Here is a 72,089-nt window from a genome sequence, read left to right as displayed (position 1 = left end):
CCTTGGATTCCCTCATGGCCACAGGCAAAAGTGCCCCTCATCTCTCCACAGCCCCTCTCTTACATACATTTAATTTGTTTTTAAAGTTCTGGTAAAGGCTGGCTTTACTAATAGGAATGTATATCTGTGCAAACAACCCTTTTTAGCAACATTAGGACTGGATAATGAAAGACTGGGGGGAAAAACATAACATCCCAACCTATTTATGCAGTTCACATGGAGCTCGTTGATGACAGTTCATAGCAGCCACTGATCTATCTTAGGGTTGTATCTTATCAGCTCTGGTGACAAAAAGATCTCTGTAACAGAAGCAGTGATCCACTCAGCTATCCACATAAAATACAGATCTGTGATCTGCATGCTAACCTCTCTTTGCAGCAGGTATATTAACCCTCTGCGCTACTTTATGGGAAGTGAAAACTGCTACTAAACAAAACTCTCTCTCTAGCAGCAACATTAATCACAAGAGTTATCTTTACATTTTTACTGCTGCCTGAAAACTGGATGCACAAGGAACTCTGCAGCAGGTGTTTTTAAATCATATGTTATTGCGAAACACAGCGCCCCCTTGAGGTCAATGCCCCCCTCCACAGGTCAGTGCCCAGTGCAGCCACACCAGTCCCACTGCCCTAAAGCCAGCCCGGATACAGCACCATGCTTTAGTGATATATTTGCAACAGTGTTGTCCAAAATGTACCACTGGCTACATACCACAACCTTACCACTCTCCTTCTGAATGGGGGTGGCTTACTTACTTTACTTGTTCTTTGCATAAAGCTTGCATTTTTTGCAACCCCTATGACTTCAGTGATGAAACATTGATTGCAGCACCCCCACTCTGAAAATTTTTCCTGCACCATTGCTTGCGCGTGGAGGTTTCTTCCACTGGATGGTAAATGTATTGCCATGATATTTCATCGGAGTTGTCAATGATGAGATGAAGTTTGCAATAGTTGATGATGTTCTGAAACACTCACCCACCGTCAAAAGGAGGGCAGTTCATCCCTGACCATGTGGGGAGGCTACGTGTTATTGCATTACACCTGTTATATTGTTCTCTATGTCCCCTGGGTGCTTCTAAACCTGTACTGTTTAAAGCACCCATGTAGATTATGAATAAAGCTTACGGTTTTCTGTTTTTACAGATTTTTACAGATAAATAGAGACAGAAAATCATGTGTTTTCTGTTTGTATTTATTTCTTAAAAGAGGAACAATGCTGAAAACGGTGCTTCTTGTGAGAGACGCTCCATGCTGTCTGTCATGTACTCCAGACAACAGCTGTGCAGATGGACAGCATAGAGAGTTGAAAAAGAGGATGAGAGTTCCTTAAATACCCGCATATGTTGACATATATTGGTAGTATAACGCGAAAATGTACCTGTGAGTGTAGTGTTTTGTTATATGTGGCTGCTTAATTTGCTAAAATGAGACAGGCATCCATGTATGACTGCACGTCCAAGAGTTTAATAAACATGGAAATATACCATTTTACTGCTCCATTTGTTCTAAAAAAAAAAAAAAAAAAAAACTGGATAAATACCAATAAGATGGCTAAAAAAAAAAAATGAAAATTACAGATGCAAATGTTAAAAAAAAATACCATAAAATCAGGAGCTGTAATTAGGAACCATATACCACCAAAGTCCTGTGTACCCTTCTCGAGTGTTTTGGGACAAGTCTCTACTATAACTGGCGCCCTGTTGCCATCCTATCAGCGGCCTCAGGTCAAGAATATCTACGTTGATGCACCAGGAGAGGTTGAGGAGGAAGAAACACTGAGGAAAGACTCTAAAAGCACCAGGTGCAGAACTTTCAACAACACCGGTCAATCATATAAGGAGCAATCAAACCTTCAAAGATTCTCAAAGAAATAAGCATTAGCAAAGCCAATAGGTCTTCCGTATGCGAGAGCTATTGGCTTTGCAAATGTCTTCTAGCCTTGCTGTACCTAAGTGTGACTGCTGTGCAGCATGGTTGATGGTTAGGAAAAAGTACTATGACGTGGTCAGCACAGACCACAAGGGAGAATGACCCATTTTCTTAGTATGGCATTTCTTCTGCTTTCACAACAAAAACAAAGGATTTCAGGAACAAATGACGATAACAGCTGGTCAGCCATTGTAAATCAACAAGAAATTAAATTGCACATTTATACATCAATATTTTTTCAATGGAGGCAGGAAATGTGGCTGGGGGTGCTGAGCAAAGCATAAACTAAGCAGTAATAGCAAAAATAAATGATAACCGCAATCCATTTAAGGGTGCGAGACATGCAATCTGCTTAAAGTGGCCTGAAATTGTCAAAGAAATAAAGATCATGACATGGATGTCATGTCTGAAACTCCAAAATATCTAAAAGGCATTTAAGGAAAAAATTTAATTGTTGTAGTATCTTACCTCCAAGCTGAAGTTAGTCGTTTTGGTCCTGCATGATGACAGCACATAAAATGCTATGCAGAGCAGGGTGCACTGATCCATCGGTATCTTTGTGGCATCTTGAACCCTGTTTGCGCAGGTTTTGGGTGGTTTCTTTTCTGGCGGGACAGGAGAGGTCCAGCAACGAAGAGGGAATGGTGCGGATGGGGTAAGCAACAACTGTGGAGGAGGCGGGGCAGACGAGACAAACAACAATGCAGGATGAGGGTAAGTTGTTGGGCAAGAGACAATGCATGAGGGGACACAGCAAGGGGGAGCAGGTAAAAGGGGAAAAACATCTGTAAGTGGAGAGCAGTGGGAGGACAATGGGTAAGGGAAGCAGGCTGAAGGGTAGGGACAAACACAGGAAGAGGAAGTGAACCTGGCACTTGCTGACGGAAGAGAAGCCGCAAAATGATAGAGCAGATGAAGTCAACCAATGGTAAGCAATGGGCGGGTTCTAAGCCCTCTGTAAGTAAACAAAATGTCTTGCAAGCAACAGCGCATGTTGGGTCTCAGGCGATACCCAAAGTATAGGGTGTGGAAGGGGAGGAAGAAGGAAAACTGTCTACGAGGCGAATGCGTCTGCCAAACATACCAAAGGGCATAAAACAGCCGACAGTGCCTCCAAAACATTTAGGGGCACTAGGGTGAAGGCAGGAGGGTGTTTAATGAGGGGGCAGGGACGTGCCCTGCCTGAGAGCAAAACAGCCTTTACAACACAACCTTTACTACGGAGAACCTTTACCACGCAGTCTTTAGCATGCTGGAAAATACCATGCAGGTAAGTATGTGTACCTTTGCCACGCAGTACTTTATCAAGCAGGTAAGTATTTTTTTTAAATAACATAAGTTTTGTGTTATTTTAAGATATTAGTGATTTTAGGGTTTGGGGATGGATAGAGGTAAAGGGAGGTTAAGTGTGAATTTAGGGTTCAGAGGTGGGTAACAGTAATACAATTATATGAATTAAAAACTAAACTTATAAAGTGCTTGAATACCCAAAGGTGTCTTGGATCTAAAGCCTAACATTCCAGTCGTAAGTACCCAATGGAGACCCCAGCCCATCAATATTTTATAGATTTGTAAAGCAGAGAGGGCATTCTAGAGACTTGATTTCAAAAGGCATTGAACCCCAAAGTTTCGGTGTCAGATAGAAGAAAGATTTTTCTCCCCATCACCTGCATTTAATTTTTTGCATCACAAGGATTTTCTTCCCAGCTGATCTCAGATGTCGCCTAGGACTGTACCACTGAAGCCTGGAGACAAAAATTTTCACCTTTATTGTAGAGAGCTTTATATTAGGCCTGGGATAAACTCTGCGAAGTGACCAGAAATCTCCACCGCACTATGCGGAGTTCCGCAAGCGGCAGAGTGCTTTACGTTGTGCTTTTCATGCTGATTTTTTGTGCCAGATGTTTATCTCACACTGTAAAATCAGCGCGAGTGGCACCACGTGCAGCGCATGAGGATGCTGCTTCTTCCTGCCTCTCGAGTAGATGTTCTCCTTGAGCATCAGCTTCCTCAACGTGAACAGAAGGGTTCTCAACGCGAGCAGTAGCGATCACTCGTGACTGCCCGCTTTGAGAATTCTCGGGAGGCAGTCTGTAGTAAGATTTTCCTTGCTCGTGCTCGCCAACTTAACATTGGCGAGCAAGGAAAAAATTCTGCTCTGGGGGGTTTACGGAACTCCGCATGCTATGCGAAGTGGGGAAAACTCTGTATACTGCGGGAGCGGAACAGAATTTCACACCCAGGCCTAATTTATATGCAAAGCATAATGTCTTGAGCACAGCCCTCTTCTGCACTGGCAACCAGTGGAGAGCCTTAAGCTTCTTTGATACTGATTGAGGTTTAAGTAGATTCCAAAATAAGATGGGTTGCCGCATTTGGTGCTCCCTGAAGTCTATTTGGAAGCGTCCTATTTTTACCCAAGTTAAGAGCATTGCAATAGCCAAGGTGCAAATAGATTTAAACTACGACCAGAGTCTTCCATGAGTAAACAGGAATCATAGGAGATATAATTTTGAAAACTCTCAAAGTGTTAAAACAAGAGGACACAACCTGTTTACTGTGATCAGAGAAGGTTAGTGAAGGATCGAAGACTGATCCTAGATTGAAGGTAGATTTCACTGGTGTGGGTGATGGGCCAAACTCAGGCAGCCACCAAGCCTATGACCAAGACAATGAGGCTTTTCCAAATAGTAGGACTTCTGTTTTTTCTGCATTTGATTTCAAGCCGCTTGCGTTCATCCAAATACTGCCCCCCCTGCATAAAGTTGAGAAATTTGGCTGCTGATAATATATATTGTAGGTTATGATGACAATTGGTGGGTAACATCTACACAGGAAGGATTAGGGGTAGGTATAGGTAAAAGGAGGTAAGAGTGATTTTAGGGTTCGAGTGGGTAGAAGTAAATGGAAATAAAGTCAATTTTAGGATTCAGTCTGGCTCTAGGTAATGGGGATAAGAGTGATTTTAGGGTTCAGGGATGAGTAGGAGTAATGGGAAGTAAGGGTCAATTTAGGGTTCAGAATAAGGTAGAGGTTAAGGGAGGTGAGGGTTGATTTTAGGGTTTAGAGGTTGTAGAGGTAAAGGGAGGTAAGGGTGATTTAAGGGTTCCTGGGTGGATAGAGGTGATGGGGGGAAGGGTGATTTTAAGGTCCCGGTGGGTTCAGACTAAACCATGGCACTGACTCAGCATTGCTAGCTGTTTCGGAGACCTTAAAATGATCTGCCGCCCGGGTCCTTTTGTATCTCTCAGCGGCCTTCAACACTTTTGTTCACGATGTCCTACTCGCCAGTCCTTGGACACCGGCTTAGGGAGGAATGTCTGGAAATAGAGTCAATTTTTCTTGTCCGACAGAAAACAGAGTGTCGCTCTCCCTCCTTTTCGGTCCAAACTACTTTCTTTAAGCTGTGTGGTTCTGCAGGGCTCCACCCTCAGCCACATTCTTTTAAATGTCTATGTGTCAAACTTAGTGGCTGGAATTCTGTCGTTTTGGTTTAATATGACATCTAATGCAGATAACACCCACTTAGTTGTATCTATATCCAATAATGTCTTGAACTCAAAATCCATTTTTATAAACTGTATGGCGGCATTTGTTCGATGCATGAAAGACAAGTACCTTAACTAGAAAAGGGACAAAATGGAGGTTGCTGCCTTTGGCAAACTCTCTTGGACCTGGCCCACTGATTGTTGGCTGGTGGAAATGGACACCCCTGTCCCTCCAGCTGAATCAGCTAAACATCTGGGCAATTGGATGACACTTTGTTATTTGACAGTGAGATGAATAATGTGGTAGCTGTTTGTTTTGCTTTGCTCTAACCCTGCACAAAACATTTTCCATTACTACCGGTAAAAGTACAAGCCCTGATTTCCTCAAGACGGGAATATACAAACTCCCTTTACCTGGACTTACAGCTGTTAATTCTGAAACGTCTTCAGATCTTCCAGAATGTAGCTGCCAGACTCATTCTAAACATTCCTAGCCACAATCACTAATTCCATGGCCACTCCACACCGGCTCTTAGGACAGCAAAGCATTATGCTTGAGTCTCTGTGTATACTTCACAAACCATTAAATTCCCGGTGGCCTTGCTATTTTTTTTTTAATGTTTAGAAAGCTTTATTGAATAAGATATGCCAAGTAAAACAATAAATGCAGAGTTACAAATCAAGAAAAAAAAATACAAAGGCTAAACAATTTGGGGATGGTACAGAATCAGAATGAGTTGAAAAAAAAAAAACTGAAAATCCCGAAAGAAGTGGATAAAATATTGCAAATACCAAGAGAAAATGCTTTTTTTTAATTACTTGCTATTTAAAACACGATTTTTCTTTTTATTGCTGCTTTACTTCAGGTATCCTTTTTCGGAAAAAGATTAAAATGTGTCTCTTTGAGCTGAACTTGTAACTGGTAACTTACCCTCCATATGTTAGAATATACAGCGCTGAGGAGGTGCCCATGGTTTAGCAGCGCACTTTCAAAAACGTATATAATTCATTCATTCATGGGGAAAATGCTTTCCGGAAACCCCCATGTTCTACAAACTCCACCAAGAAATATATTTTTTCATTTGTTTGCCCTTCTGGAAAGAGAAGTACTCGTGCCCTTTAAAGGCATCATCTTCAACCATTTCCAGAGCAGGAAAATGACAGTAAAAAGTTTGTGAATGCCTGTGTTTGTGAGTGTGTGCAAAATGCCTGTTCATACCTGCCCGAAAAATTCACTCCTTCACCTCACAGTGGATTTACTCCCATGGAAACCTTTACGAAATCTTGAAGTGAGTTTTTTTCCGAGTGAATTTTTTTGATTTGGAAAGACCTTTTCTTTCAATACAAAAAAAGTCTAGTTAGGTGTGTGAACTGGACTAGCATGTGGGACTAGCTCTGTGAATTCCGCCCAATAACAGTCAAAATAGTAGAGACTTTGGAATCAGAGTCGGTGATGTATGTGGCTTTCAGTAGCGGTGTCAGTGAGAATGATAACATGGAATGGATTTAAAACGCCTTTTACACACCTAAGCTCAACTTAGGGATTCAAAAGGATTGATCTTCGAGTGCAAAAAATAAAGAGTGCAAATTAAAGTTTAGAACTCACGAAATGGGAATTTGGACTCCTACATTGGTTCACTCAAAGGTTATGTCACGCTTGCACAGTTTGCTAGTATGTGGCAGCGAAACATACACGCAGAGCCAGCAGTGGGTATTTCAGGGTTGGAATGCCCACGAATCACGAGGTTGGTGCGTTTTGATAAACATTTGCAGGTCCCCTTCCCCAGTGCTTAACTTGTAAAACATGAAGGGCCTTATTTATGAAGGCCTTGCGCCGCCGGTGCGTCACTTTTAAAATGGGAAAAAGTGACGCACCGGCGGCGCAAGGCCTTCATAAATAAGGCCAGAAGTGCCAGGGCCCACGGTTTCACTCACTGGTCCACTGCAACTGGCACAACCCACCTCACTTTTTAACTGCAAGTGCAAGTTCACATTTTATCATTTTAAAGCTATATTACCTGGTTTAATGCTGCACTAAATGCACAGACATAGCGCTGCCACCATGTGGGGTTTTCTCAAAAACATGTAACGTGTTCAGAAATAGGTTCTGGTGCCGAGCACCGGAAAACACTGGCACAAATAAAGCACTGCTTCCCACCCTGGATACAATCAGATATTTCCTCCTGTTAACGCAGGAAAAAATGTGTATACTTGGTGTAAATCAATAGGGAATGCTCCTAAAATATGTAGGGTGTAAGAGGAAGAGATTTCTCCATGAGGAGAAAAATAAAACGAACACAATATCACGTGTAAATACACATCTGCTAAGCACTTAGAGCCATATATACGAACACATTTTCCTATAGACACAGAATGGGTAAAACCCTTTAATACATCTGGCCCTTTCACATGAGTAAATCTACACAATCTGAATTTACATATATAAATATTTGCGCATGTATAAATACATTCACATGTGCGTGCTGAGGGAAAGCTGTGAGTATTGTAGCTTCCATGAAGTATACCCCCAGTGCAGCCGCAGTCCATGCAGGTAAGAGCGGTAGGGCCGGGTGGGGGGGGGGGGATTTCGACAGACGACGAGGGAAAATGTATTATTTATTTAATTTTTCCTCGTGGTAGTCTGTCAAATACCCCCGAACCCGGCCCCAACGCTCTTACCTGCACGGGCCACGGCTGCCCCAATGTAGTGTAAATTTGAAAAGTGCGTTAATTTACTGTAAGCCTATAAGAAAATCTATAGGTGTACATTTTCTATGTGGTGGCCCCACGGCTTTTGACATATGTTTGAGGCATGACTCGTGTAATGAAGATCATGATGAATATATAGAGGGTAGTTACATGTTTGCAGAGCTGAGGACACACATAATCAATCAATTAATCAATCATGACATTTGTATAGCGCACTACTCACCCGGAAGGGTCTCAAGGCGCTTGGGGGAGGGGGTCCGCTATTGCTCGAACAGCCAGGTCTTGAGTTGTCTCCTAAAGGCGAGATGGTCCTGGGTCAGCCGAAGATGGATGGGGAGGGAGTTCCATGTCTTGGCTGCCAGGTAGGAGATCACTTTATTGTTCATGGTGCTGACTTCCAGCCAGGTCACTGCCTTTGCATGGTCCAGGCGTTGCTCTCAGCCACTGCAGTTGTCTATATTGCCAAGAGGCGGTGCAAGGTTTTTGTTGGCATAGGCAAATACACAGTTGGATGTACATGTCCTGCCCTTCATATGGTCTACTTGAAGTCGAGCCCTAATCCCTAGCATCACTCATTTATTGTAAATCATGAATTCTCATGATGTAATCTGGCCGCAGTCATTTTATTGATCTGGACTCCTTTTCGCTCCATGTCATTTCCTTAGATAGCCCCATAATACTTACATATTGTTTGATGTAATTTCCACTAATATCACAATTTTGCCATTTAGTAACTTTGGTGCATATGTATGACAAATGCGTTTTGCGAGTCCTTAATAGCGATTTTTTGCGAATCGCTATTAAGGACTCGCAAAATGGAATATATGTAGGAATCGCAATATTAATTCCAATTCTTAATATTCCTTAATTGCGGATTGCAAATTGTGATTCGCAATTAAAGAATACACTCCCATTCATTCCTAAGGGCATGTATGTGCGCCACATGGCACTTTGAAAAATGCAAAAAACTTGCATTTTTCAAAGAAATTGCAAATTACCACCAACTTGAAGTTGGTGGTAATTTGCAATTTCTTATGCCAAAATCAAGCAACTTGGGTGTTTCCTGCATTGTATTTAAGGAATCGCAATTTGCGATTCCTTAAATGCAATCGCAAAATAGGGAATCGCAACATTTGCGATTCCCTATTTTGCGATGCCCTTTTGGAATGATACATTCTAAAAGGCCTTTTATCGTTCACAAACGGGCTGATTCTGAGAATCACTCTGAGATTCTGAGAATCGGCCCGTTTGCGAACAGAAAAAGGGCTTGATATATAAGCCCGTATACAACTTGAAAAATCCTACCTACATTTGGGGCCAGATGTAGGTCGGTCGGTAACGGGCGGAAATCGGTATTTTCGTCTGTTACCGAGCGGTAATCAAGAATTGGTATGTAGGGTCCCTTTTTTACAGAATCTGTAAATTTACCGATTCGGTACATTTACCGATTCTGTAAAATACCGATTCGGTAAATGTGAGATGTAGGTGGGACTCTTCTGAGTCCCACAAGCCTTACTGAATCAGTATTTTACCATCAAATCCAATTTAATGGTAAGATACCGATTCCGGTGTGCATGCACATGTGTGCATGCACACCTCTGCCATATGACAGGCAGACCTGCCCTTGGGGCATGTATGCCTGCCACATGGCACCCGAGCCTGTTTTGGGGGGCCAGAGGGTGTCAAAGTGACACCCCCTGCACCCTTGTGAAATTCGGTATTTACCGATTCGGTAAATACCGAATCGGTAATGCCCATTCATTCCTATGGGCTTTAAAGCCCATAGGAATGAATGGGCATTACCGATTCGGTATTTACCGAATCGGTAAATACCGATTTTTTCCGATTTGGTATTCCAGCACATCTGGAATACCTACATATCCACCCCTCTGATTTACCGATTCATAATTACCGAATCGGTAAAATTCGGTAATTAAGAATCAGTAAATCAATTCTACCTACATCTGGCCCTTGGTCTCCGATGGTTGTCAAATTGAATACCACTCCACATAAAACAAAACTCAATCGTGAGTCTGTGCCTGTTGTTGTGATTGGCTGAGGGCGCTGGCCTGCCTTAACCAATCACATGGAGCCCAAGCTTCTCTGCCGCCCAGTGGTAACCTGTTATAAAAATCTGTTTAAAAAAAAAAAATCAAGGACCTCGGATGCTGCCTTCATTTCTGATCTGAGAGCGGCTTGTACAACAGGGCGAGGAGTCTCTGTTTTCATTACCATCTTAAATATTTGTGGGGCCAGTGCAAGACACATTTTAAAGTCTCCTGTAGAGAACAAATTATTTAAGAGTGATGGCACTCCCAGCTAGATATTGACAGGTGTGAGGGCACACCAAGGCAAAACAAGCGGCCCGACTGCACACATGTTGAAACCTAACTGGCTGTGACTTTCCTCTTGGATAATAGTACTGTTGTAAGTCAGATGCGTAGAAGTTGAGGTCACAAATGTGTTTGTTGGATGGTGTTTTTTTCATGGGACTATTTGGGTGGAAGGTTACGAGAATCACAGATATTGGATTTTTTTATAAAAAGTCTCTAATATTTCATTGCATTAAAATGATTTTCAGGGAAAGCCTGGTTTTAAGGTTTACAAAAATGTGCATCGAATGGGATGGACTCGCATAATATTGGATCCATCCTTCTACATTTGGGTAGGCCATGTATATATATTTACGTTTGGCCTTATGTACTTCTGTGATGCAATAATATTAATGAAATATGGTGCACCAACTGTAGGGTAACTGCCTTTACTGTGTGTTTACATGGTGGTGAACATTATGGCCATAACAATGTTAATGCTATGGAGCTGGTAGAGAATCGCTTTCTAGGTCTCCTTACCAACCTCCTCACTAGTAACCCACTTGTCCAGCTCCGGCTTGATCTGGGTATTAGATCTCTTGTCCACAAAGTTAGACTCTGACCATTGTTGGTCTGTTGGAGGATCTGGTCCTCAGTTGACTTAACGCCCTTTTGGGCGGGACTAGAAGAAATCCTACAGTTCCTTCGGGCTGTTAGGCTTCCTTGGCTGGGGCATATTAAGTGTTGCTTAATAGAGATTAGGTGTGAGAATCTCTGGGTGCACCCAGAGTCTGCACGTAACAAATCCAGCGGGATGTACTGGAGCCGTGTAAATAGTGATTTGCTTAGGACCGAAAGGGAAGGCTCCTTGACTACAGCTTTTCTGGAATTTAAAGATGTTTACCACCCGGAGTAGTAAATGGATGGAATTGAACCCCGGGCAGCTAGATCTCTGTACATTAATTCCAGATACGGTCTTTGCCCCTTTTGACATTTACCACAAAATGGAACTATCCCTCTTCAGAACTGAGCTGCCCCTTCTGCCTAGAAACCAATGAATCCATCGACCATGTCCAGTTCTTCCACCCGCTATACCACGCTCCCAGGATGAGGTTCTGTAATTCTCGAGTCTGACTCCATTTTGTTCTGCGCCACCATTTTGTGTTGCTATCACATAGGCCTATAAAGGTAGCCTGGTGAACAAAGTGGCCTGACCTTCTTAGTTCATGTATACATTAACTAGGTTTCTCTTTGACTCTGAAATGAACTGTAAGAAACTGACCTCTTCACCTGAAACTGACCTCGCAAAGCCAATTTCCCTGATCGATCTTTGTCTGAGATTGTCAATCAGTGTTCAGGACATCGTTAACTTTTTAGTTTCCTTGCACATGCCTTATCTTGTTCAGCATCTGTTACTGTTTCTTTTTTATGTTTCTTCATTACATGGGTTATGCTTTCATATATAGGTTTGTCCGGCTTGTGGAGATTGAATTTGGGACATTCCTAATAATTAACTTTTGGGTTGGGATACTGTAAATTGAGTTTTTGCTATGTGATACTTTGTTTGAAAATGTATCTTATTGGCTAGAATTTTTTACAGTGGGTGTACATTTATAATGTGAATATTGGGTATAAAAGGAGACGTCTCGCCTTAGTAAAATGAGCAGTCTCCTGAGAATTTACACCGTGATGTATTTCTAGGATCACTGTTACTAGCTGCAGCTAATAAACTTGGTCTCTGACGCCATCCAGAAGTATTCCGTGTCTTTGAATACCAAGACAGGTGAACTCGAAGATCTCAGGCGTGCCCCTGACGCCGCTGGGTTAAATCCCGGTTCTTCAAGGAGGTGTTTGCTCCTGCTGTTGTGCTGTAATCTGGGTGTTAGGTACTATAAATCTGCTTCAAGGATCTTAAGATCATACACAACTCAATCCTCTTTGCTGTCTTGTGTTTTTTACTGAGCTTGTGTAGATGCAGACAGAAAAGGACTGTCCTGTTGTTATCAGAATCTGTTTTGGGACATGTTGGCATTCTACTTTCTACTATGCAAGTGCCTCTGAATATATTAAGTACGTGCTGTTCAGTATTATGGATTTGAAACCCAAGTTAAAGTATGTTTTTTAACTATTTTCATTCTTAGCCATAAAGAGTGACTATTACTTATTTGCTGCTATTACAAAATATTATTTTCCCTGGATCACCTAACCCTTATTTATTGAGATAGTTTAATGCTTATCGTACAGATGTACCTGATTTTATGCACTTTTTTATTGGCAATGCACTGAAATAAAGTTTGATATGATGATGATATATATGTGTGTGTGCATACTAACATTTTCCTTTTCAGAAATGTCTCCTATAGTTTTAAATTGTAAGGTGGTGCACTAAAATATAGTTAATGCAGTACATTCGCCAGGGATTCATAAAAATAAATAATTCTTGTGTTCGATGCTTACTTTATAAATTGTAACCAGTTGTCATTTCTATTTAAAAATACATGTATCAGTTATAGTGCACCATATAAGAGTACAGTATAACATGGTTTGATTTCCATATTGAAGATTACATTTATTTGGATATATGAATGTAGAACTAATATGCATTCATGGAGAAATCATAAGTTAGCATGACTGTGCACCTTAAGCTTACATTTGAGACATTTAATACTAATGTGAAAGTTGTTTTTCTGCATGTCTTTCTCCTCAGGAGGTGCTGAACAAAGCCATTCATTAGTTAATGAAAAGCAAATTGTATTTCTGAGATAGTGAGGCGAGGAAGAACTGGCAAGGTCAAATAATTTTAATAAAGAACAAAGGGAGTGTTACCAGTTGGTACTATCAGATGAAGGGAGGAAACCAAGGATGCTTTAGAAGTGGAGACTCGAATGTCGGAGTTGTGTGTAAGGTGCCAAGTTCTTTCTTGTGAACTGAAAGATACTGAGATTTGTATGAGAGCCTGTCTTCTCGAATGCTCTTTGTGCATTTTAATTAGTAAACCCATGGGTTTAGTCAGATTCCCTTTAGACGTGGAGAGGTACAGACCTCTCTACACATCTCTGATTGTGTGGCTTCATGCTATACATGAGTCCTTACTTTTACAACTTCTGCAGAGGTACGGATGATGTCACCTTTCTTGCTTCCTTGACTCAATAGGGTTATCCCTATCCATAGGTTAGTGTAGAGTTCATTAGATGCCGCAAATCTTTTCCATGTATGGGGAGAACGATCATAATCGTTTATTCAGTCATGAAGTTATTTTCCTCATATTTTGATTGCCGCCACTGAGATACTTATATGTTCTTTGTTGTTGATGACCAACATTGTAAAACGTGTTGGTCTTCCATTAATAATCTTGAATTTCTACAGTATTTTCTTGAGATTGATTTATATTAGTCTGGCTTAGGGTTGCAAGAAATCTCTTAACTTCAAGTTACTGACTCTGACTTTTATTGTCTGGTCTTAATGATCACACTGTACTTGGAAATTTAAACCGCAGTTAACCCCTTTTCCTTTCAGGCTACTAAAAAGGTCTATTGACCAGAACTGAATTGGAAGAAACAGGCCACAGCATTCTCAGAGCGATAACAGACTTTAGTCACAATATAAAATAATTGTGGTGGGTTCTATTGTGATTTAACAGTGCAAAGAATGTATGCTCTTTACGGGGATTTGATTAACCATGTTTGAGAGAAAAAAATTTCTTGCATAATGTGCTTATGATAATGACATACAATGCTCCAGAAGTTAAATAGAGGGCATATTCTCTATAAACTCAAAGGCATCTTCAACTTCAATTATCAGGAGCAGTCTGTCAGTTGATTCCTCCATGTTCTCCAGCGACTTTTCCACAGAGTTCCAGTGTTTTACTAGAGCTCAAACATTCTATTTTCATGACAAAGGCCTGGTTTAGATCTTGGTGGACGGGTTACTCTGTCACAACGTTGATGGATATCCCATCCACGGAAATATAAATTAAATTATATCCTAAGGGATTTACATTTCATCGGATGGGATATCCATCAACGTTGGGATGGAGTAACCCATCCACCAAGATCCAAATCAGACCTAAAGTGTTTTACACATAAAAGTCCTGTTGTTGGAAATGGAGCGGAAGAATTAAAAAATGTTACCATAGAAGAGAAATGATGACACATAAATTTTCGAATATTTTCCTCATGTATGTCACCATAATTCTGGCAGGCTGAGGGAAGCATGTACTTTTAACGGGAAACATCCTTTACCACGCATGAATTACAACGCGGTATGTTACATCGCAGTTTTGACTACGCAAGTCGTTACATCGACTTGAGCTGGATGGCGCTCTAGACTAAGGAATAGCGTAAATTACTATTCCAACACCTTCCCTTCTGTACGTAGACTGGAATTGGTATAGTAATTCACACTGTCCCTAAGTCCAGCACCCTCCAGTGCAAGTCAATGTAATGACTTGCGTTGTCAAGACTACGATGTAACATACCGCGTTGTAATGGAACGCGTTGTATCGTCAAACATCCACTTTCAACAGCAGTAGTCTGTAAGTTGATTTCCTAGAGGTTTCCTCTAGCATACTAACAGGTTTTAATGAACAACCAGAAAGGTGACATTCTATAGTCACAACAAAATGGTCGCCACATGCATAGATAGGAGATGTTCAATTTAAAGACTTTTCTTTGGAACAGGCTCAGGTAGATGAGCCTTGGAGTGTTAATGCAGACATGAAACCAGCAAGTTCAAAATATATAAGAGAAGTTATATATTTTTAGTTGTGTATAGTCAATATAATGTAGTAGTTTTTTGGGCTAAAATATTTAATGAGAGAGATCTCTTGCTAAATCCATCATCACCCTTCCACATCTGTTTCCACTGACTATCCACCCTCTCTTTTGATTAATACATCTTCAATTTGAAAATAGTAATATTTTGACAGATAACAAGGTATGTAAATCTTCTATTTTAATGTGTGGCATTAACATTTTAGTGTCGAAGGAAGCTATTTGCAGAGTGATTTCTTATTTAAAATGAATAGATTTGTGTTTGTATGGATAACAAGATCCTCTAAATAAGTTGCCATTTAAAAATGTGATTTTATTTTTTTTACTTGTTCCTACTTCATGTTGCATCTCCTTGTATTCATGTTCTCTGATTTCAAAATTATGTTTAATACATATAAGGAAATGATAAAACACATTTAAAAATACATATGTATTGTCTATAGAAATATTGTGGTGTATGCCTCACAAATTACTACTTTCACAGTTAATTAGTTACAAAAATGTAAATAAATAAAATTATAAATCTGTAGAATACTGAATTTACTACACAAAAAATTGCAACACTTTAAAAATAAAACTCAAAAAAAGTGAAAGGAATGTTTTTCAGGGACTAAACAATTTCAAGAACTTGTAATGGCTGAGATAACCATTTTCATATACATTTTTATCCTTCTGAAAAGTGGATGATTATGAAGCTCTCTTCTTCAGCCGCATGCCTTCCATAGCAGCCACATCCTGTGAGAAGGTAAACATTCTAGTTATTTATTAGAACACTGTGATCTTCACGGGCCGCTGTTGAGGGAAGAAGGCGTAGTGATATGTGAATTGATACTGTAATGAGGCTTGTCTCAGGCACCAGCTATGAGTCTCCTGTGTAGATATCGAACGTTTGGGAGCCAATCAAAATGGAGTACTTTTGGCACTGTGTACAGCTGTCTGATTTACAATGGAATGAAGTGCACATTTTCAGCTAATTCAAAATCTTGTCATGCCAAACAATATTGATTATACAATAAACTTTTAGAAATGGGGCATGCAGAAACAGCCAAAAAGTCAATCTGACTTCCATCAGCAAGCCAAATAGTATCAGACAACACCTAAACAAGCAGTGACACTAGTATTTCATTTTTCTTTTGGAGCAAGCCTCCTTTTCTGTCTTGAGGCAAGGGTGACTTGAAGGATGTTCAGTGCATAATAATAAAATAGGACACATCTACATAACTCTTAATTGCTTGACATGGATAATCACAAATGAATCCCTTGGCACAGCTGGCATTTTTGCTGTAACAGTAAAAATAAACCACTCCTCTTTCCACCATTCTATCAGAGAAATCTGTTAACTTGCTTCTCGATTCTGTCTCCCTGTTTGCCCTGCCTGCCTCTTTCTATGTGTGCATTTCTTTGGCTAAAATGACCACTCACTGAGCTGAGTTAGTAAGATGTAAGGAGTGGACGACAAGAGAAGAACAGAGTTGTAAAGAGAACGGTAAAGCAAGAGAGGTGAAGTAGAGTGAGAGGGAATGTAGAGACAGAGATGGTGTAGGGATAAAAGTAAGGAGAGAAAGGTGAGGTAGCCATAATAAAATATAGACAAATTTAGAAAGAGGAAGTGGTATGTATAGAAAGAGTAAAACAGGTAGGTACGGTTTTAAGTGAGAAAGAGAGTTTGGGAGAACTAGAGAAAATGAGAAGGGAATGTAGCATGAGCAAGATGGCGCAAGGTACACTAAGGGCAAAGGTAGGGAGAGAGGTAAGGTAGAAATAGAGGTGGGTCATAGCGAGGTAGAGGCAAAGAGAGGTAGAGGTATCCAGGCAGAGGTGGTGAAAGAAGTAGAAAGAGATTCAAGTTACAGAGCTGTATTCTGAGAGAGGGAAATTTGAGAAGCAGTACAGAAAGACATGTCAGGTAAAGAGAGCAGTGAGGCAAAGAGTTTCCAAGAGAGCAGTGGGGGGTAGAATGATAAATGAGGAATTGAGGCAAAAATGGTGAAGCAGGTATACTGGACTGAGGTAGAGAAGAGGTGGGGTTGATACACAGGTAGAAGGACAGAGAGTGATCTGGAGAAAGAGTAGTGAGGTGGAGGAACAGCTGAGGTAGAGGGGGTGAAGTTGAAAGTGAGGAGAATAATAATATGAATCCGCATTTGTAATGCGCACAATCACTCGTAAGGGTCTCTAGGCGCTGGGGGCCGTCGGCAAGCTATTGCCCAGCTATTGCCCAGAGTCACATGGTGCTGGGATAATCTGCCGCTGGTGCCGGGAATCGAACCGTGATCCCCGAGTCAGTCACCCTAGCCGCTGCGCCACACCACAGAAGATGCAGAAAAAGATGAGAAAGAGGGAAAAGAGGTATTGTGGAGAAAGAGGTGGCAAGAAAGGAGTAAGGTAGTAAGAGAAGTGAGGTAGAGATAACAGATGTAGAAAGAGACAGGGGAGTTAGGGAGTTGATGTAGAGAACAACCGATTTGGTAAATTGAGACGTTAGACAGTGGAAAGGATGTTGGTTGAGAGTGATGAGATAGTGAGAGGGATGTGAGGTAGAAAGAGGACTGAGAAGAACATGAAGAGAGGTACGGTAAGGAGAGATTGTGGAAAAGTCAGCCCATAACGAACCGGATGCCCAGGCTGCTGGCGCAAGGCGCCTCTTAGTTTCCATCGTAAATAATTACCAAATAAAGAGACGGGCGCTGAAGGCAGGAAAACAAGGAAAGAGGTTTATTTCTCATGAGGAGAGCATGTCATTTGGGACACTCGCATAGTGTCTTCGGGAGGTGCTCTAACAAGTTTCTCTGAGGCTTCGCCTTTTATACACAGGTTTGTGGCACACAGGCATCCTTTATTACAATCAATACATTGTGAAGTATGAAGATATTCCAACACGTGGCTACAGTAGGGGCCCTTATCCTCCATGCAATAGGAGGGGCCGTCACGCAGCTGAGTGTTCTGCTGATTCCATCGGAATGTGTGCGCCTGATCGAATCTCAGGGGGTGGGGCGGTCATGATCAATAGTGGCTTCTTTCAAGAGAGACGAGTGCATACAGTAGTGGGCAATAAACTGTATCCTCAGGCTAAGGGATGACCAGCGGTCCATGTGGACAGTTAGGTTCAGAGGAAGAGGTCATCAAAGGGGAGATATTCATGAAAGAAAAGGTCAGTGTGGGAAATCGAGCGCAGAGAAAAGGGTTTATCCAAAGAGGGGTATTCATGGAAGGAAAGGAGGTGTTGGTCAGGCGCGGGGTGTGATTCCTAGAGACAGAGTCATGCGGGAGGGGAGGGCTCATGACTTGTACATGTGAGAGCGGGGGCGGTCAGGGAACATGGGGGAAACTTGCAGGGTCAGGGAAGGGCGCTGATGATCGATCGCAAACAGAGAGACCATGGTACCTAAAATGGCTGCTGTATATACGTGTGTATGGGTCTATGCTGGCAGGATAACACAGTCAGTGTTTTGCAATATCCATTCTGCTTACGACAAGAGGTACAGTGAACACAAATGAACGCTGCTTATGTACACATACATTGCCATTTTCAACAGTCGCCGCTTTTTACATAAGCAAGTTCAATTTCTACCTAGTCGATGCTATAGGCAGAATGCAATAGATGTTAATTTACATTTGTTGGGTTCTTCATACAGGCCTAGAGATCGGCATAACACTTTAGTCGAGGGCAATCAGAAAAAACGTTCCGACATATTATAGACTCAGGTTCTGACTTTCTTTTCAATGACATCAACATACAGTAAAAAGTGCTATATGAGACTTTTGGACTTGAGTGACCGATGAAACATTTTTGAAAGCAATAAAAATTGAGGCAGGAATGCAATTTGATGTAAACAACTAGTCAAGGGGTGGGCAGAAAGTTCTGGAAGGAGGGTCTTAGTGAAAATGTATTTTTCATTGACGAGCCACCTCTGGTAGTCTCTGGTAGTCCGTTTTCTTTTCGTTGGCACTTTTGAGCACCGGCGGTGGAGCTATAAGTCCAGCTCGGAATCATCCTTACGCGTTGCAGGGTGCGATCAATCCTCTGCTGTTAGATCACAGTCCTGTTTCCTAACTCATTTTCTTAGGGGTGCATCATGCTGGGCACCTGCGTGTCTTTTTTTTTTTTTTCGTGGAAAAGTTTATATGAAAGAGTTTGTTGAATAATCGAGGGAAGAGAGGGCGGAGTGGGGCCAGATCTTTGAACACACCAAAGGACCAAGGGAGCAAAGGATAACGAGCAGGCAGGCCCATCAGTCGGACTCAAAAGGGGACGGGGGACTTCAGGCACGGGTGGGTCAGCAAGTCGAGGGCTTCAAGGTAGCCCTTCATTCCTTCAGCAGCCGAGTTTGAAAGTTGTGCCTCGTCCCGCGTCTCGTTGCTCTGCGGCTCCACCTTTGGTTGCAGTCACATGTGCTTCATGATCTGTGGCCAGGCTGTGCGTCACGTCCAGCTCCTCTCCTCCGGTTATTATATCTTTAAATGAGTATAAAAACAAGGTTTTTTAGAAAAACTGGCAGGAGAAGACATTTATACATCTTAATTCCGTCCCCAATCCTATGTAGGTGGGGGATAAGTTCATCGGTCACAGTCAGAAGTCGTCACTTATGGAGTCTGTAGGAGCGCATTGTTGTGGAATTCGTAACCCTGTTTGGTGTTCATTCGTGACGTACGTGGAGAGAAATTGGACCTTTATACACAGTGTATTATATAAAACTAAAAATCGAGTCCTTATGTAGAGACTCGCCCTTCCCTTTAACCCAAGTGTCGACAACCTTACATCTCCCTTCGGAGTCAGCTAACTCTTGCAAGCAGGGTGTTATCGTCATGAAGAAGGGGGAGGGGGTGCACGTAAAACATGCTCTTCTTGGGGAGTGAACGTTAATCAAGGTCATCAATTTCGCTTTCGAGGGTAGATGACATGAAGCTGGGGTTAATCGGGGAAAACGGGGACGCTTTGGGCAGGGAGCTGGGGTCGATCGGGAGAAGTGGGGTACTCTGGACATCCGCACTTAAGTGCAGAGGAGCGAAGTCATCTGTGCATTGGGAATTGCATTTTTTTTTTTTTTTTTTTAGCGAACCGAGAAACAGAAGGCCATTGACGTTATAGTCCCCCTATAAGGGCCAGATTAGGGGACGTTAGTCGTCTGACCCGTCCTTTCTTTCATGACTAACTCGGGTTCTATTGTTTTGCAGAAAGGAGAGGTAGTAATATGGCAAGTCACAGTCGTTTTAGTTCCTGTCAATTTTTCCAAACACCTTTGTGTTCGAGGAAACCCAATTAGGTGTTGTGCCGGGAGGGGCACAACGTTACCATACAAGGAAAGAGGGAACAGGGGGGACTTTAGAGAGTGAGAGAGAGAGAGAGAGAGAGAGAGAGAGAGAGAGAGAGTGAGGGAGAGAGAGAGAGAGAGAGAGAGAGAGAGAGAGAGAGAGAGAGAGAGAGAGAGAGAGAGAGAGAGAGATCGCACTCTAAATGGTCCATTCTGTACACGCATGACATGGAGCGAGAGAGAGAGAGACGTGTACAATAATGGGCCATTCAGTGCACACCGAACAACAGGGATTAAGTACTACGGAAATACAGACAGAGGGATGACGTAGGTTCCAACATCACGTATACACAAACTCAGACGGGGAAGACAGTACATGTATTATGTACAAAAAATCCCAGACAAAACATAAAACAGTTATTGGCCAAAATTATCCCTTTCTGTATGCTGTGCATTCTTAGCATCCTAATCTCTTTTCACCTTTTTCTTCTCTTTTAACCGTCGGCTGCCCTTACTGGTGGCTTTGATTTGTACACACTTATGCCTTTGGCAATTGGTCATGAACTAACCTGGTCGGGCTAATGCTCACGGTGGTTTTTTCGAGTCATTTTTAGCAAAGGTGTTTCCAGGCTGAGACAACGGTTGGTGTCAGTTGGAGAACAATGGGGCAGCTTGGAGTTACATGTCTATGAGGGTGCGAAGAAGGATGCAGTAGATTTTAAATGTACCTCACCTCAAAATATTCCTTAAACTTTCCCTATTTAATCAATTGTAGGATGCTTATTCATTAGCGCACGTCATTTTAGTTGTACTATTCGGGGTGCCAAGCGAAGTTATATTTTGTGGTTTCCCCTTCAGGCTGCCCTCCCAGGCGCTAAGTTCAGGGAGAGAAAATAGTCATGGTTTGCTTGTTGCGGTTAGGTACCATAATCAAACCCTTTTTCCCGTCTCTTCGTCCGCTAGATCACCGTTTTCATACATTGATCGATATTCCGATGTGACCTGCAGAGAGAGGGAAAAAGAAGGGGCAGGGGCTACACTGATAGACACATTAGCGTGCATAAACCCAGAAAGGCTTTTACTTACTGCATACTCGGCCTATCTCCACGGGATGCAGTCCCTGCCAACTGGGCGTTCAAGCCCAGGTGGACCGTTAGTGTGACTCTTCTTATACAGGTAGCATATAAAGTATAGGCTAAACACCAGGATCTTTAGCGGTTGCTTTTTGGCTGTACAAAAAGGAAAAAACGCACACAACGAAAACTTGGACCCTTCATTTTTACAATATTTCTACGCATTATGCTTTTCAACCCTTAACTAATCGAGCTGAGTCATTTCACCTGCATTTTGGTTACATCGGAAATAGTGATCATTTATTTGAAATGTATCAATCTACGCATGACAACTACGTTTGCTTTTTCCAAAAATCTTTAATAAGAATGTCGGTGCACAAATACGGGCCTACAACCCCGTGGGCCGGCCACGGAGCAGGCTGGAACTGTAGATGGGGGGATACTTTATTAGTGGAAAACTTTAATGGAGTCGGTGGTCGTTTATTACATAATAAAAATGCGAAAAGTGCGATGAAATCATGTCGAGACTTCAGTGTGAGCGAGTGTCATGAGTGTTGGGCTTCCAATTTTCAATAATCATGATGCGCCAAACTTAACAACAATTCATTGTCCGAATGTTCAATTAATACCCATCTGATGTCAATTTACCGTCTGAACACATAACCAGTACCCATCCAATATCAATTCATTGTCCGAACATATAACCAGTACCCATCCCATATCAATTCATTTCCCGAACTGACAGTACACATCCTGAATCAATCATTTGTCCGAACATATAATCAGTACACATCCTATATCAATCCATGTGGTTAAGAAACCTGCATACATATCTCATGACACCAGGGCTGAACAATCGGGGTACAACAAGGAGTTGAAAGTTTCATTTGCATCGGCGCCATTTTGGGTGCAGTCAGGCAGAACCAGGCATAGTCTAAATCTCTACTAACTCGTGGTTGGCCCAGAGCTTCCTTTGGCAGTCCAAAAGTCCCGTTAAAAGGGCAAAAGAAAGGATCGGTGGTCTGAACCATCAGTCAAAAAAGGGGAGGGAGGCAACAATTTTCCTACCGGGTCATACTGGGTTTTCACCGGAACTGATCCGAACTGTAGTCTGCAGGATTTTGGTCATTCAAACTGAGGCTGGCGCCAGCATGGGAGCGCCGACGTCCTGCGGCTACATTTCCATTGTTCCGTGGGCAATCATGGCAGTCATTCCCCATCGGGGGTATCTGCGGGGGTCGGGGACTCCCGCGGCTCCTCTAGAATCTTCAAGGTCGTGGAGAACTTTTATGATGGTGGAGTCAACAAGTGACCGGGCCATTCCTTCCTGCTGGGCCCGCTCTTGTAAAGTAGACCGCCATTTTGTGAGTTCGGCAGCTACCGGCGATCGCGGGGTTCAAATGAGCGGACGGGCTCCACCCTGCCGGGCGAGGCGTCGCAGCATCGCCACAGTGGATGAACCCTTTGCTGGGTGCGAGGAGCTTTGGGGGTGCAGCTGGGGAGCCTCCACCTGGGGAGGTGGGAGAGGCTCGTTCGCGCCGCCTCTCCCTCCCGGTGCACCCCACGGCGTCTTGTTTGACATTTGTTATGGCCGGACCAGGCGATGAGGACGAGGGGGGGGTCGGAGGCATGTGCAAGACATCCCCCCCCCAGTGTTGTCGCTGCCATTATGGAAGAAAGAAGAAGCGTCCAGTGCGTCTTTTGGGGCGGGCCTCTGGTTGATGGTGGTCGGACGCTCCTTGCCACGGCCCCAGGAACGGGTCCCTTAGTCCATCCTTGGGACAGACCTTGGCACGTGGCGCCTCTCCTGGGCCTTTCGTGTAGTGGCCTCTCCACTCCCAGGCCCCCCATGGATGCTGGTCCAGACTGGGAGAGAGAGGGGAGGGTCGAGGACATGGACATTCCCCCCCCTGCAACTCTCCAGGGTTGTCGTAGCAGCCACTGCGGCCGGATCCCGTCGGCCTCGGCCTCTCTTCAGGCCCACCCCATGTGATGATCTCTGGCCGACGGTTGGCAGCGGGACCCGCCCTATATGTGTTGCTGGGCGTAGCCGCAAACCTGTTGCACTTTGGAAGTTTCCAGAATGGGGGCGGATGTCTGTTGCTTTGTATCTTTCTCAGGTTGCCGTTATTGGGGCGTGGCAGGCGGTGGGACAGACATGTTTGGAGCAGCGAGGGGCGATGAAGCCTCGTTGCCTTGTGGCCGTCGCAATGTCAAGCTTGGTTTCTCTTATCGTTTTCAGGTTTCTTATTACGGGCTTATTTCTAACGTTTCTTGTTTCTAGGACAATAATAGTTTTTATCATTAAGTATTGTTATCGTTTCCTTGTTCGTTATTTAATAAAAAGTTCATCAGTGGCCTACTGATTTCGTTTTCCTATTCCTTTCTTTCCAGGTTGTTTCATGCTAAAGTTTCTGTTAACAGGATATAGTGATCACTTCGTTATTATTGCATATGTCCTTTTCACTAGGGGTGCCCTCTGGTCGGGCCAGATGACCTACCTCTAGTAAATGGTCCGGGTGAGACTGGTTTATCAATCAGTGGGGAGTAGATAGGCATGACAGATTACAACGGGGGACAAAGGTCCGCATTACCTACCTTTCACTACTTGCAAAGACTAGACAGAATATCTCTATTCCATGTTATTTGCAAACAGAGAATACCTCCAAAGAGAACCAATTCCGAACAATTAATGTTCGGACAAACAATCAATCAATGAGGAATGAAATAGGCACGACGGGTTACAATTGGGGGCAAAAGCCTGCGTTACCTACCCTTCACTATCTGCAAAGGGAGAGAGAATATTCCTATTCTTCCCCGTTTGCAGGCAGAGAAGATCCTTAAGAGAACCAACTTCGAATAATTCAATGCTCGATTCAAACAATCAATCAATGGGGAGAAAAATAGGTATGACGGATTACAATGGGGACAAAAGTCTGCATTACCTATCCTTCACTATCTGCAAAGACTAAACAGAGTATGGCGACTCTGTGCTTGTTTGCAAATAGAGAATCTCTCAGAGACAATAAAGTGAGTAATACTAGTATTTTCAAACAATCAATCAATCAATTTCGCAATTTGTCGTGTGTCACGACCTTACCCGGACCGGACCATGTGGACAGTTCTTCGCCTTCCTTTTTCCAGCGCCCGATCGTTCTCTTTCTCCATGTTTTTACCGCAGCATTCCTGTGGGATTCCAGTCAGGACAATAGGTCACTTGAGAGAGGTCCGTTCGGAATCGGTGAAGTTCATTCAATCGGCAGCCGGACGAGGGCCCTCTCAAGGCAGGTATACTCCAATCATTTAGATGTTCACCCCATCGTCTGGACCTCTCTTACCGGACCTTATGTCGCTGATGGACCCCGCGTTGGGACGCCAATTGTGGAAAAGTCAGCCCATAACGAACCGGATGCCCAGGCTGCTGGCGCAAGGCGCCTCTTAGTTTCCATCGTAAATAATTACCAAATAAAGAGACGGGCGCTGAAGGCAGGAAAACAAGGAAAGAGGTTTATTTCTCATGAGGAGAGCATGTCATTTGGGACACTCGCATAGTGTCTTCGGGAGGTGCTCTAACAAGTTTCTCTGAGGCTTCGCCTTTTATACACAGGTTTGTGGCACACAGGCATCCTTTATTACAATCAATACATTGTGAAGTATGAAGATATTCCAACACGTGGCTACAGTAGGGGCCCTTATCCTCCATGCAATAGGAGGGGCCGTCACGCAGCTGAGTGTTCTGCTGATTCCATTGGAATGTGTGCGCCTGATCGAATCTCAGGGGGTGGGGCGTACATGATCAATAGTGGCTTCTTTCAAGAGAGACGAGTGCATACAGTAGTGGGCAATAAACTGTATCCTCAGGCTAAGGGATGACCAGCGGTCCATGTGGACAATTAGGTTCAGAGGAAGAGGTCATCAAAGGGGAGATATTCATGAAAGAAAAGGTCAGTGTGGGAAATCGAGCGCAGAGAAAAGGGTTTATCCAAAGAGGGGTATTCATGGAAGGAAAGGAGGTGTTGGTCAGGCGCGGGGTGTGATTCCTAGAGACAGAGTCATGCGGGAGGGGAGGGCTCATGACTTGTACATGTGAGAGCGGGGGCGGTCAGGGAACATGGGGGAAACTTGCAGGGTCAGGGAAGGGAGCTGATGATCGATCGCAAACAGAGAGACCATGGTACCTAAAATGGCTGCTGTATATACGTGTGTATGGGTCTATGCTGGCAGGATAACACAGTCAGTGTTTTGCAATATCCATTCTGCTTACGACAAGAGGTACAGTGAACACAAATGAACGCTGCTTATGTACACATACATTGCCATTTTCAACAAGATGACAATAGAGATAGAGTCTCAAAGTGAAGAGGTAGATGAGGTTGAGAAGTGAAATAGATGGAGGAGACATCCCAAAAGGTGAGATGGAAACAGAGCAGAGATATGCAGGGAGAAAGGTGAGACAGAGAGAGGTTTGAGGTAGGGTGAGGGGTCGACGGGTTGAGATAAAGATGTAGGCCTAGAGACTGGTGGAGAGATATGGTCAGGGGAACTGGAATTATGTGAATATGCGGCTATAATAATGTATTCCACATAATTATGGATTTGGACCACTTCGCACATAATCCATTATCTGCTGCATAATTTACAGTTGATAACAAAAAAAGTTTTGTTACTTGCTCAAAAGGATCAAAAGTTACTGAAACAAACTGCCACACGCATCAGCGGCAAGTGCATTCCCTTTGCAAAGTTAACTGGGCACTTTTTACCTACTGATTGTTGTATTATTTCCAGTGCACCTAAGTATAGTCATAAAGGAAAGGTAAAGATTAGGGCCTAGATGTAGGTAATTCCCATTTACAGACTCTTAAATACCGAATTTTACCGATTCGGTATTTAGGAGTTTATAAATGGGAAGGGGGCAGATTTAGGTAATTCCGAATTCAGGAATACCGAATCTGTAAGATTCGATATTTACCGATTCAGTAAATACCGAATCGGTATTGCCCATTGATTCCTATGGGCCTTGAAGCTCATAGGAATCAATTGGCAATACCAATTCGGTATTTACCGATTCGGTAAATACCGAATCCTGCAAGGGTGCAGGGGGTGTCACTTTGACACCCTCTAGCACCCCAAGTACAGGCTTGTGTGACATGTGGCACACATACATGCCCTAAGGGCATGTCTATGTGTAACATGGCACAGGTGTGCATGCACAGATGTGCATGCACACCTGAATTCGGTATTTTACCACACAATAGGATTGTGTGGTAAAATACCGACTCTCAAGGGCCTGTGGCACTCTTAGGAGTGTCAGCTACATATGGATTTACCGATTCGATAAATATACCGATTCGGTATTTTACTGAATCGGTATATTTACGGAATCGGTAAAATTACCGATTCTTAAAATAACATGCCCCTACATCTGAAAAACCTAATACCCGAAATCGGCCGTTTCCGACCGGTATTAGGGCTCCTACATCTGGCCCTAGGTAAGGGTAGAGAGAGGCATAGTGAGATGTGAGATAGACATGTGAGGTAGACATGGGAGAGGTGGGATAGGTGAAAGGGAGGAACATGGAGATTTAGAGGCTGAAGGCCTGGTTTAGAGTTTTGTGGACAGGTTACTCCCTCACAAAAGTGACGGGTATCCCGTGCGCTGTATTACAAGTGCTGTAGGATATAATGGACTCAAAATATGCCGGACGGGAAATCCATCACTTTTGTGATGGAGTCACCTGGTCTGCCAAACTCTAAATAAGGCCCTTTGGGGCATAATTAAGAGTGGGGTTGTGTCATGCTTGTACCACGCAATGTGATATATTCATGATGCAAGCCCAAAAAGCGATTTATGAAGTCACGCAAAGCAACCTTGCGTGGCCCTGAGTGGCTTCATAAATCCAGAGTAACGTAGCAAATCGCTGCTTTAAATCACTCTGCCCCAGGGAGGCATTCCAGGGGTGTTCCCAAGCACCATTCATGAATTTTGACGCATTTCCAGATTTGCCATAAGTGGTAGACCTAGGAGTGCGCCCAAATGCTACGCCTTCCCAGGTGACGCGCTACTAGGAAAAATATTTTAATTTCTCCTCGTGTTTTCCCATATCTATATGTGCTTCATTCTGCAGCACACATAGAAAAAGCAAAATGCCTCAGGGGATTGTCTCTGTGCTGGAAGATCCCCCCTCCGTGCACAGAAACTATCCTGCATGCAATGAAGGCACATTGTACTATGGTGCAAGGGTGCCTGTGTTGGCGCTGTGGTTGCACTGGTTGCCAAAATGGCGCACAAGACAACCACAAGGACAAAGGCAGGAACGCAACATATTCTTTTAAATACAGCACATACCCGCCCTTTCCCTGCCACGCAGCAAGGTGACCTGCTGCGCTGCACTGCGTGACTTTGCCATGAATACAGCCTTTAGAGATGTAGGGAGAGAAGCGCTAAAGAGAGAGACGTGCAGTAGAGGGAAATATCCATTACAACACAGTCATTACATCGCACTGCTTTCACAGCGCAACTGTTACAACGCAACTGCATTTACATCGCATGCTATTACAACGCATGTCACTACAACGCATGCCATTACAATGCAAACCATTACAACGCATGCCATTACAACGCGTTATAAGGCAAGTAATGGAGATTCATTTGTTTTAGGGTGGGTATGGGTTTTGGGGTAGATGGGAATAGTCATTTTTTCCCCTAAGCTATCCAACTCTTTCCCTACTGTTGCACTCACTTGAGTGGGAATAGTAATTTTTAACCCTACAATATCCAACACTTACCCTACTGTTGCCCTAAAAGTATTATGCGTTGTAATGATATGCGTTGTAATAGTAGGCATTGTAATGGAATGCGTTGTATTGGTAGTTTTAAAAAATGCGTTGTCATGGCATGCGTTGTAAAATCATGCAATGTAATGGTAGTTGCGATGTAAAAACCATGTTGTAAAAGTATATAATTGATTGCATGGTAACATCATATATTCACTGTAGAAGAGATGGGATAAAGTAGGAAGAGCAAGACATCAGACAGAATATTTTTTAACTACATGTTTAAATCTGTCTGAGTGTGCAAGGGTTAAAGGTGGTGTAAATTCATTTTCACCATTTTTACTACATGTCTAATACGGATTGACACAAGCAGTTAGCAGCTCTTATCAAAAAACTATTTAATTAACACGTTTGACATGGAGTTTAAAAGTTGCATACATTGTATTCCCTTAGTGCCTCTTTCTCTGTGTTTCTATGTGATGAGAGCTGTCATTCAAGCCAGTCTGTGCACCTGGGTTGATGTAAAACTGTAGTCCTTCTTCTGTTTTTGAGAAATGTCCCCTTTTGTTTCCACAATCTGGTGGCGCTTGAATTAACCTTTCAGGAGCAAGATTCTCTTTGGGAGGGTGGTCCCAGATATCCGGGTCACCCCAGGCCTTTGATCTGTCTCCTCGGATTAGTGCACACCCCCTCCTCAGGATTTCCGCAGGGGAGGCGAGCAATTAGCGAGAATTCCAGCCTGGAAATGTGTGAGTTTAATGCCCTGAAATGGATTCAGTAGTCAGAAATAATCAGTGCGCTGCTATAGAAGGCGCTATGGATTTTTTTCAAGCTGTGACATTTAGAAGAGGCCGGCAAAGCGGTCGCAGGGCGTCGGTTGCACCAGCAGCCCTTGTTTGCATCACACATGTGAAGGGTTTGATGCTATGAATTACACAAAGATCTTCAGGTGGCCCAGGGCATCTCACCCAATCCTGTTTTTTTTTTGCATTGTGGTACCCTGCGGCTCTTCTCATGAGTGTGGGAGAGTGCTATCCTAGAGAGTGTTTACATGCCCAGAATTCCCAGGCCTATATATGCCCGACCCAGTTTTTCTGGGTGCAATTCCACACCCCCAGCTGGAGACCCTCAGGAGGTGTACAGATGAAGCCCTATGCATGGTTGGGAATGATATTGTCCCAATTTAGTTAATAATTAAAGCTTTCAGTTTTCCTTTTTTACTGATTTTTATAGAAAAATATACACAGAAATCCATATTTTTTCTTGTCCGTATTTATTTGTACATAAAGGGGTGGATGTGGCACAGTCGCCAGAACTCCCGACTTCGGAGCTGGGGACCTAGGTTTGCACCTCGGCGTCAGCTCAACATCCTGTTATTCTGGCCAAATCACTTAGGGCCAGATGTGGTATTTGGTGATTGACATGTAGCGGGCATTATATTTACAGAATCGGTATATTTACCGATTCAGTAAATTTACCGATTCTGTAAAATACCGAATCGGTAACTTTACCGAATCGGTAAATACAGATGTAGGTGGCACTTGAAAGAGTGCCACAGGCCCATACCGATTTGTTATTTACCACCAAATACTATTTGGTGGTAAATAACGAATACCTGTGTACATGCACATCTGTGCATGTACACCTGTGCCATGTGGCACACATACATGCCCTAAGAGCATGTATGTGTGTCACATGGCACACAAGCCAGAAACAGGGGTGACACCCTGTCCCCCTTGGCAATTCGGTAATTTTACCGATTCGGTAATTACCGAATCGGTATTTGCCATTGATTCCTATGGGCTTCAAGGCCCATAGGAATCAATGACAAATACCGATTCGGTAATTACCGAATCAGTAAATACCGAATCCTACTGATTCGGTATTTTTTACCGAATAATTACCTACATTAGATTTACCGAATCATAAATACCGAATCGGTAAAATTCGTTATTTATTAATCGGTAAATCTTTTATTTATTTATGGTTTTTGTAAAGCGCGACACTCGTCCCATGGGACATCACGGCGCTGTAAAAAAAAAAAAGGAAACTGCTGAGGACTGAATTGGGGAGTTAGTTTTTAGGAAAAAGGTGAGTTTTTAATTTTTGGCGGAATTGAAGGTAATTTGTGGTGTGTCTAAGGTCTACGGGTAACTCATTCCATCTTTTGGCAGCCAGGTATGAGAAGGCGCGACCGCCAGTTCGTGCCTTGTAGATACGCTTAGATTTAGCCAGCGCCAGGTGGTTTGATCTTAGGTTCCTGTTGGGGATGTAGAACTCAATTTTCTCTTGGAGAATGAGGGGGCCCGTTTTATGAAGGGCTCTGTGTGCATGACAGAGTAGTTTGAAAGTGGCCCTCTGACGCATTGGTAGCCAATGGAGTCTTTTGAGGCATGCGGATGCCGAGTCTCGCCTACCTTTGTTACATACCAATTTGGCTGCCTGGTTCTGGAGGACCTGTAGGCGGGAGAACAGTTGTTCGTTCATCCCTTCGAACAGGGCATTGCCATAATCCAGGCGGCTGACTAAGAGGGCTTGAGTGACTGTGCGTCGGCAGTCCAAGGGTATCCAGGAAAAAATATTTGCCAGGAGTTTAAGTATTGCGAATCCCTTGCCCCAAAGTGAACGGATGTGGTCCTTCATGGACACGACATCGTCCATAATGATGCCGAGATTCCTGGCATGCTGTTTTGGGGTGGGAGCTGATCCCAGTGAGGGTGGCCACCATGTAGCGTTCCATGTGAGTTTAGCTCCTCCAAACAGAAGTATCTCTGATTTGCCGGCATTTAGCTTTAAGCAATGGTTGCGCATCCAGTCTGCCATTTCGGAGAGACAGCCGTGTAGCTTTTCTTTTGCTGTCTCTGATCCCTCATCCATTTTCACCATCAGCTGTGTGTCGTCGGCATAGGAACATATGCCGATGCCCCACTTTCTTCCAATGTCTGCCAGAGATGAAACGTAGACATTGAAGAGAGTGGGGCTCAGTGAGGCCCCTTGTGGGACTCCACAGCTGATGGGGTAGGGTTTTGAGTAGAATTGGCCCATGTGAACTGCTTGGCTGCGATTGCTGAGAAATGATTTAATCCAGCCTAAAGCTGTAGCTTGCACTCCTTTGCTTAGGAGGATGTTTAAAAGGCGGTCGTGTGACACCGTGTCAAACGCCGCTGACAGGTCGAGCAGTATCAGAGCCACAGATCCTCCTTGATCTGTGATGCATCTCACACTGTCCGATACTGCCAGCAGCGTTGCCTCGGTGCTATTGTTGGCTCTGAAGCCGGTCTGGGTGGGGTCTAGGAGTGAGTTGTCTTCCAGATATCGGGACAATTGTGTGTTAACCAGTTTTTCCAAGGCCTTGGAGAGGTAGGGGAGCTGGGAGATAGGCCTGTAATTCTCTGGATTGGTGATGTCGGATCCGGCTTTTTTCAGAAGGGGAGTCAGGGATGCGTGCTTCCAAGTTTCAGGAAAAGATGCAGTGGTGAGCGATTGGTTAAAAAGTTTGGTAATAAAGGGGCAGAGCGTTGGTGCGATTGTGGAAAACACAAAGTGGGGGCATGGGTCCGCAGGAGAGCCTGATTTAATTGTTTGTAGTACAGATAGTACCTCGGTTTCGGAGACTGGTTGAAAACTTGTTAGACGTGGAAAATTGCCTGTGTCTTGTTGGGAATTGCTATTGTCTGATGCTGGTGAGTTCTCGTCAGGGTTATCGTGCGAATTTGGGGAGTGTGGGGGGGTGAAGGTGGAGTAAATTTTATTAATTTTGTCCATGAAGAAGGTGCTAATGCGGTCGCAAGCCTCAGTTGACGGGGAAAGGATTTGTGAAGTACTAGAGTGATTACTGAGTTCCTTTACAATTTTGAACAGTTGTTTTGTGGAGTTTTGGTTGTCAAGGATTCGTTGACTAAAGTATACTTTTTTTGCGTCTCGGATGGCTGAGATGTATTGTTTCCGTTTGGTGACATAGTTTACTCTGGTTTCCGAATCTTTTATTTGTCTCCATCGATGTTCGGTTTTTTGACATTCCCTTTTGAGGCTTTTAAGGAGAGGGGTGTACCATTTTTCCCTGGTGGCTGTTTTTTTCCTTAACACCCGCAGGGGCGCTAGTTTGTCTAGTGTTTGGCGAATTCCAGTTTCTAGGAGAGTGGCGTTGGTACAGATGGAGGCGTCGTCACTAGGGATGATGTTTGTGTCAAGGAAATGGTTATGAAAGTTGGAGTCATTAATGAGTCTCCAAGCTCTGTTGGTAATGGGTGAGGTGAATTTGGGATTCATGGGTTTACCGGGGAGTTTGAATGAGAAGGATATCATGGAGTGGTCAGACCAGGACAGGGGGAGGATTTCATTCATAATGGTCGACTCAATATTCGTAAAGAGGAGATCCAGGGTGTGCCCTGCTGAGTGCGTAGGACCCTCGACCAACTGTTTAAGCTGTAGGAGTTCCATGTCGTATTTCAGCTGAGCCGATCCGGGGGCAATCTAATTTACCTACATCTAGCCCTTAATTTACCTACATCTAGCCCTTAATCTCCCCGTGCCCATGGACAGCGTCTTGACACCCTCACGGGGGATAAACTGCGCTATATAAATCTATAGATTATAAATGCGTATTTTTTTGGACGATACTCACGACTATCAATCGTGAGTGCTAGGTTAAGAGCTGTGAAGATTGATTGGAAGGGGAGGTGAAAAAAATGAATAATCTAGTAAAGCTTAAATAACTGCGACAGTATAGCTGTTAAATCTGTTCTATGATGCAAGTGGTTGCAAATTACTGTATTGTACGGTAAACATCTAAAATCCATTGGACAATTATACACAAGTAAACTTTTGTTGGTTAAATAAATGTGGAAATCAATCAATCAATCAATCAATCAAAGACATTTATAGAGCGCACTACTCACCCGGAGGGTCTCAAGGTGCTAGGGGGGGGGTGCTGCTACTGCTCGAACAGCCAGGTCTTGAGCTTCTTCCTGAAGGAGAGGTGGTCCTGGGTCAGGCGGAGGTGGGTCGGAAGGGAGTTCCAGGTCTTGGCGGCCAGGTAGGAAAAGGACTTTCCTCCTGTTGTCGCTCTTCGGATGCGGGGGACGGCGGCGAGGGCGTGGTTGGTCGATCGGAGGTGGCGTTTGGGAGCGTAGAAGTTGAGGCGGCTGTTGAGGTATCCTGGGCCTTGGTTGAGTAGGGCTTTGTGTGCGTGGGTGAGGAGCTGGAAGGTGATTCTTTTGTTGATCGGGAGCCAGTGCAGGTCTCTCAGGTGTCTGGAGATGTGGCTTCGTCTGGGGACGTCGAGGATGAGTCTCGCCGAGGCGTTCTGGATACGCTGGAGTCTCTTCTGGAGCTTGGCGGTGGTTCCGGCGTAGAGGGCGTTGCCGTAGTCCAGACGGCTGGTGACGAGGGCCTGGGTGACCGTCTTCCTGGTTTCGGTGGGGATCCACCGGAAGATCTTACGTAGCATGCGCAGGATGTTGAAACAGGACGAGGAGACGGCGTTGACTTGTCTGGTCATGGAGAGGGAGGAGTCCAGGATGAAGCCCAGGTTGTGTGCGTGGTCTGTCGGTTTGGGTGCGGTGCCCAGGGCGGGGGGCCACCAGGAGTCGTCCCAGGCGGAGGGCGAGGAGCCCAGGATGAGGACTTCCGTCTTGTCTGAGTTCAGTTTCAGGCGGCTGGTTGTCATCCACTCGGCTACGTCTTTCATCCCTTCGTGAAGGTTGGCTCTGGCGGTGGCGGGGTCGTTGGTGAGGGAGAGAATCAGCTGGGTGTCGTCGGCGTAGGAGATGATGTTGAGGTTGTGTTGGCGTGCGATGGCCGCGAGGGGGCTCATGTAGACGTTGAAGAGGGTGGGGCTCAGCGAGGATCCTTGAGGGACGCCGCAGATGACTCCGGTGGCCTCTGACTTGTACGGTGGTAGACGGACTCTCTGTGTTCTTCCGTCGAGGAAGGAGATGATCCATTCCAGTGCCTTCTTGTGGATTCCGACGTTGCTGAGGCGCTGCACTAGGGTGCAGTGGCAGACAGTGTCGAAAGCCGCGGAGAGGTCTAGGAGGATGAGGGCCGCTGTTTCTCCGTTGTCCATCAGGGCTCGGATGTCATCAGTGGCAGCGATGAGGGTGGTCTCGGTGCTGTGGTTGGCTCGGAAGCCAGACTGTGAGGGGTCGAGGGATCCATTCGTCTCGAGGAAGGTGGCCAGCTGTTTGTTGACGATCTTCTCGATGACTTTGGCTGGAAACGGGAGGAGCGAGATGGGGCGGTAATTCTTGAGTTCGGTGGGGTCCGCGGTAGGTTTCTTGAGTAGGGCGCTGAGTTCGGCGTGCTTCCAGCTCTCCGGGAAGGTGGCGGTGTCGAATGAGGTGTTGATGATGTCCCGCAGGTGGGGTGCGATGACAGCGTCGGCCTTGTTGAAGACGTGGTGAGGGCAGGGGTCGGTTGGAGATCCGGAGTGGATGGAGTTCATCATGCGGACGGTGTCTTCGGTGCTGATCGGCGTCCAGGCGCGGAGGGTGGTGGTGGGGGGCGGTGGTTCGGTCGTGGCGTGCGTCGGTTGAGTGCTGAAGCTGAAATATACCCTTTGGAGCTGTATTTTTTACATTAAGCACACAATAAATATGGATAAATACAGATAAAATGACCAAAAAATAAATATGGCTAAATGCAGACTAAAATGCAAAACAAATACCATAAAACCGGAGCCTTATTAATAATAGAAAAGGTACAGCCAATGGGGCGTGGATGTAGATTGTGTATCGTTAACTCGAATGGAGCAGCATTTTTTTTTCTTTTTTTTTTTTTGTTTTCAAAGGGTTTTATTAGAATTTTTTTTATATACAGTACAGATATAGTGAAGGCAATACTGGTGTCATTAAACGCAGTTGGGGTTACAATAGGCGTATCGTTGGCATGGTTGGCCACGTGTACAATAGATAGGCAGTCACGATCATGGCGTATGTCATCATTGGTGGTATCATGTATTACCCACGAAGGGAGGAAACAAAAGTGGGAAAAGAGAAAAAGGAAAAAGAGGACAGGATGTGTAGTGGAAGAGAATCTTCAAAGTGTGACCTTCTCTCCAGGGTGCATTACCCTGCACATTGGCTTCAAGAAAAGTAGCTCATTCTTTTCAAGGAGGCCTAGGCGAAACTCGCGGAGTTTCACACCTCTGAATTTCATGGAGTAACATAAACTCTCAGTGAAATTCAACTAAATTCTGCGAATGGGTGAAAATAGGTACGTCACGCTGCTTGTGCTGTGATTTTGCGACGGGAGTGTGATCCGCGCTCAGAAACCAGCATGAACTGCACCGCTGGTCGTGCCAGAGGGTGCAGCTTCTTGAGTTGATTTTCTACTCGAGCGGCAGCTTTCTGAACGCAAACGGACAGGATGGCCAGTGACCAACTGTGCTGGAGAACTTTGTCTGGGTGCCTTCCTAGCAACTGAAAATTAGGCTCAACCTCACTGTTTTCGAGCCCCGCATGAGGAAAAAAACACCACCACGTGGCAATTGGTGGAATTTGGCCGTACCTCCGGGTTACATGCGTAACGCGGAGCGGTCAAAATTCTGCCAGTTCCACCAGCGGAGCGGGATACATCATCCACCCCTATTGTCAAGTCCCTATGTACTGGATAATAGGCCCTTATTTTTATGCAGCCCAGTGGCTATGTTTGTCCCCGCAAGACTATTGAGAACCAGTGCTTTTGTATTCCAGTAATTCATTGTTTGAAGTGCACCCATTGTGGTGAAGGACATTTCTGCCACCTGCTCCCTATGCACTGAAATGACCTTGCCATTTAACAGACCACCCTGTGTCCAGTCTGTCCCTGAAGATAGATCTCTTCAATTTGTCTTGGTTTATATCTGCCTTTTTCTGTTGATGGCCTTTTTCTTGATTTCTGCCACCAAAATGCACACGGGTTCTTTGCTACTTTAATTAACAAATATATGTAATGTGTAATGTAACCGGTTTTATAAAGCGCATGGTTACCCGGGGGCATCCCAGTGCTGCACTAGAGGGAGAAAGGAAAACAAAGGGTCACTTGGGGAAAAAGAAATATATAAACAAATATATACTAAAAAAAAGGCTCAGCTAGTACCAAGACATTATTTTAATCTTAACAAGAAGTGATGCAAGCACCACATGAAAAGGACCTCTGTAAAGCGCTTCAGATTCAGATTCATGTGAAATTCTCTGGGTAACGGATGGTATGGAGAGTCAGTGTCCGGAAGCACTGGTGGCCCTCGCGGGGCCACGCCTACAGCACGTGCTGCACTTGTTCATGGCAGGGCTTATTCCAGCCACTTCACCTAATCACACCCACCTCTAGGCTGAGGATGGGCTCAGAAGAGTGTAGTCAGCACATTGTTATCCTATTCTCAGTGTCTTTTCAAAAACATTAGCTGGTGCTGCTAGTATTGTTCTGTTTTTAACACATCCCGGTGGTGTTAATGTTTGGACATGAGCAGTGAGATTTTCTATTCTGCTTTTGAAAGGCTTTATCTGCCCTCTCATCCACTGGGAGGTTTAATCCTTGGGGGCATATTACCAAGGGCCTTATCGCCGCTTTAGCGGGAATTTTTCCCGCTAAAGCGGCGATAATTTTATCGCCCTATTACCTAGCTGTTGCTAACACCAGTTAGCGACAGCTAGTAGGAGATAGCGATCATCTTGGGGCCCACTTTGCATGTCAGCGATATTTATCGCTAATAACATGCAAAGTGCGTGCCAAGATGTTATCAACTGTAAACAGTCGCTAACATCGCTATCTCCTATTACCTACAAAGGCGTAGTTTTGGAAATATTCGCGCTAAGCGCGAATATCTCCAAAAGCTAACGCCTGCCCAGAGCAGTTCTTAGCCATGTTATCCAATGGTGGGTGGATAACATGGCTAAGAGCATTAGCAAGGTAATGCATAAATATCGCTGACTTTTCAGCGATATTTATGCATTACGGCCGATTTTTATCGCTTTTGAGATAAACCTTGATAATAGCAAGGTTTATCTGCGATAAAAATCGGCAGAGGTCGGAGATAATAATATTGCCGCTAAGCCAACACAGCGATAATTATCGCTGGTTGTTGGTAATATGCCCCTTGGTTCCTTACAAAAAGAAGCATTGACAAAGCTGTGGTTTTAAAACATTGCAGCATGGCTAAAAGTTAGGGGGTAAAGTACTATGATGCTGCCAGTGCTGGCTTCATCATATCGCTTTTTTTCTGGTGGGAGGGACTGAGTAGAAACTAGGGCGGATGGAGTCAGGGGGTATGGTGCAAACAACAACAGGGCAGCGGAGTAACGGGGCAAGCAAAGACAGGGGATGGGGGCATGGGGCAGTGGGAACAGGTCAAGCAGCAATGCAGGAGGGGGAGGGTATGAGGCAAGCTACAACAGAGAAAGTAATGACAGGGCAGGGAGGAAGGTGACAGGGGCCACAGTGTGTGGCAACAATACGGGAGGGGAGTCGGGCAGACAACTACGAAGCAAGCAAAAATGCGTAAAGGGCAGAAACCAGGAGTGGAGAACATGTGCAGTAACAATGGGGCAAGCAACAACAATAGGGCAAAAATGTGGGAGGGGGATAGTGCTTAATATGAGCCAGTGGTCAGCACAGGCACTTAATTGCCAACATCGGCAATTATGACAGCCTTCAACATGCTGGCGCTATTTGTCTAATTTAGAGATGAGCATAACAGATGATGTTCACTGATCTAATATACATTACGCATGAACAATACCTGCCACCCAAATCATTCCTATAACTTTGGGGGCCTGGAATAGTCTGAATTGTCACAATTGTGAGAGTGTGATAGTTAGTAGTTGTGTTGGCACTGTCTTTGGCAGCTCTGGCAGGAACAAATAGTGGTGTAAGCTGAAGTGGCCCTGGCACTTATGTTGTTACATATTAAACACTGGGGCAAGCAATGATGTGGGGCAGGAGGGGCAAGCAATGTTGTATACACTCCAGACAAACCTTGCCCTCAGCCCACCCACCGACCCCTCCAACCTCGACGACGATGCCCGCAATCTCAGACGATGGATGGACAACTGCGCCAACACCTTAGCCCCGCTGAAAAAAACAACCTACAAAAACACCAGCAAGAGAGCCAGCTGGTTTACTCCGGAACTCCTAGCATCCAAGCGCACCTGCCAGAAACTGGAGAACAAATGGCACAACGAGAAGACACCTGACAGCCGCATAGCCCACAAAGACGCCATCCGCAACCACCATCACCTCATCAGGTCTGCCAAGAGGACCTCCTTCAAAGACCGCCTCGACAACAACACACACAACAGCAAGGAGCTCTTCATCATTGTGAAGGAACTCTCCAACCCCAGTTCCAACGCCAACGACATCTCGCCGACGCAAACCCCGTGTGATTCCCTTGCCACCTTCTTCCACCGCAAGATCGCCGACATCCACGACAGCTTCGACTCCCGGATGAACCCAAAAGGCCCTACACATCAGACCCGCCACACCCCGTCAACCACGACCCCCTGACAGCCTGGGTCAACGTGAACACCAAGGACACAATCAAGACCATGGGCACAAGCCACTCCGGCTCCCCATCAGACCCTTTTCCACACCACATCTTCAACAAAGCCGGCAGCTCCATCGCACCCTACCTGCGCAACGTCATCAACCTCTCCTTCGAGACCGCGACCTTCCTAGAGAGCTGGAAACACGGCAAGATCATCGCCCTACTCAAAAAACCCAAGGCTGACGCGAGCGACCTCAAGAACTTCCGGCCCATCTCTCTGCTTCCATTCCCAGCTAAGGTTATCGAGAAGATCGTCACCAGACAGCTCACCCGCTAACTCAAAGATAACAGTATCCTGGCCCCTTCACAGTCAGAATTCCGCAGCAACCACAGCACCAAGACCGCCCTCATCACCGCCACAGACGATATCAGGATCCTGCTGGACAACGGCGAGACTGCGGCCCTCATCCTCCTGGACCTCTCCGCCGCCTTTGACACTGTCTGCCACTGCACACTAGGCACACGCCTCCACGACGCAGGGATCCGAGACAAGGCCCTGGATTGGACCACCTCCTTCCTCTCCGGCAGAACCCAGAGCATCCGCCTCCCCCTTTCCAATCCGAAGCCTCCGAGATCATCTGTGGCGTACCCCAGGGATCTTCCCTCAGCCCGACACTGTTCAACATCTACATGGCTCCACACGCATGCATCGCCCGACAGCACGACCTCAACATAATCTCCTATGCTGACGACGCTCAACTGATCCTCTTCCTCATCAAGGACCCCCTCACCGACAAATCCAACCTCCACGAAGGAGTGAAAGCAGTCGCCGACTGGATGAAGTGCAGCTGACTTAAGCTGAACACAGACAAGACGGAGATCCTCATCCTCGGCTCCAACCCATCAGCCTGGGATGACTCCTGGTGGCCCTCGTCCCTAGGGGTTCCCCCGACACCAACCGTCCATGCACGCAACCTGGGAGTCATCCTTGACTCAACGCTCACCATGACCAAGCAAGTCAACGCAGTCTCTCCTCCTGCTTTAACACCCTCTGCATGCTCCGCAAGATCTACAGGTGGATCCTGACAGTCACAAGTAGAACAGTCACCCAGGCCCTCGTCAGCAGCAGACTTGACTACGGAAACGCCCTCTACGCAGGAGCCCCGACCAAGCTCATCAAACGACTGCAAAGAATCCAAAACGCCTCTGCACGCCTGATCCTCGACATTCCACGCCACAGCCACGTCACCCCCCGCAACCTGAAAAACCTGCACTGGCTCCCCGTCAACATCAGAATCTCCTTCAAACTCCTGATCCACGTACACAAGTCACTCCACAAGACCGGCCCAGCCTATCTCAACAGTCGACTCTCCTTCTACGTTCCCAACCGTCACCTCAGCTCCGCCGACCTCTCCCTGGCCACCGTCCCGCGCATCCGGAGAACCACCACTGGAGGCAGATCCTTCTCCCAGAGCGCCGCCAAGATCTGGAACACCCTTTCCCTCAACCTACGACAGACCCAAGACCTGCTGACCTTCAGAAGATGACTCAAGACCTGGAAATTCGACCAGTAGTGGCAACCCCCCTCCTCTCCCTCAGCGCCTTGAGACCCTCGCAGGTAAGTAGTGCACTTTACAAATCTTGTGATTGATTGATTGATTGATACACAGGAGGGTGGGAGACAGCAAGGAACATAAGGAGTTTGAGAGGGTGAAGAAGGATGGGAGGGAGAGGGTCTGCAAGCATATGCATTCTTATGGAGTGGTAAAAGAAAAAATAGCCCCGGACACAAAGCACGGGCCGCAGAAGAATACTCGCTGGGCACAGAAACAGTACTTGGGCCATGCTCTCAGGGAGGGATAAATACATGAAGAGGAAGTAAAGCTGACATGGGCTAACCAAAGAGAAGTAATAAAATGAGCAGTCTCTAAGCCCCCTTCAAGCTAACAAAATGTCTATCATGCGCTGTCTCAGGCGAGACCTAAACAATGGCAGAAAGTCAGCAACTACATTTTATTTTGCCTTTTAGAAGTCTGACAATTGAAATTTCAGAAGTCTGACATATGCTATATGACATATAATCAGGGCTACTGGAATTATGTATTTCGGTGGTTGCAGCATGTTCCACATAATCATGTATATTCTTCATTTGCTATTTAATATACCATCTGAGGCATAATTTGAAGATTTTTTTATGCATTTTGTTTCTAGCTCAAATTGATCAGACATTTTTAAACTACACATACTTCTGAGCAGAGGCAGGTCCTTTGTAAAGTTTCACCGGTCTTGTTTCAGTTACTGATTGCTGCATTCAGGTGATGCTCCAGTACTAACGTGGTACCATCTTGCCCAGGCACTTTCAATAGTTGCTACAATGTCAAAATAAAGAAATAAGACTGCTACAGATTGTGCGGCATTATGCTGGATAGTTTGCCTTTCCTTGTTGCATAAGTTTGTCGACCCTGTTGTGTACTTAGGTCCTCAACTGCTACATAATTCCAGTGGCCCTGCATATAATATCAACGTCATTCTTGGCATTTCAGCCAACAGCATATGGCATCATGGGGCTTTGAACGCTGCCATCATGGCCTCAAAACCCCAGCATGCAAAGTGCTGGTGGCTACAACGCTGGAACTGGCTTAAGATGTCATGGCTGACATTAAGCCACTTGTCAGCTATGTTTCCATTTTTGTTAAGTAAATGTAAATTGATACTTGTATAGCACACTACTCACCCGCAAGGGTCTCAAGGCACTTGTACAAATACTGCTGTGGAACCCTTCCTGGCTTTTCCCTGTGAGGTGTCCACTCCTGGGCACCCCCAAGGTGGAGGCCAGGCATCCTTAGCGTTGTGGGGGCCGTTGTGGAGATTATCAAGCTATTGCCCAGAGTTGCACAGTGGGACTCCATGATTGGAATAGGCACCGAGGCGAGAATTATCAGGTCCGTGGAATTTTGAGCCCAAGACCCGCCGAGGCGGGGAATTGAACCCTGGTCCCGGGCTAGACCTATGCCTCAGGGTCTGCCGCTCTAACCATTGAGCCACACTTCTCCACTAAGTCACCTGATACATTAAAAAAATGCTTGTTTTGCTCATAAAACTAAAAGTAAACTCTGCTAGTATATTTTGTAGAGGGTCACTGTTGGAAACCGGCTATTTCGGGTAGGCTAAGGCTGACGCCAAAGCCAGGCCGAAACCACCATTCCAGTCAGGGCAAGGAAGTCACACGCCAAGATAACCCCTGCTCACCCTCTAGGTAGCTTGGCACGAGCAGTCTAGGCTAAACTCGGAGGCGATGTGTAAAGCAATTGCGCCAGCGCACAACAGCAACAACATACTAGGTACACCACAAAAGAGACTCCACACAAGGTTATGTTAAAATAACTTTTGTATTGTCAAAACATATCAGATAGAAATTACACATGTACATTGTGCCAACTGGCACGGCAATATTCACAAGGGATTATTTACAAGACAGGGCCACATGGGCCACTGTCTGAATCAACACTTTGCAGATATAGAAATACTTGTCAGCAATTAGAATAAAAGTATATAAACTTCACTGTAACACCAAGTAACAGTTATAGATCACGCCCAGTAACTACTGGGGACAGGTAAGTACCACCTACGCAACCCTAAACCCCTTAGGAGACTGTCGCGCAGGGGACCAGGACCTCACTAGGACCACCTGTACTAAAAGAATAACCACCTAAGTATCACACAGCATTTAGGGGTCTAAGAAAGAACACATTACCCATGATGTATGAAACACATTCAGAGGAGTAGTAAAGGAAAACCACCTAAGTAGCACACAGCGTTTTAGGGGTCTAAGAAAGGACACATTACCCATGATGCATAAATATACATTCAGAGGAGTAGTAAAGAGAAACACATAATGCATAAACCTACACATTCAGCGGTGTTAAGAATAAAGCACATGATGCAATAAAATTACATTCAGAGGTACCAGAGTAATACAGTAGCACAATAGTCACATGATGTCTAAAAACATTCAGAGGTGCAGGAATAAGACATGATGCAAGAAATCACATTCAGAGGTACAAGAACCATACAATTGCGCAAAACCTACATAAGCCACCACCTGTGGCAGTCCCTAGGCCAACTGGCCTTGTTGGGGCTAGAACGCCCTGAGTCTCAATGTCAGGGGCCTAAACGATGCAGGGGCCCACTACTTGCTGGGCCCCTGGGAACACTCACAAGGGCCTAAACGTTGCAGCTGGCACTAAGTGCTGCGCAGCTGAGTCTGGCCGGGCACCTCTGTGCCATCTCTATCCCTCTCAGGGACTCACTCTCCATCTTGCGCCTAAACGGTGCAGCTGCCCACTAATTGCTGGGCAGCTGGAGATTCAAAACTGCGCCGGGGCCCTCATGGCCCTAGAACAACACTGCGCAAAAGGTTGGAGCCACACAGGCTCTGAACAAATATGCCCCCTGAGCCTAGCAGGCTCTTAGGACAACTGTGGGGGTCGTTGGAGCCAAACAGGCTCTTAAACAGAACATGGCCCCTCTGAGCTTCTCTGGGCTCACGCACGTCGGGGCGACCCACTGCCAACTGGGGCCGCCCTAGATGCACCAAAGTCCATTATGCCCCTACGAGCCTCGGGGCTCGCCCAACAAGATGAGGCCCCTTGAGCCTCTCTGGGCTCGCAAAACGCTGGGGCGACCCACTGCCAACTGGGGCCGCCCTTGAAGCCCTCGTGGCTTCACACTGGCAACAGGCGCGAGCTCGCGCCACTGGGGGGGCGGACACCGTCACCGTGCCCCGGCGCCCCTCCTCTCTTCTGCCCCACTCTGCCCAGACTCACCGGCAGCCCATCGTGGGAAGCAGAGAGGAGCGGTCCAGTGCCTCGATCAGGCACGGCCATCCGCAGAGCCCCCCGCCTACCCCCAGCCCTTCAAACACTCACCGGGCTGGTCGAGGGGGCTCTGCCTCACACGCGGCTTCCTCCGCTGGGCTCTCCTTTGCCGGCGCTGCTCTCTCGGCTCCTCGCCTCAGCCGACCGGACTTCCTGTCTCTGCAGGGCTCCCTCGGCACACGGGAGCCCTGCCAACCGGCCGCCTCGTCTCCCTGGGGCTCCCTCAGCCGAGAGGAGCCCCGTCCACCACCGCCATCTCCAGCCTTCTTCGTCTTCCTCTTCCCGCCAACTGCGGGGGGCGGGACTTCCGGCCGGCCGCGCTGAGATTGGCCGGCCGGCCGACCACTTCCGGGTCGCTGCGGGCAGCGCAGCGGCCCTCCTCTTTAGGCAGGCAGGCGGGGAGCCACGATCCGAGGGGTGGCACCCTCGATACAACCAGCCCCCATAAAAAGTTGAAGCGCTATTAAGCGCTTGGGGCCAAGTAGCGCTGTGAAGACAAATAAAGCGCTTCTCCAGCGCTTGGGGCAATAAAGCGCTCCAAAGCGCTAGAAAAATAGACAAAGCGCTCCCAGGCGCTAGGAAAGGCAAATAAAGCGCTCCTAAGCTCTATCGACCAGCAAAGTCTTCCAAGCAATGCAGCAGGCACGGGGACAGTCAGGAAGAGTCCCCCAGCAGTCCATCAGCCTCCAGGGGCTGGGCAGCACCCGCCCCGGGTAGATTCCCATCAGCAACAGAACAAGACAAGACCAAATTGAAAGGGAACACAGCCCCTTCTTATACACAGAAAAGGCTTTGAAGTCTTTTGAAGTCTTTGTGTAAGCGAGCCCTAAGCCCTGGGTGTATCTGGTTTCCCTCTCCTGTCAGCTTCAGGTCAGAGGTGACAGGGGGCCATCCGGAGGGAGAGGCAGCAGGGTGGGCTGACAGGCACAGCCTGGCACCCCCAGAGCTCTTCCCTCCCATCCGTGACAGCAGATGGGGGCCTTTCATCTACGGCTGACTCAGACCCCCCTCCTCCAGGGCCCTGCAGACCCCGTCCTACTCACCAGACAGTCCATCCACCAGCAGGCCCAGGCTCATCAGCCAATCACGTGCCAGCAGACTCACTACACAATTATGCCAACTTCTAAAAGTGGCGCTTCTAGACTAGACACAGCCATGCCGCATATACCATTCTGCAGCATTCCTTCTCACGAGTTCATACATATCAAACTCGACCCTGCACTCCCCATGCATCAGGAATCTACCATGGGCATACATATTCCCCATTCATTCCTATGGGAGGGCAGGTCACTCACCATCCATACACAGAGAGCACACGCACTTTACACTGTGCCACAGTGAAAAAGTGCGCAGAGGCCTAAAATCACCAATCCAGGTTCCAAAAACAGGCTAGGAAAAAGCAAAAAGTCACGGGGTGAACCTGCCCAAAGGACCGGGTCCAACAGTCACTCTTCCATTCACAACATTCACTAAAACAAGCATTTGCAATGCATTGTGTTGTCCTTTTGTGCAGTGGAAAGTTTAATACAGAGCTTAACATCACAAGGAAGGTACAGCAGAGGCAGCAGAGGTGCAACCTTTACTAACACACACAATAAGCAAAAGACACGTTGCAGAGGCACATGGTTCTTTCACATATATAGAACAGGTAAAATGCAGGTAACTAACATACTAAGGATGGAGTGAGAGGTATGTTCTATTTGTAAATGTTCAAACAGGACAAAAGTCTTGGAAGAAACAACTGAACCTCCAAGGACTTACATTACATTCATGTACCTACGTAGGATGACGAACCTTCGCCTCCCTGGTGTGGTTTGCTTCATCAATGGGTTGCACTTCTAGCACGTGGAACTATGCAAGAGCACAACCGTTCACTAGTTGTACAGTTTCCTAGTTTGGGTTCACTAGTTTAGGTGAGCTTTTGCCAAACAAACATTTATGTTCTCTCTATGTTAAACTCAGACCTATATTAAAAACGTGTGAGCAAGCTAAACATGTTTACTAAACATAGTAAGAAGACACCAGTAAAACATGTTTAGCTTGCTCACACGTTTTTAATATAGGTCTGAGTTTAACATAGAGAGAACATAAATGTTTGTTCGGCAAAAGCTCACCTAAACTAGGGAACCCAAACTAGGAAACTGTACAACTAGTGAACGGTTGTGCTCTTGCATAGTTCCACGTGCTAGAAGTGCAACCCATTGATGAGGTTGTGGCGGCACGAGTGCCCACCCCGCTTATTTGCCGACTTTTGGTGCCTTAACGGGTGCCCACTCCGTTTCTACTTTTATTGTGAGTTTCGAGGGTGCCCACCCCTCATTTTGTGTTAAAATCACCGCCACCGGCCCGGAGATGGTCTAGGAGGCGCTGTGCCCGCCTCCCTACCAAGGGCCGCGCAGCCATTGGCGGCATTCCGTGGCAGGAAGCAGGAAGCCAGGCACGAGACGCCCGACGTAAGCGGGACCGGCCGATTCTTCCTTCCGCTTCCCCCGGTCTGGGGAAGCCAAGCAGAGGACCGGACCAGCAGGCCAGGACGCCCGAGACAGAAGAACGGCAGCATACTGGAGCCGGTGAGTGGGGTCCGGGATTGTTTGTTGCAGAGGGGGGTGTTGGGGCACATTTCCGGTGAAAGCCCCCCCCAGTGTGCTCTCTCCGTGTGAGTGCATTGGTTATTTAGAGCCTGTTGAGGCTCTTCCTCGTCAGGCGCATTTTGTAATTTGGAATCCCCAGAGCGGAGCTCCCAACGACCGGGGGCATTCTTTCTTCGAGCCTGAGAGGCTCAGGGGGCATTTGTTGACTTCGAGTCCCCCGAGAGGGACTCCAATGACGGGGGCACACATTTCTTTAGAGCCCACTAGAGGCTCCTGGGGCACCGTTATTTCGAGCCCCCGAGGCTCTCGAGGCCCCCAGTTGTTCCCTCACCGCCCACGATGCTCCAAGGGGGCTATTTTGTTCACTAGAGCCTGCGAGGCTCCCACGTGCTTGGCCATTATTATTGAGAGCCCCAAAGAAGAGCCAGGAGGCACGCTGGTGCCAGGTTCAGTCCTCCAGCTGCCCAGCACTTAGTGGGCAGCTCCTACGTTTAGGCCTGTTCCTTGCGCATTTCTTCCCTGGTTGCCTGCGCAGCCTGCCCTAACATTTTGGACACAGGGCGTTTCAGCCCCTGAGAGGCCAGTTGGCCTGGGGGACAGTTCTGGTGTGGTGCCCTTGCGTGGGGTACGTGTTTTTGGCCCTATGTGACATTTGCGCAATTTGTGATTACCTGCCTAATGTGTAATGCCTTCTTACCTACACCTCTGAATGTGTTTTTATGCATCATGTGGAAAGTTTCTTGCCTACACCCCTAAATGTATTTTTATGCTTAGGTGGTTGTTTTTCCTAGTATAGTTATACTAGTGAGTTCATGGTTCCCTGCGTGATATTTTCCTAAGGAGGTTAGGGTTGCGTAGGTGGTACTTACCTTTTACCAGTGGTTACTGGTTGTGTGCTACATTTGTTGTTTGGTGCTACAATTATCTTATGTTCTAAGTGCTAATTTCTACCAAGTGCTATTCCTGACAGTGGTCCACGTGGTCCTGTCCCATGTACATAATCCCCTGTAAATTCTGCCCGTGCCTATGGCACATTGTAAAGTGTGTGTTTCTTATCTAATGTGTTTGGTATAATACAAAGGCTATTTTTATATTTAACCTTGTGTGGAGTTCCTTTTGTGGGGGGCCTGGGATGTTGTTGCTGGGGGTGCGTGGGCAAATACTTAAGTTACATTGCCTCCGGGATAAGCCTTACTGCTCGCGTCACGTTGCCTAGAGGGTGAGCAGGGGTTATCTTTGGCGTGTAACTCCCTTGCCCTGACTAGAGTGGTGGTTTCTGCCTGGCTTTGGCGCAAGCCTTAGCCAACCGGAAATCCCATTTCTAACAAGTGGGATGGCGCAAGGTAAGCCAAAATAGCAGCCACCGCACAAGAGATATGACCGGGATTCCCTAAAGCCCTAGAAACTACACAGACACTCAGCACATTGTTACCGAGGGTAGGTGATCCTAGACTCATAACACACTTATACTGTGCTCCCCACTCGGACAGCCCGTGACCTCTTCTAAAGGCTGAAGATGCATGGTGCCAGTTCTGCGAGTTTCCCATCACTCCTAACGAATGGGTTTGGATCCACAGTGGGGTTTGAGAGGTTTCGGTGAACTTGAGATTTAAATTGCTTCAGTACAAGTTCATACACATCATATATCCTTCATCCAAACCCGACCAGGGACTCCAGGTGTCCCCATCACAGATATATCCCAGCAGATGTTGTACATGTCGTGTGGACATGCTCTCAAATAATTCCCTAACAGAATGAGTTATTGCTTCATTTGCATAAAGCTAAAGGCTGATCCATCCCCAGAGTACTCAACCAATGCATGTTAGGTCTAGTTCCCATCACAAAGAAGAAAAAACGAAGTTGCCGCTTTGTAACACTCAGTTTGACGTTAGCTCAATGATGCTTTGCCATCTGATGGCTGAGCCCCTGACCTCCCCAGAAAACTGAATGGCTGAGGGACATCACAGAATGGGCTGGGGCGGAAGAAGCCCATATGAGAAGGGCTCGACGTGTCGACTGACTGACTGGCAGACGACTTACTCACCTGGGGGGCCAGGATTAGGGACTTGACTGCTGACGCTACTGATACCCCATCTGGATCGGAAAATACATCTTACGCTTATATCACTGGACCTACGAATTAGGGACTGTTTCACAATACTTGACGTGAGATACCAAGATCTTTAGCTGAGGAAGGCTTATGGTCCCGGAGGGGCATCGAAACTCCGCCTGCACCACATAAGGCCAGCACAAAAATGTCTGCAATCCCTAGTTCATTGTGCATTTTTCTTTACTACCCACTCTACTCATGGAACCACCTTTTCTGTTTGTATTGGAAATATGACCCCCCTGCTGATGGCAGGTTGGTCATCCACCTAATATTCTCTTCCTCAAAGATTGTCCCTCCTCTGATGAGTATGACACTCTCCACTCTTCCCAAAACTACTCTCTTGAAATCTCTTTTTTATCATCAATCCTTTTCATTTACCTAAATGCATGAGCCTCACACTTTCTCTTTCTTACTCTCCACCCCCCTTTCTCTATCTCACATACACTCCTCTCACACACTGCATTCAGTATCCATTTCCGTCCATCCTCTGAGACCCTGCTCCCTTTATCCTTCTCACATCCCTCAAGCTCCCCACACACACTGCTCTTCCTGACAGGCATCTCTCTATTGCATCTCGTGCACTCCTCTCTTATCTTCTTTTCACAGATCTTCTAGTTTCACCTTCTTCTCACCCTCTTCTCTCAAAAGCCTTACTTTCTGTCCCACACACTCCTATCATTTCAGCTGTACTCACTTACATTCTCAATAACATTCTCCTCTCACAGACAGAAGCACACATTCCATTCCATCCTTCTACTCTTTTTCCCACGCTAACCACATTTTCTTGCCCTTGTCACACACTTAACCTCCTCTTGCTCATACCATTATCTTTCTCAGTTCCCCTCTTTCACGAGCACTTTAACTTTTCACTCTCTCTCTTGCACAAATGCACAGACTCAAGACTGGCTGTGGTCTTTATGGTGCCTTCACCAGTTCGTATATTTAATTATCATTTTTCAAAATTACACTGGGGTAAACAAGGCTCTGCACCACAATGTGGCAATACTGCCTTAGAGGCCGTGCTGACAAGGTCTGGAGAGAAAACCCTAAACAGGATTGTAATCCCAAATCAATCTGTTGGCAATTTTCAAGATAAAACATGGGTATTTACTTAGGAAACTAGAGCAAAATGATGAAAGAGTGGGGCCACCTACAAATGAGTGTAGTTGGAGTCAATTCTTTGGTTTTCCACATTTTGAGAGGTAACCTTTACCTAGGAGATCTTTGTTGTTTGAGGCAGCCCTGACAAATCCTAAGTAACTATCCCAGCCTCGGCACTGTTCAAAATGTTGAGGGGCGCCAGTGCCCGAGGGCCAGGCCTGATGACCATGAGAGGGGTGTCCTAAGGGAGATGGTGGAAGAGCTTTGGTTGCCCCAAAGTTGTGAGCCCAGCGCCATCATGAGTTTGACCTCCTTAAAGTTGAACGTGAACTGGGCCATCTGGTTTGCTTTCCAATCCAGAGGTTGTGTCCAGATGTGTAAATTGTTGGCGACCTTTGAAGATGTTCCAGGGCCACTCCCTTGAAGGCTTCCTTTGAAGGTGATGAAAGCCCAACAACGTGAAATCAATTTCCTGATCCCCTGACAGTGTACATTGCATGTTCTTGCCGAGATGACACCTTGGCTTCTGTTTAGCATCGCCATCTTTCCGGGGCCCACAGGCCACTTAATGCACTGAGTGTCATTTATTGTTTAACAGAAACTTCACCTGTCTTAAATGCTGATGCGCAGAGTGGGAACATGCTCGGCCACTCTCACGTGACCAAGTGCCCGATGGCATCTCCAATATTGCATTAGTGCTTCGAGTTATATTTTTTAACAGCAGTTAAATTGTTGTCACTCACCAGGTGTCTGTTTATTTCACTCTGACAAAGTGTGAAAGTGGCTGAAACTCTAGTACAACAAACAAAGAGCGGATATCTGTGAAGCAGATGTTATCTGGGGGGGCACCTACTGGCGCGTAAAGGTGCCAGGAAAAGTGTGAAGAGAATAGCTCTCAGGGCACCGGGCATCGACAGGAAGTGTCAGGCAGATGTGGGTGAGCAGGAGACAGCTGCAGACAAGAACGGGGGCGGCGCAGACCTATCGAGCGCCGTCGATGGACGGTCTGAGGGCATCACTCAGCCTTTGTGAGGATGGACGGGGGCTCTTAGGTGTCTGTCCCCCAGGAGGCTGCACGCTGATCCATCCAAGCACCTTTAAACAACATTGTCAGTGTGTCTGTAAACAACAGGGTCTCTCTTGCTTAACAACCCACTAAAGTAAATGTGGTGTGAGTTTGAGATCAAAATATGGATTCATCTGCTCTTGAAATAAATGACTAAGGGGCCCATGCATCTAGGTAATCCTTTACGATTACCAAAAAGCGAATTTTAAGATTCTCTATTTGGCAATCGCAAATCCCTATGTATGAAAGAATCGCAAATATTGCATGTGCGAATCTTTAACACGCTATTAGGGAATTCATTCCCATTCATTCCTATGGGCTTAGAGGCCCATAGGAATGAATGGGAATGCATTCGCAGTTTGCGATTACCAAATTGGTAATAGCAAATTACGAATGTAATTGCAAGTATGCTAGGGGGCCTAAGGCCCCCCTGATGCACCCCCAAAAAAGTAAGTGTGCACTTTGAAAAATGCACTTTTGTGCATTTTTCTAAGGATTCATAACTTACCATCAATTTGAAATTGATGGCAATTTGCAATTCCTAAATGCAAAGTCGCATTTTGGAAATGCTACATGCATCCCATTTAGGGAATCACAAATTGCAATTCCCTAAATGCATATTGAAATTAGGCAATCGTAAAAACTGTGATTTCCTATTTTGCGAATGCCACGCCTTTGATGCATCGGAAAAGGCATTCTGGTAAAATGCTTGATGCATGTGCCCCAAAATCTGGTGTTGAATTGGGAGCCACTTTAAACACTGCCTAAAGAGTCACTGATTTCAGATCTTTTCTTGTGGAAAGCGCAGGAGCGCAGAGGCACCCAGGTCTGGGTAAGGTACCAGCGTGCACAAGTTCATCTATGCTTTCCCATGCTGGCCTTTCTTTCCATATGGCCTCTAGACTTGGTGCCCCTCACATACAAAAGTTGTATGTGATGCTACCAACCAAACTTTGCATATGTGAGCCTAATGTTCATGAATTTTCAGACAATATTTAGAAAAGCATTGCACAATTTTGTACCATCATAGGGGAGGCGAGAGTGTTGCAGATGGATGCGGTGCATTGTGACAAAAATATCTCCGCCTTTGTCTTCGAATTAGGTCACTTGATCGGAGCAATCAGAATCAGTGGCTTCTGATCTTATTCAAACCAATTCTAAGGCAAAGCAGGTATTTTCAGACTTTTTTAAAATCTCCCTCCCTGCCATCTCACTATTACACCGATTTAAGCTATAAATTACATCATTTTTGTTGAGCCCTTTAAAGTGCACCTCCGTGATATTTGATTACTGTCAATTACAGCGAATGCTCGAGTATATTTATGGCAACGAGATAAACATTTCTCCACTGAGTTACTTCCTTACCATCTCTCGCTGAAGGCAGTCACAACACGCCTCATTACTGTCAGGTTTGAGTTTTGGTCATTGCATTTTTAGATTTAATTTCATTCAACGACCCTACGATCAATAGCTGTCACTCTTGTTTTACACGATCTTTCTTTTGTTTTCCTTCTGACACTGTTGATTTTAACTACTTTATGGCTTGTCTAATTTCTCTTAGTAACTCGGGCACAGCTCAGGAATGGTTTGACACCTTTGCGCCCTCTTGCACTGTTCCAGCGCCTTGGAAGAGGACTCTGGGCCATATGTATCAAAGCAAAATGGGTTCCCAAACGCCAAAATTCGCAGAATTCCGGCATTTGCGAACCCATTTTCCCTAAATGGTATGTATGATACATTTTTGGTGCAAAATAAGGAATCGCTAAATTTGCCATTCCTTATTTTGCGATTGCATTTAAGGAATTGCAAATTTTGCGATTCCTTAAATGCAATGTATCAAGGAAAAAACATTCCAAAATGCCATTAAGGAATCACAAATTAAGTTGCGAATTCTTTTAAAAAAGCATTTTTTTAAACATCAAAAGGTGGCATGTGACGCTCATGTGCGCCATATGCGCACACATGTCATTTTCAGGGGTGCAGCAGGGTGTTCTTGAGACACCCCTGCACCCTGGAAAATATTCACAATTTGCGATTAGCAAATTGCTAATCGCAAATTATCCCTTCATTTCTATGGGCCTCCGGGCCCATAGAAATGAATGGGAAATTTGCGATTAGCAATTTTCTAATCGCAATTTAGGAATGTTAAGGAATCGCTAAAAAGAAGCGATTTCCTACATACATACCATTTTGCGATTTCTAAATAGCGATTCCTTAAAAATCGCTATTTAGGAATCGCAAAACGGAATGTTGATACATATGGCCCTGAGTCTTCTTATCTGTTAATAAATCTGGTGTCCCATAAATGTATCTCTGGGTACCTCTGCTTTTCCCTTTATACTAGTTGTGTCTATAATCCTGTATCTTGTGTTTCTGGTAGACTTATATGCTGATGGTCGCAGACTGAAGACCAATTTTCCAAAGCCATTTTTTCAATCACAAACCCTGTGATTTACGAAATCATGAGGTGTGCGGCTGCACAAGGTTTTTTGCATTTACTAAACCAATTGTGCACATTTCTGACTTGCAAACTGTGTTTTGCGATCTATTCCCAATACGAAGGGGGCTTGAGAGAGATTCCCCCTCCGAACTGCTAATCACAATGATATGTAGCAATTGTAAACAGAAACCACTAATCGGTTACCAACATTTCAAAGAAGGTGGTAACCTATTTCCAATGGGGTAGGTGTCCCCAAAGGGGAAGGTGTCGCCTGGGAAGTTTCCCCCTTGTGAATCCTATGGGGTCACTTCAGTTAGAGCCGACTGTTGCCCAAGGGGCCATAGTTTACCCCTCTCAATGCATTCCGAAAGAGGATTTTTTTACAGCACCAGTTCCCTTAAGAATCATGGGTTGCTTTAAAAAAAATGTTTATCTAATGGGAATGCGAACACATGGATAGAACAGGTCTGATGTTCCTTTCCGACCTGTATTAGTAGCCAATGAAGGGGGCTAGTAGGGTCGTAAATAGTGACCTGGCTAATTAATTCTCATTCGGCATGTCATTACACAACTCCCTGTTTATGAAAAGTTTGTGGTGCAATCTATTAGCACATAGGTCTTATCACAAAATCAGAGACAGGCCCCAAATAGTCAGTGTGCAACGTGTGCCTACTTTTTTTTCTTAACTTTTTATTTCTTTCCTTTACTAACTTTGTCCACGCCTGTATCATGTAGTAAAACAGTGAAGTCCTAGATGGTTGATGTTTGATCTGTTTTGCATAAAATATACAAGCACCTCATTTACTTTTACCCTTTCCACTCTTATGCAGATGGCATGTAAACATACCTATGTGTAGAGTAGACCAATCCTGTATCAAATGCCTGGTGACCACTGAGACCCGAATGAAACACCACAACAGAATATTAAGAGGTCACAGACTAATTGTCTACTCTCACATCCTAAAAAACACACTCACCTTCTTTGGGTCATCTGTAGCCATCAGAGCCGAAGTGAGAGCCTTAGGATTCAAACTGACCTCTGACCTCAGCTTAAACAAGCATTGGAAATGCAATAGGTCTCGCAATAACGCGAGTCTGAACTATTAGCATTGTAAATGATAATGCCCTTTATTTTTGCGTTCTGGTTTTTGGAACATAAATAAAAGGCTTTGTCATTTACAAGGCCTATAGCTTAAATTTGCGTTAAAACGAGACCTATTGCATTGCAATGGTGGTGGTGCTGCTGAGTTTTCTCTGAATCTGCACTCTGAATCTGCACTCTGAATCTGCACTCTGAATCTGCACTCTGAATCTGCACTCTGAATCTGCACCCACAATCTGCACCCACAATCTGCACCCACAATCTGCACCCACAATCTGCACCCTGAATCTGCACCCTGAATCTGCACCCTGAATCTGCACTCTGAATCTGCACTCTGAATCTGCACTCTGAATCTGCACCCACAATCTGCACCCACAATCTGCACCCACAATCTGCACCCACAATCTGCACCCACAATGTGTGAGTGGCGTTGCGTGTGTGAGTGGCGTTGCGTGTGCGAGTGGCGTTGCGTGTGCGAGTGGCGTTGCGTGGGTGAGTGGCGTTGCGTGGGTGAGTGGCGTTGCGTGGGTGAGTGGCGTTGCGTGGGTGAGTGGCGTTGCATGGCTGAGTGGCGTTGCGTGGCTGGGTGGCGTTGCGTGGCTGAGTGGCGTTGCGTGGCTGAGTGGCGTGGCTGAGTGGCGTTGCGTGGCTGAGTGGCGTTGCGTGTGTGAGTGGCGTTGCATGTGTGAGTGGCGTTGCGTGTGTGAGTGGCGTTGCGTGTGTGAGTGGCGTTGCGTGTGTGAGTGGCGTTGCGTGGATGAGTGGCGTTGCGTGTGTGAGTGGCGTTGCGTGTGTGAGTGGCGTTGCGTGTGCGAGTGGCGTTGCGTGGGTGAGTGGCGTTGCGTGGGTGAGTGGCGTTGCGTGGGTGAGTGGCGTTGCGTGGGTGAGTGGCATTGCGTGGGTGAGTGGCGTTGCGTGGGTGAGTGGCGTTGCGTGGGTGAGTGGCGTTGCGTGTGTGAGTGGTGTTGCGTGTGTGAGTGGCGTTGTGTGGCTGAGTGGCGTTGCGTGGCTGGGTGGCGTTGCGTGGCTGAGTGGCGTTGCGTGGCTGAGTGGCGTTGCGTGGCTGAGTGGCGTTGCGTGGCTGAGTGGCGTTGCGTGGCTGAGTGGCGTTGCGTGTGTGAGTGGCGTTGCATGTGTGAGTGGCGTTGCGTGTGTGAGTGGCGTTGCGTGTGTGAGTGGCGTTGCGTGGCTGAGTGGCGTTGCGTGTGTGAGTGGCGTTGCGTGTGTGAGTGGCGTTGCGTGTGTGAGTGGCGTTGCGTGGGTGAGTTGTGTTGCGTGTGTGAGTGGTGTTGCGTGGATGAGTGGCGTTGCGTGGATGAGTGGCGTTGCGTGGATGAGTGGCGTTGCGTGGATGAGTGGCGTTGCGTGGATGAGTGGGGTTGCGTGGATGAGTGGGGTTGCGTGGATGAGTGGGGTTGCGTGGATGAGTTGCGTTGCGTGTGTGAGTGGTGTTGCTTGGGTGAGTGGCGTTGCGTGGGTGAGTGTGGTGTTGCGTGGATGATAGTGGGCTTGCGTGGGTGTGAGTGGCGTTGCGTGTCTGTAAGTGTTGCTGTGTGGGTGAAAGTGGCACAGAGCCTTTGATGTGGCCTGGCGCAGGAGAAATGCTGCTGCTGCTAATTAAATACAAGAGTGGCCGGGAAGCGGCCGGGAAACACAAGTACGGCCGGCCACATAATTAGGGGAGGAGAAGCCGCACAGCACACGCTGGGAGAAGCCCTTTGATGTGCTGTGCGGCCGCGATGCGCGCTCTGTGCTGGGGGAGGGCCATTAGCCTGAACTCGCGGCCAGATCAAACGAAGGGTGGGAGGGACATTGAGGAACAGATGGCCATGAAAGTGTATGGGCTAAAAGCGCGTGCCTGTACGTGCACTCGAAGAAAACGCCACGAAAAAAAGCGGTGGTTTGACAATCAGTTCGAGCACTTGAATTCTCGCCCCATTTCCCATTCCTTCGGAATGGTAAAGGACGAGACCTAACAAAAAGGAGCAGCAGTCAAGTCAACCATCTTCTAAATAAAACTCCTAAAAATACTCAACAATGTACAACTCCAGGTGACCGCACAATGTCAATCAGTGCACTACAAGCATAGAGAGCCAAAGTATTACAGAATGCAGCAGGATGCTTTCAACATGTAGGAAGAGAACTGAAAAGACTCTACGGTCTCCCCATGATGGCAAGTTTCAACCCCAGGTACACACATGGATAAAACTGCCCCAATACATTTAAAGCACAATCACAAAGTACCATCCCCCATCCCTTAGGCTCTGCTTGAAGCCAGGGCCGGCTTTAGGGCAGTGCGACTGGGCGCTGACCTGAGGTAGGGGCACCGACCTCGGGGGGGGGAGGAGGGGGGGTGTTGGTTGGGGGGTCGCTGTGTTTAGCAATAACTTATGATTGGAGATAAAAGGGGCACTTATGCCCGGTGGTAGTGAGAGAATCTGAGGACGTGGTCATGGTGTGTGGGGGTGCCAAAAATGATTGTCGCACCGGGCGCCACTAGCGCTAAAGCTGGCTCCGCTTAAAGCAGCCAATGGTACATGCCCAAAGCCTCAGACGAGAGCACCTGTGGGCACTTGCAATGCAACCGCAATGTACCAACCCTCAAGGTCATCATCAGCAAAGGGAAACACACACTTTCATTAACTCCTACCAAGGGCCACAACAGAAAAAGCTCATAACCACACAAAACAAACAAGCATTTGCAATGCAATAGGTCTCGCATTAGGAAAGTTTGAGGTATTGGTATTGCAAATGACAAATATTTTATTTATGTGTTGGTATTGAAAGTAGGGAAATTACTAGCTTTGTCATTTACAATGCCAATATTTTTAACTTTTGCAAACGTGACACCTATAGCATTCTAATGCAATATGTGTTGTATTTACATGACTTTGAAGTATTAGTATTACAAATAACAATGGCTTTTATTTGTTTTTAATAATTAATACTTAAATAAAAGTTATTGTAAGGTATAATGGCAATAGCTTAAACTTTTGTAAATAACTTATGGGAAGATTATGTTCAGTGTATTTTACTGTGATGAAAATCCAAGAACAGAAGTGAAATATTAACATTATTTTGTAACATTTCTAATAAAGCTTAAAACATTGAGAGAACATATTAGAACCAGTTGTTGTTGATTGGTTGCAAAGAGTGATGCTGTGGCCTTCAGTGGTGCTGAGTGATGCTGTGGCCTTTAGTGGTGCTGAGTGATGCTGTGGCCTTTAGTGGTGCTGAGTGATGCTGTGGCCTTCAGTGGTGCTGAGTGATTCTGTGGCCTTCAGTGGTGCTGAGTGATGCTGTGGCATTAAGTGGTGCTGTTGCGTTGAGTGGTGCTGTGGCGTTGAGTGTTGCTGTGGCGTTGAGTGGCGTTGAGTGATGCGGTGGCGTTGAGTGGTGCGGTGGTGTTGAGTGGTGCTGTGGCGTTGAGTGAAGCTGTGGCGTTGAGTGGAGCTGTGGCGTTGAGTGGAGCTGTGGCGTGGAGTTTGGGGGTGGAGTTGGAGGGTGGAGTTGTAGGGTGGAGTTTAAGGGTGGAGTTGTAGGGTGGAGTTGTAGGGTGGAGTTGTAGGGTGGAGTTGTAGGGTGGAGTTGTAGGGTGGAGTTTGAGTATTGTGAGGGTGTGAGGGTGAGTGAGGGCGTGTAAGGACGAGGGTGTGACGGTGTGTGAGGGTGTGGGGATGTGAGGGTGAGGGGGTGTGAGGGTGTGTGAGGGTGACTGAGGGTGAGGGTGTGAGGGTGATTGAGGGTGTGAGTGTTGTGAGAGAGGTAAGGATGTGAGGGTGAGTGAGGGTGTGTGAGGATGTGGGTGTGAGGGTGTGATGGTGTGTGAGGGTGAGGGGGTGAGGTGTGAGGGTGAGTGAGGATGTGAGGGTGTGTGAGGGTGATAGGGTGAGGTGAGGGGTGTGAGGGTGGGAGGGTGAGAGGGTGTGAGGGTGAGAGGGTGTGTGATGGTGTGTGATGGTGTGTGAGGGTAAGTGAGGGTGTGTGAGGGTAAGTGAGGGTGTGTGAGGGTAAGTGAGGGTGTGTGAGGGTAAGTGAGGGTGTGTGAGGGTGAGGGGGTGTGAGGGTGAGGGGGTGTGAGGGTGAGGGGGTGTGAGGGTGAGAGGGTGTGTGAGGGTGAGGGGGTGTGAGGGTGAGGGGTGTGAGGGTGAGAGGGTGTGTGAGGGTGAGAGGGTGAGTGAGGGTGAGAAGGTGAGTGAGGGTGAGGGGGTGTGAGGTTGAGGGGGTGTGAGGTTGAGGGTGTGTGAGGGTGTGTGAGAGTGGGATGTGTGAGGGTGGGTGAGGGTGTGAGGGTGAGTGAGGGAGTGTGGGTGAGTGAGGGTGTTTGAGGGTGGGTGAGGGTTGTGCACAGAGGAGACGAGTAGGGTGAAAAACGGAGCCATTGCTGGGACTTTTCTGGTAAAATACTTGATGAGAACCCAGGCCAGTATAATGCTGTCTTCTGCGTGCAAGTCTGGGCGCCCCCCTCCAATCGGGGGGGGGGGGCGAGTTGGCAAGAAGCTGGGGAGTGTTTAAATAAGGGCACAAAGCCCTGAGTTACCACAACCCCCCCCTCCTTGCAATGAGAAGAAGGAGTGAGGAATCGCCGGGAAGAGGAACAATTGACCTGAGGACAAGACCTAAAACCTGACCGTGAGCAGCGAGTTGGAGCAGAGCAAGTGCGATTCGCAAGGACCGGAGGTGCGAGGGCAGCGATTCACAAAGACCACAGGGGGACAAGCTGAGGAGTTTTCAGGACTTACGGGGCATTTGAAGTCAATACAGCAGTGCCTTGGGTTGAGGCAGGAGGCCCAGCCTGGAGTAACGAGGACCAGCGATCCATTCATGCATCGCAAGGCGGGTATAGGTGTGGGCGGCGGTGCCCCCGATACGGCGGATGTGTGAGAATAGAGCTGACCTCGGGTCGGGATCCAGAAGGTTGCTGGTAGCATAGGCGGACAGAGGGTGGGGGTGCAATGTAGCTTAATCAAATATGGCTTTACATGGAAGGGGATTAATTACAGGCACCCCCATTTGCAAAGGGATCAATCGGCACACCACGTCTGGAAGTGTCTTCATTGCGAAAGTCTCTTTGTGGATAGTTGAGCATAAAGGCCACGCTGCTATGTTAATTTTCGCGACACCTCGGGGGTAAGAGTGGAGTTGAGTCAAAAACAGCTGAAAGTTCCCCCCTCCCCCAATAAAACGGCCCCCATAGGAGGCGGGAACCCCTTGTCTAGTAAGGGCGATGTAGCATGTTACATAGTGCCACAAGAGAATTGTAGCTAAGCTTTTATTGTTGCAACCAGAACACGATGAGCATGGCTCCAGCAGCGCGCAGGGTTTGCTGCGAGGTGTTCGAGGCAGCAGTGAAACAGGGGGCGGTTCAACTCACAGGGCGCACAGTACTCGGTAATTTAGCAGATAACGTTTGTTCAAGTGGGTTGAAGTACCTTCTCAGTTGGAGCAGACAGCAGCTAATTCTTGCTATGGCAGCATACGGTGATAATAAAGAGTGTTTTCCGTTTCTAAGGTGCTTTTAGAAGTGCAGGTTGTTTTTAATGTATCACAATTTATTGTTTATTGTATCAGTCTGTACGTATTTATTTATTTAGGTAACACTTAATGTTTCTAAAAGCAACAGAACTTGGTAGTAAGCAAAGCCCCAAGCAGGTAGGAAATACAATAAGGTCAGGGTAGGAATACGGATGCATTTGTGACAATGGCGCAAGCCCATTGGAAAGGATAGGCCCCTTCTGGCTGGCAGCATGGAGGAGGAGAGATCAGAGATATCTATCTGGAGCAGCTGCAGCTCCTCTCGGTGCCGTGAAAGAAGTGAAAAGAATGGAGGAAGGGTGACGAGACGCATGGGGAGCAGCAGCCTTTGATGTGCCGGCCGGCTATGCAGTGAATAATTAGGGGAGGAGAAATGCCGGCCTGAAGCCGAGCGCAAAGCAACAGATGGCTTTGATGTGAAGGCAGGCGGCAAGCTCGTGCACGAGGCGTGCACTTCTCAAAGTCCGCTGGAGAGCCCTTGGCAGAAAATATGGTTTGGCTGCATTAGGGCTCTTTTTCTATTCCTGCGGAATAGGAAAGGGGCGAGCCCTAAAAACGTACATACTGCATCCATTCAGAAAATGCCTATCAGTTAAAATATCTTAGGGTGCCACGTACGACAGTCCTATAAAAACTTCTCCACTCAACCAAAGTGTCCCTCTTGACATGAAATTCCTGCCTAGGTAATTGTCATATTTGCTGTGCCGAGGTAGGGAGCAAAAACAGTAACCATGACCGGCCCTCCCATCTCATGGTGACCTCTTTCTAATATGCAACGGTGGCCTGCAGCAGGCACTATACAAATTGATAAAGGTAAACAATTCACCCAAAACAAAAAAAAATCACTTATTGGTAGAGCTGTGCAAATTTTTTGGAAGTCAATATTACCCTACTTTGATTTTAAAACTTCAAAAACTTCTTGAATTTGGTAACGTTTAAAAAAAACTTCCAAGAAGAAGCACGTTTGTGGACAAGAAATCCCCCCAAAATTGAAAAAAAAATAATAATTGTGGCACATTTTACTCAGTGGTCAAGTTTTGAAAAGTTCACAATCTTCCAACCATTCTAAATTCTTGATGTTGCACAGTTTGTTTCCAGTCTCTGCTTAGCATTCAACCCTTCAGAGAGTTCTGGTTCAATGCATAGTTTCTCAATGTTTCATCTTTCATGCTGGTGCCACTTCTGTTTAAAAAAATAATCTTAGGTCCTAGCAGCAACTCCCATGACCCACTGTTTTGAGAATGGCTTACCTTGTTTTTGGGGGAGGGGCTATTATCCCTGCACCTATCTGTAGATTGTGAACTCCTTGAAGTGTACTTTTTAGTTAAATGATTTCTTCACCAGGCTCCTGATAACAGTTTTGACAACCCACAAGTATATATTCTTAAGCTTTCGGGTCACGGTCGATCAACCGGACATGAACTCATGGCTATTTTGCTCTGCCTATCTTTTCCCTACTGGCTTCTGCAGAATCAGAACTATCCAAGAAGCCGGGGGGATATGGTCAGTGGGAAGAAAACTTTGACATATAAGCTTAGTCTTTTTTGTTATACAATATTAAAGGTTTTTATTGAGTGCATCTTCATGACAAACAAGGCCCCTCTGCTGCAGATCCTTCAGATACACCTTTTATTTAAATATTATTAGATTGGAAGCAGTTTTCTATGTTTTCTCTCTGTGTCTGCAATGCTGTTTTGTTTTGGTCTCGGCTAAACAGCACTTGCGCTGTCGCTTCAAGACATGTTGTATATGCTCTAGGGACCTACAGCCCTCCCAGTGCCTTTTTTTGTTCCTTCCATTGTCCTTTAAAAATGCTTACTTGCTAGTGGTGAATCCTTCTTCCTTGTCCCTCCTTTTTGTATTTTGTTAACTCCCATGGAGCACCACCCAAGTACTGTATCTTGATGCCCTGGTTGTTTATATGGTCATTTTGTGGGGCTATTTCTTTCTTCCTTTACTGCCCGTGTTTGCTGTTGCCTTATTTTTGTGTTCCCCATCCTTTACTGTTATTAAGTCAGCATGTGCTTGCAGTTCTTTTTAATAATTGAAGGTTGTGAAGCGCAATGTATTACAAGCACGGAAACAATTATCTTTAAAGCATGCCTCCAGGGCAAATATGAACAAATAGAATGTGTATCTAGTTTGAGCAGAACACACTCTTAAATGGGTTTGAATCTTGGCAGTTTGCTCCCAGCCTACTCCCCCGAATGGCCGTTGCCTGCCCCTTTAAACATCCTAGTGCTCCACTTCACTTTTAACTCTGCCCCTTTAATTTAATTTCCTCATCAGCTGTAGCAGAAAGGACGTCTGTTGTGCTCCAATCAGAACTGCTGTGACAGGAGTGCTCTGCTGCTCAATAAGTGCAGATGTGTTGTTTCATCGATCCTGCTTGTTTTTTTCTGCTGATATAATCTGCCTACAACATATACAGCCCCGTCCCAATCCCTCCATTGCTTGCCCCTTCTTTAATTTGTTTACCTTCATGACAGTTCCACCTCCCAGCTCTCGCAGGCCCTGCTCTAGCCAGTGTCACATTGAGGTCACTTCCACGGGTCTGTTCACACACCTTCTGCCCTGTTGCATCCACATCATCCATGTGAGCTCTCCCACAGTTCCACGTCCTCACGTACCCTCAGCTGCACACTCTTCCTATACAGTGCAGTTGTACCACTTGCACTCTCCACAGAGGGTAATGCTTTAATGCGGGAAACAACCTTTACAACGCAACTTTTACAATGCACTACCATTACAACAAACATTTTACAACGCAACATCCATTACATCGCATGCCATTACAACGCAACCATTACAACGCTTGACACTACAACGCATACCACTACAACGCATGTCATTCCAACGCATACCATTACAACGCATAACATTACAACGCATAGTACCCTTACACTATCCAACACTTACCCTACTGTTGCACCCCCTGGAGTTAGAATACTAATTTTTACCCCTACACTATCCAACACGTACCCTACTGTTGCACCCCCCTTGAGTTAGAATAGTAATTTTTATCCCTACACTATCCAACACTTACCCTACTGTTGCACCCCCCTGGAGTTAGAATAGTAATTTTTACCCCAACACTATCCAATACTTACCATACAAGCAATTTAATGTTATGCGTTGTAATGGTATGCGTTGTAAAGGTAGTATGCGTTGTAATGGAATGCGTTGTAAAGGTAGTTTTTAAAAATTCCTTGTAATGGCATGCGTTATAATGGAATGTGTTGTAATGGATGTTGCGTTGTAAAAAATGCGTTGTAAAGGTATGCATTGTAAAAGTATGCGTTGTAACATACATCCCTTTAATGCACATCCTTTGAGCTTTGTAACACTCACTTGCACAACTGCGAGCATCAGCAATCTGAGTTTATGAGGCAAGTGAGAAGAGGACTGACCACCAACAAAACATACATTCAGTGTTAAATGTAACCCTGCAGCTGTACCGCAACTACAATGTGTAAACACTTCGATAGTCACAGACACACTGCTGACACCTACTGTAGTGTGCACACCATGCACACTCTGTCACGCCCAGCCATCTGAGTGAAACACAGCTACTGGTGAATAAACAAAATTGGTGACGGTGACCTTCATCAGGTACGCCTAATGTGTTGTGTACCGTTCACATTGTACTCGTCACACTTTACAGCACATAGTGTAGGCGCGTGTATGCGGCTATAAGCACCCCGTGCCCAGTCATGTCTCTCCAGGTGTCCTTCCTCACTGTTAAAGACTCAATTTCATGCCCACCCAACACTTAACTAATACCTTGTGCAGCATACAGACTCAGTCTGATGTACTGACTCAACACTTCGAATATTAATAACCTGTTCTGCATATAGCTCTTCATGCCACACTTCTTATTTTAAAGTCAGCTGTTAGCTAAGATCTTCTGGTGTTAATAAATTATAATGCACTTAACGTGTAGGCACTTTTACCAACTCTCCTCTTCCAATGCTGTCTTGTTATGTCATTTGGATATCTAGGGGCTCATTTATGAGCCCTTGCGTCATTTTTAAGCCGCTGGTGCATCACAAAAAGTGACGCACCAGTGGAGTAAAAAATGTGCCTTGTTGCACCATATTTACAGAGTGACGCATCTAGGGAGATGCGTCACTTTGTAAACCCCTGCGCCACATTATACCTACGCCAGGTATAATGTATGCAGTGGGGCGTATTGTTGCAAGAAAGAGTCATAGAAGTGATGCAGTAAAATCTATGAGATTTCACTGCGCCACTTCTAGGACACAAATGCGTCAATTTCTTACACCTGCCTCACAGCAGGCGTAAGACTGACGCAGGCCCTTTCACATGGGGCTTTCCCATGTGAAAGGACACATTGCTGGAGTTGCGTCACTTTTGTGGCACACTCCAGCAATGCTTCACTTTTGCGCCATACAGATACGTCAGTAATACTGACGTATCTGTAACTCCTCGCGCCATGATGCGTCATACTGTAAATATGACGCATCATTGGTCTCGCAAGGAGGGCACAGTGAAAAGTGACGCATCGATGTTTTCACGCAGCAATGCGCCACTTGTCATAAATGAGGCCCTTAAATATTAGTTCCATTTCAATTAAAAAAGGCCCATCACTACTCCTGCCTGTGTTTGCTTTGAGCATCTTTCGGCATACTGTGGGCGACCTCTCACAGGCACTCAAAGTCCCTGAGATCACTAGTGCTCCTGCTGTTGGTTATCCCCCCTCCACCCTACTGCATCGGGTTGTGAAACTTCATTTATCTAATGTTTTCGTATCACATTCTTTTCGGAATTTCTTTGTTTGGATTTATTAGTTTTGGAGACCCAACTTGGCTTGGTTTTCTTCCACCAATGGATTGTTTATTAGTCTTATGGTTTCTGGAGAAACGTCATCAGCCGAGTATCCCTGGTGTGTGCCCTTGGCTCCCAGTGCTGTGTTCTTCCAGTAGGTTGTCCAGTGCCAGAGCTGTGTTGAGGATTTATGCACCACGAGCTTGCTGCTGGGTTTTGAATATGTCTACAGAAGTGTCCTACAGTCAGATTAAGCAAACAAACTCTCCTAACACAGTTTCTTTAGAGAATTGTACTGGACACTTCTGATCCATTGTTATCTTCCTCTTAGTGGAGTACAGAAGATTAGTTACATTTAAGGAGCTGAGAATGATTTTAACAATTAATCAAAAATTGTCAATTAAATACTTTTGAAGGCATGCACGCATTTGACCTATGTTGCCCCAGAACTGATTAAAAAAACACTCCAGCAAAGATTCTAGTTGAAGCTGAACTCTTAGCTTGCACACAAACTATGCCAACTCTTTGCAGCTTTAATAACGTTTATAAAGGAATCAAACCTTTGATTCAATTTTCGCTGTGTGACAAGCTGCTGGCGGACTGGCATTACTATTCTGTGTATATTATTACAGCATAAATAGTGCATACAGCATGCCCTTCAAATGTCTTTTGCTGTGTGCATGCTGCAACACAAAGAACATGTTACAACTTGCGAGCCCAGAGGGGTTCCCACATTTGTATCAGGCATTGCCTCTTAGTAAATCATGGAAACCCTAAAGTTGTATGGACTCCTACTCCCAGAATACTTAGGTTTGATTGATTTCTTTTTATAATAGTTTATAGTAGAATAGTTACGAACACACACACAAGCACTCACACTCACACATACCGCATGCACTCATACACACAAGCACTCACACACACCACATGCACACACGCACACATGCACCCTTGTTCCAGCACACCAAAGACACTATCTTCCTTAAATTAGGACATATTGAGAGAATGTCTAGGAGGAAACAGAAGGGAGGAGAGAGTCCAGGAGAAGAAAAGGGGAACCCAGGGCCACAATAATAACAAAAGCAAATAAAAGACCTTGATGACAGGAAGAATCAAACACATCCTTTCTTTTTTACTTTATTAATATTATTATTAATATTTCTCCCTCGAGGCGTAAAGCCACTGGTAGAACCAGAGAAGATGCTCATATCTTTCAAGCAAACAATTATCTCAGTAACAAAAACTTGAGTATTGACGATGCACTTATCGGGGAGAATGCGTCGGCAGAGTGCACAGACGTTGAGGGGTCTGATCCAACGACAGTCAGCGGTGTTGACATAGTATTGAACCATCACCTTCAGGAGACTGGCTTTACCAAGGAATCCTACAAACAGTATATTAAAGAATATATGAAATCAATAAAGGCCAAACTTGACGAGACCAAGCCTGATCGGGTGAAACCATTCATGTCGGGTGCTGCTGAGAAAGTCAAAGCTATACTCGCAAACTTCAAGAGCTATCAGTTCTACACCGGGGAAAAAATGAACCCAGAGGGTATGGTTGGATTGCTGGATTACCGTGAAGATGGAGTGACGCCATATATGATTTTCTTTTAAGGACGGCTTAGAAATTGAGAAATGCTAACGACCCCGTAGAAGTCCAAAGCATCACACGAAGACAGTTGTAGGGGTAACAAGTATTTATTCCCCGGAGCGCCGGGAACCACGTCTGATCTCTACGAGGTCGGCGCCAATACCTAAAATCGCCGCCTTCCGCTTCCGCTTCCTGCCCCGGCCTTTCCGGTTCCGGGTGATGGAACACTAGACCGTCACCACATATCTACCCCCTTTATGCAATAACAAATAATATGACTCTAGTCCTTTACTTACGGTTCATATCAAAGTCCTTGAACTTCTCCGGTATCTTTACCACTCTCCCAGCTCTCGTCTTCATCACTCCGTCTCCTCCTTCACTTCTCTGTTCCACCATGTCACTCCCCATTCCTGTTCCTTCCGGTTCACTCCCTGTCACGTACCTTTCCAATCCTTTCTTGCACCAGCCTCTCGCTCTTTCTGTCACTCCTTTTTCCTCGTCCCGTTCGACGCTCCTCTCATTCACTTGCTGCGTACCTTCTTCTACCTTCTTCCTGTCCCTTTCGCTACTTCCTACTTCTCCGTCGTCTACATACTCTGCTCCGTCCTCAGTCTCTTCTCCCCACCTCAGATTCTTGCTGCATTTCGCCATTCTGTCCTGCGACCACACCTTTCCGTCGCTACGCAAGGCCGACCTGGCGTATGGCTCTAATACCTGTAGGGGAGGTGAGAACTTGCTCTCTCCCTTCCTTTTTAGAATAGCCAGCTTCACCCTTACCCAGTCGCCTTTCTCCAGTGACACTCCTTGTACGCTATGTCTCTTATTGCAGTGTTCGGTGTACGCCTCCTGCGCTTTCTCCAGGTTCCTCCTGACCACTGCAGGCGACCATTTACTTTGCACCGCCAATTTCCTCCACACCATGTTGTCCTTTGTAAATGCATCTCTTCCTCTCAGTACCTTGAAAGGACTGTATCCCGTGCTGCCTGGGGTGATTCGGTAGGCCCATATCATCTTAGGTAACTCCTTCTCCCAGTCCAGTCCATCGTTAATGGCCGCTTGAATGGTGCCCATAATCACTCGGTTGAAGCGTTCCACTTGTCCATTTCCCGCCGGGTGATATATGGGGGTATGTTTTACCTCTATTCCATTCCTAGAAATAAACGCCTCCTACTTCACCGACGTGAGCTGCGGTCCATTGTCGCACGTGATGATTTTTGGAATTCCTTCCCTGACAAATATGGTGCGCAAGAAGTTCACCACTGCATCAGTATCAACTGTCTCCTTCACTTCCACTTCAGGCCATTTGGAGTACTTGTCAATGAGGACAAGGGCATACTTCTGTATTCCTTCCTTGTTGAGAATGGGTCCCATTATGTCGACTGACACCATTTCCCACGGTCCATCAGGCACTGGGAACTTTCCCAAAGGTGGCCTCAACATACTCTGGGATTTGTCCGCCTAGGCGCATGACTCACATTGTCTCACATGTCGTTCTATCTGGGCATCGATTGCCGGCCACCAGTATGCTTGCCGGGCCAGAGCCTTGGTTTTTGTGATTCCCTGATGCCCCTCGTGTAACAGGACCATTAAGTGATCTATTATGCCTCGCGGTGGAATCACTTTGTCGCCTCTTAGGAGGAATATTGGATTCTCAGCCAGTGACAGTTCGTCTCTTACCTCCCAGTACCTTCTTAGTTCTTCCTTGAGGTGTCTCTTTTCTGGCCACCCATGGATGATGTATCCCTTAATCACTTCCATTTCTTCATCTGCTTTGTAAGCTTCTTCCCATTCTTGTGCACTGATCACCTTCTCCATATCCTGGATGGTTGCCACTACATATCCTTCCCACCTTGGGCTCTCTTGCTTGTCCACCTCCTCCATGGCTGCCGCACGACTCAGAAAGTCAGCCACTTTGTTCTGCGGCCCCGGTATGTGCTCTACGTCATACACAAAATCCAATAAGCGCAGTGTCATTTTTGCGATCCTTGGCGTCGCATGAGCATGGCCACTGGACGTCAGCACCTTGACCAGAGGCTTGTGGTCTGTTCTCACCAAGAACTTGGCACCCCACAGATACTGCCTAAACCTCTCCATCGCCCACACAACAGCCAGCATCTCTTTTTCTATGATGCTGAACTTTTCTTCGTTGGGCGCCAGGGACCTTGAAGCAAAGCTGACCGTCGATGTCTCTCCCTTCTCTGACCGCTGCATTAACACTGCTCCCAGGCCATGATCACTCGCATCAGTTGTCAGAATGGACTCCGCGCCCGGGTCAAACCCCTTCAAGGGTATGGTGTCGCCCATCTCACGTTTTAATGTATCGAATTCTTCTTGTTCTTCCTGGTTCCACTGGAAACCATTTTTCTCCTTCAAAAGCTGTCGTAAATAGTGCGTCTTGGGGACAAAGTGGGGAATCAATTTGCTATAATATTCGGCCATCCCCAGGAATGACCTGATGTCTTCCCCTTCTTGCCTGGGGTAGGCGCATCCAGAATGGCTTTCATGTTGGCTCTTTTAGGCTCGATACCCTTCTCGCTCACCTCGTGGCCAAAGTACATGATGGACTGCACTCCAAATCTGCATTTCGACCACTCTGCCGACAATCCGTTTTCCTGCAACGTGCGCAGGACTGTGTGCAGCTTCTCATTGTGTTCTTGTTTGGACTCTCCCATGACCAGGATGTCGTCCTGGAAGAACTGAACACCCTCCACCTTCCGGAAGAGCCTGTGCATCAGTTTCTGAAATACCGCAGCCGCTGAGGCCAGGCCAAACGGCATCCTTACAAACTCGTAGCAGCCGAACGGTGTGATAAATGACGTGAGGTGACTGCATGATGGATGTAGCTTCACCTGGTGGTAGGCTGATGACAAGTCCACCGTGGAGAACCACTTGATGCCTTTAGTTTTTGCCAGCATCTCATTAATGCGGGGCAGGGGAAACTTGTCGACCAGGATATTTTTGTTGAGTTCTCTGAGGTCGACACACAGCCGCACCTTTCCATTCGGGTTCTGTGCTACTACTAAGGGCGAAAGCCACTCCGCGCTCTCGATGGCCCTTATCGCACCTTCTCTTTCCAGTCTATCAAGTTCTGCTTGCACCGCTTCCCTGCATCGGAAGGGGATTTTCCTTACTTTGTGAACGACTGGTTTGGCTTCCTCCTTCAATCTAATGAGGTGTTTGTACCTGGCCAGTTCGCCTATTTGTCCACTAAACACCTTAGGATATGCCTTGTGCCAGGCTTCACCATTGTCCTTTTCCTTTATGTCCATAAGCATGATTTTCTCTATGCCACCTGGGTTTAGCTGTATTCCTAATGCCCCTTGGTCCTTCCAGCTGAGTACTGACGGGCCCTTTTCGGCAATGTACAATTTGCAGTTTGCTTGACGGCCTCTGAACTCAAACAGCAAGGGGCAGTACCCTAACATTGGAATCCTTTGCCCCGTGTATGTAACCGGTCGTAAGTCCATTGGACGCAACTCTTCTTCCACCTTAGACACGAACTTCTCCTCCCACACTCATCTCTGTATTATGGTAATGGGCGCTCCACTGTCCGCGATCATCTCTATGGGCACACCTCCTATGTGCATGTTCAACTTGGGCTTTTCTGACTCTACCCCTTCCATTTCCAATATCTGGACGTCAATGTAGAGGAACTCCTCCAGGTCCTCTTCCTCCGCTTGGCTCCCTACTTCTTCTTGTTGCTCTTGGTCCACGTATCTGACCATGGCCCCTTTGGGTTTTCGGCGGCATACCTTTTCATAGTGTCCGAACACAGTGCAGTAGGAGCATCTCGCCCTGAATGCCGGGCACGCCTTGTCGTTTCCCAAATGCGACACGCTTCCGCACCTGTAACAGCTCGGGCGTCCGCCTCTTCCTGTCCTCTGGTCTGTGTGGCTGGTTTGGGAGGTCCGTTTGTTCTCTTGGCCCCTTTGTTGTTCTCTCTGCTTCACTCTTTCCCCTCTCACCGGCGTCATGATCTTGCAGACTGTCTGTGTTCCTCCTGCCTCCTTTCTGGCAGCTTGCGCGCATCGCTTGGACAGTTCCGCCTTCTTCACTAAGGCCCAGACCTCCTTTAGGGGGGCATCCCCGTTGATCCACAGTTTCTCCTGGACATGGGTGCTGGACGTGTGCATGATGATCTGCTCTCGAATTAGTTCATCATGTAGCGTGCCAAACTTACATGTCAGGGCTAACTTCTGTAGTGCCACCACATACTCGTCCACCGACTCCCCACTCTTCTGCTTCCTCTGGAAGAAGTTGTGTCTGTCGATCGCTACGCACACTACAGGCCTGTAGTGCGCGTCGAGGTCTGCAATGGCATGGCTGAACACGTCTGTGTCTGCAGCGTCTCTTGTGCCCTTGACGATGGTGTCATACACTCTAATCCCCTCCGGGCCCAAATTGTGCAGTAGTATCTTCTTTCTTCTCTGGCTCGGGAATGCTGCTTCACCCTCTTCCTCTAGGGCTTCCAAGTAGTTGAGGAAATACCGTTTCCAGTCTTCCCACTGCATCTCTGGCTCTCCGCTCTTCGACAGAAACGGCACCATTGGTGAGAGAGGTAGACTGTGCAACCATCTTATTGATTTCTCTGGGGTCCGCTTGATTAGTGATGGCCCGGCCAGGAGGGCTCCCCGGCATCAGTTGTACTTCCGTATCCTCGTCACTGTGCTCACTGCTGGACACTCCACCCTTCGATGCACCCTCTATGAATTGGAGCGCTTGTTGACTGGCCTTTTGCGCCGTGTCCGCCGCGCTTGACCCTTCCCCGCGTCTGTGCTGCGCCGCCAGCGTTCTGTGCAGGGCCACCGCTCAATGGACGGTCTGCTGCGTCGTGGGCTGAGTCCCTCTGCCTAACTGCGCCCCTTTCCAACTGCTCCGCACAAGCTCCCCGACTGCGGCACTCACTGTGGTAGTGTTTGTCCGGTCGGCGTACCTCCTGTTGCCGTGCGTTGCCCTCATAAGCCAGGGGTGCTCAAGTGCCTTAAGTCGGGACCGCCTTGTGTCCACTGCCACGCTCCGGGGTAGCCGTGTCACCAGCTGCCCTGTTCTTCGTGCTTTAATTTTTTTTTTTTTTTTGGTGGGTGGCGGGGTGGGGGGCTTTAAATCCCGTGCCTCGTCGCCATTGTAGAAGCCCAAAGCATCACATGAAGACAGTTATAGGGGTAACAAGTATTTATTCCCCGGAGCGCCGGGAACCACGTCTGATCTCTACGCGGTCGGCGCCAATACCTAAAATCGCCGCCTTCCGCTTCCTGCCCCGGCCTTTCCGGTTCCGGGTGATGGAACACTAGACCGTCACCTCAGACCCACATTAAGCACATTGGATTGATCATAACTGGCTGCTGCTTTTTCATCCACACAAAAGGACGGTGTTGCGTGTAATTGGACTGGTATCGCCTTCAGCTTTATTCATCTATTCACCCTGACTCTTGAGTGGAGGGCTTGTTTTAACCAAGTCATTAGGTTGGTGAAATAAAATGCTTTGCGCCTCCTCCGGATAATGCCAAGTCCTTTTTCTAAGCTTTATAAGCCATGTGCAAATGGATCAGTGAACGTTTTCAGCTATTTACACTAGTCTTGTTGACTTGGTGTTAATTGTCATTTGCAAGATTGCATTCATTTGAAGGCATTCATCTAGAGGAACCTTAAGAATGACTGACAAATGTTTTGAATCCCAAATAAAGCATCTTCAATTTTACAGTAAAAAAAACAAACAAAAAAAACTTGAGTCTCAATAGCACTTGGTGTCCAGGGGGAGAATGATAACCCTAGCTTTGCATAGCATTGTGCATTCGTTTCTACATTCTATGCAGCCTGAGGCAAAGGGTATGCAGGCAGAAGATGAATTACCAGAGTTTGACGTATCTTCAGACCCACGATTCAATAAAGTGCGTGTTTCCAAACTGCGATCAACGCGGGTGGCAAAATGAGACTTCGTTCAGATACCAGGGTTTGGACCAGGAGTAAAAGTTCTAAGAATTAAGGATTTTGAAAAGAGAAGTGAAAGTGCCTTCTCTCTCTTGAGTACCCTTAATTTAGTACAAATTGTAATTCTTTGCTTGTCAGACTGTGCAATAAGCGATCCCTTGTGGAGTGAGCAAGGATTTGGAAAA

The 72,089-nt window shown here is 46.2% G+C and overlaps 1 pseudogene; it reads left to right on the top strand.

The window, feature by feature from the left end:
* Positions 1 to 35,238: 35,238 nt before the first annotated feature.
* Positions 35,239 to 66,027, top strand: LOC144784192 (translationally-controlled tumor protein homolog; annotated as a pseudogene).
* The last annotated feature ends 6,062 nt before the right edge of the window (positions 66,028 to 72,089 follow it).

This window comes from Lissotriton helveticus, chromosome 10, assembly GCF_964261635.1.
Source record: "Lissotriton helveticus chromosome 10, aLisHel1.1, whole genome shotgun sequence".
Lineage (NCBI taxonomy): Eukaryota > Metazoa > Chordata > Amphibia > Caudata > Salamandridae > Lissotriton > Lissotriton helveticus.
Note: the sequence above shows the minus strand (reverse complement) of the source record. Positions and strands in the feature narration are given on the sequence as shown.